Source organism: Mustela erminea, chromosome 10, assembly GCF_009829155.1.
Source record: "Mustela erminea isolate mMusErm1 chromosome 10, mMusErm1.Pri, whole genome shotgun sequence".
In the NCBI taxonomy this organism is placed as follows: domain Eukaryota; kingdom Metazoa; phylum Chordata; class Mammalia; order Carnivora; family Mustelidae; genus Mustela; species Mustela erminea.
In genome coordinates, this window is record NC_045623.1 from 384,322 (window position 1) to 445,269 (window position 60,948).

The 60,948-nt window shown below is 44.8% G+C and overlaps 1 protein-coding gene, 1 long non-coding RNA gene and 1 pseudogene across 6 annotated transcripts; 2 read left to right on the top strand and 1 right to left on the bottom strand.

The window, feature by feature from the left end:
* Positions 1–10,203: 10,203 nt before the first annotated feature.
* On the top strand, positions 10,204–10,356 carry LOC116568426 (annotated as a pseudogene).
* An 18,601-nt stretch (positions 10,357–28,957) lies between these two features.
* On the top strand, positions 28,958–52,829 carry LOC116600553 (neuroblastoma breakpoint family member 6-like protein). Of its 5 annotated transcripts, none has more exons than XM_032360607.1 (9): positions 33,957–34,052; positions 34,448–34,663; positions 37,010–37,109; positions 38,902–39,137; positions 42,623–42,674; positions 43,630–43,790; positions 46,154–46,261; positions 47,046–47,165; positions 52,735–52,829. In XM_032360607.1, exons 2-9 carry the CDS (start codon positions 34,486–34,488, stop codon positions 52,743–52,745), a joined length of 966 nt encoding a protein of 321 aa, XP_032216498.1. In that variant the 5' UTR covers positions 33,957–34,052; positions 34,448–34,485; the 3' UTR covers positions 52,746–52,829. The 5 variants fall into 5 exon arrangements, with proteins under 5 accessions (XP_032216497.1, XP_032216498.1, XP_032216499.1 ...); XM_032360608.1 differs by having other exon boundaries at positions 46,157–46,261; XM_032360606.1 differs by lacking the exons at positions 33,957–34,052; positions 52,735–52,829 and adding an exon at positions 28,958–29,048 and having other exon boundaries at positions 47,046–48,273.
* On the bottom strand, positions 52,713–55,040 carry LOC116600556. The gene is made up of 2 exons (XR_004289710.1): positions 54,750–55,040; positions 52,713–52,816 (listed from the first exon to the last, which is right to left on the bottom strand). It is a non-coding gene; the product is annotated as an uncharacterized LOC116600556 (long non-coding RNA).
* Between the last annotated feature and the right edge of the window lie 5,908 nt (positions 55,041–60,948).

Below are 60,948 nucleotides of genomic sequence, written 5' to 3' on the forward strand. Positions count from 1 at the left end.
ACGTGTGCGGGCGTGTGTGTACGTACACACACACACACACCCTGCTTATCGCCCTCGACCCACAAGGACAACAAGAAGCCCCAGTTCAGATGTATCTTCTATTTCCGCAAGTCTACACACTTATATACGTTTACATGACCAATCAGCGAGCGGGGTACAGGAGGGAGCGGATCAGGCTCTACACCTAAAGGAACAACTTCGCTAGCAACCAATGCTGTTTACTTCCTCTTTGGGCGTTCCGCTTAGTCTCACGAGGCACTCCTAACCTGGCAACTAGCCAGGCGCCATCTTTTAATGGCGGAGGCCGCCCTGGCCAGGGGCCTGCCTCCGACATCTCCCCCTTTTTTCTATTATGGCGGGGATCGTGCCTGTCTTAGGTTGTCAGTGGCGGGGAATATCCTTACCCATCATCAGACGGCAGATATCAATGATCTGCGTCCTGTCTTAGGTTGGTATATTTCCCCCACCAATCTTACCGGTCGTTGACTACCGATCCAGCATGCTTAGCCATACTTGGAGGGATGTTCCAGCCTCGATGGCTAACAAGGCCTGCACCATGGCTTGCTGTTGCCTAGGTTGCTGTCGCCTCCAAATTTGCAGTTTCCTTACTAGCAGAATCAAGCCCACTATGAGGATTGTCATCAGACCAATTACGCTAGCCCATTGTTTCGTAAAGGTTAACACATCTTGCAATGTTTTGATTATCTCTGGGAGGGTTGCAAGCTCAACTCTGGTGTTATTTATCCTTGTTATGCCTAGTAGCAGGTGCTGAGTGTAGTTTTGGAATTCTGCGGACTAATTCCCCCGCAAGTATTGGGAGAGCTGTCGGGAGACATTCTGTAAGTCACTCATATTAGTATAGGCTATGGGAGTTACACAAATTTCCGGGAAGGGTGCTATACATCCCAGTCCCAATTGGGCCCCCAATATGTCCACTTGTTCTTGAACCAAATCCACTCTCTGGTTGACTATCAGGATTTCTGCTTGCAGATGTGCATTGATCTGAGTCTGTGTTTGAAGGGCAGCCGCCGTTCCTTCTGCAAGCGTGTTCACAGCTTCTGCAGTGGGTATAGTTGCAGCAAGCAAGACTGCTGCTGCCGTAGCAGCTGCTGTTAGATATAGCCAATACTGTCACAACGGCGGCTGTGATACCAGAATCTCTCTTCTTTCTGGATAGCACCAGGTAACTTGTCCTCTGGAATGGAAACTGGGATAGGAACATGGGTAGGGATACGCATAATCACAGCCAGCTTGAAGGCCGTGACATTCCAGCACTGGGGGAGATAGCAATTCTTAGTGCAATTCAGCGTATCATTCAGCTCGCTAGCATTTGTTATGAGGAAAAGGAACGGTGGTGAGACGCATATGGGAGTGGGCTGATAAGTAATATTATTGGGACAAGACACATTAACTGTTGTCTCAAAGGTACTAGAGTCATTTTGTTCATAAGAACAGTTGAGGAATTTGCCACCATTGAACATGGACACTGCTGAGATATCAGTACATGCTCCTAGCAAGTTACAGACCTGCCATGCATCAAAGGGAGAGGAGGGATTGCCTTGCTTAGGATTTTGAAAGGAATAATTGTACCCTGTAAAGGTATTATTTTCATAAGTAGGAGAGCGTGGAGTGAATGTAAAGCTATGCATTTCATTGATGTAAACTGAGCGCAAGGTACTCTGACATCCAGACCACTCGGGTGGCCATACCCTGTTATTGGTGCACCTGGGCAACTTAAAAGGTTGATATGGCCCCGAGGCATTAATAGGTTTCACAGGGGCCAAACCCTGGATCACAGGTGGTCCTATTGAGGTATGTATAGCAAGCCTTCATCTAGGAACCATGGAGCCGCCTTTTCCACTGTATTCAAAAAGGCCCGAGCAGTTTTTGCTTTTAGTGGAGTTCCATTGGCTTTCAGCAGGTCTTTTAAAGACCCTTCCAGCCGCACTTTAGATACTTCAGATCCCATTATGAACACACAGACAACAGACGTGGACGTTAAAGACACTAACTAGCACATTAATTTTTTACACGCAAATACTTCAGTCGACCTTTACTCCCCGCTTTACCGCGGAATTCCCACTTTTGAACGTGGCTAATGTCCCCGCTTACCTGCGGACCTTTACTCCCCGCTTTCCTGCGGATTACCTTGCAAGATTCCTTTATTTAGTTCCCGGGTTTCAGCACCATTTATCGCCCTCGACCCGCAAGGACAACAAGAAGCCCCAGTTCAGATGTATCTTCTCTCTCTCTATTTCCGCAAGTCTACACACTTATATACGTTTACATGACCAATCAGCGAGCGGGGTACAGGAGGGAGCGAATCAGGCTCTATACCTAAAGGAACAACTTCGCTAGCAACCAATGCTGTTTACTTCCTCTTTGGGCTTCCGCTTAGTCTCACGAGGCACTCCTAACCTGGCAACTAGCCAGGCGCCATATTTTAATGGCAGAGGCCGCCCTCACCAGGGGCCTGCCTCCGACACCTGCTAGCTCGGATGCCTCTTCCACTTCTTAGAAGGACACCAGTCCCATTGGATTAAGGGCCCCACTGGACCTCATAACCTGAGTTACCTCCTTAAAGTCTCTATCTCCAAGGAGGCACATTGGGAGTCAGGCACACACCTATGAGTTTGGTGGCCGGGGAGGCAAAATCCAGTTCGTAACCAGAAATAATGCTGTGTGGCATGCTGTAGGGGTGGATAAGGCATCCTGCAAGTGCATGGACAGGTGTTTTGGTAGAAGCATTGTGGGCAGGGAAGGCAAACCTGTGCTCAGAGTGTTCCAGTGAGGAGAAAGACTGTGCCATCTATGATGGAAGTGGCCCGATGTCACGGATCTGCCGCTAGGGAGTTGTCCGTATTTGACCAGGGAATGGTGCTGTCTTGGTGACCGGTCTGTGCTCCTGGCAGACTGGGCACTCAGCAGTAGCTGTAGACAGGCCAGCCTTGGTGAGTAGAGGTCCATGTTGCTGAACCTGCCCATAACCTCCATCCTTGTCACCATGACCACTTTGTTCAGGAGCCCATTGGGTGATGCCAGAGTGGGTGGCTGGAGAAAAAAGCAGACTGGTATGCACAGAAAAGGTCCTCTCACCCACACAATTATTCACATCCTCGTGTCTGCGCTCATTCTGAGAAGTCTATCCACATACTTCTTCCCCGGGCTCCCTTGTCACCAATCAACATGATCAACATGTCCCGTCTGAGTAAGATGAAACGCCAGGTATACTACTCAGAGTTCCATTCACTGGAAGGGTTGCCCTTCACCACCGTCCTTCAGGGCTGTCCCAGAAAGAGCTGTCATCCTAAGGCTGTCCCCCTTTGGCAGTGCCTGCATATCAGGCAGAACCATATGCAAATGGGGCTCCAGTCTTCTCTTTCTATGTGAATTGTAGGGAATTCCCCATGAGGCACTTCTCAGGGTGCAGGCCGTGAGAGGGGTCGTGTAGCAGGAATGGGGACCAGGGGCATTTGTGCCCCTTCTTCATGTAACTCCCTTGTACCTTCAGGGCCTGCTTGGGCCCTATTTCGTATGTACCATTTCTATTTGATGATGGAGTGAGCCAGTCTCCTTTGTTAGTTTGACCAAAATGTTCAAGTATCATGTACATAGTCCCCCAAATCCCTGCCTTTTCTAGGTGCTTGAGCAGGAGTATCCAGTGATACTTTGCATATCTCTATTGCCACGTTATACCATGGACTAGCAGTACTGTTTTTGCTACTGGAAATAGAGTTTTTAGTGTCTTTCAATCAAATCAGATCAGAGAGCCAATTCCAGAAACGCCGGGCCCATTAAAAGACATTCTGAAGATTCTGTTCCTCTAGAGCAGCTCCTGGTACCAAAATGGCTTATGGGACTGTGGAGGCTTCATGAGTCCCATGTGATGAGAGAGCTTGGCCAGCTGGAGACTCAGAGAAGGGCTAGATAGAGCTGGTGTCTAACGGCAGTCTGCTGGCTGAGCTCCTCCTCACTTGTTCTGGGGAAGCCTTCAACCTACTGGAGGAGACCTGGCAGCAGTATAGGGAGTATTCTGCTTTAGTTAAAATCCACTGATTGAAACGTTATTCTCATCCAAAAAAACTCCCTTCACAGAAAACATCCAGAATAACGTTTGACCACATACTTGGACACCATGGTCTAGTCAGGTTGACACATAAGATTAACCATCACAGCATATAATACTTAAGGTGCACAAAATCAAAGACACAGAGCACATCTTGAAAGAAGCCTGAAGGAAAAAACATCCTGGTGATAGAATAACAAGGATTAAGTATTACATCAGAATTCTCTGCAGAAACCATACAATCAAGAAAAGAGAGTACAGTGAAATATTTAAAGTGCTGTAAGAAAATCCCCACCAAAAAAAAAAAGAAAATAGAAAATCCCCACCAACTAAACAAAATGAGAATAAATGAAAAGAAAATCTTACTAACTGAGCTAACAGATAACAATTTGTTCAAAATGATAATATAGCAAAACTATATTAGATAATTATATTGGGTGCTAGGGTGGCTCCGCTGGTTGAGTGGCTGTCTTCAGCTCAGGTCATGATATCAGAGTCCTGGGATCAAGCCCTACCTACATCTGGCTCCCTGCTCAGGAGGGAGTCTGCTGCTCCCTCTGGCCCCCATCCTGCTCAGGCTCGAGCACTCGCTCTCTTCTCTCATAAAATCTTTTGAAAAGAATGTGTGTGTGTGTGTCTTAGATGATTATAGCTTGTGGAGAAATTAAGTGGGCAAACAGCAACATTCCAAAGGGCAGTGGAGGGAATTGGAAATGCTCTGTTACAAGGACCTGCCTGCCCTGTCTGTGAAGGGTTGCAGTGTTATTTGCAAGTTGACCCAGATTGCTTGGAAATGTATATTGCAAACTACAGGGCAGTCACTAAAACATTTTAAAAAGAAACAGAATTGATATTCTAAGAGATGAGAAAAGAGAATCATGTAAAATGCTCACTGAAGACCATAGAAGGCTGAAAAAGAATGGAAGAGAAAAGGAACAATGAACAAAAGCAGTGAATAGAAACCGTTGCAGATATGGAAGATACTAGTTCAACTATGTCCAGTAATCACTTTAAATGGTCTAAATACATCAGTTAAAAAACAGACTATCAGAGTGGTAAACAGGACCCAACTATGTTGCCTGTAAGAAGCTTAGTTTAGGATGCCTGGGTGGCTCAGTGAGTTAAACGTCTGCCTTGGGCTCAGGTTAGGAACGTAGGGTCCTGGGATGGAGTCCTACATCAGACTCTTGTTTCTTCCTCTACCCCTGCCCCCCTGCTCCTGATCACTCTCTCTCACGTTCTCTGTCTCAAAACATTTTAAAAAGCAACTTACAAACACAGGTAAATTAAGAGAGACAGGGAACGTATACCATACTGATACTAATTAAAAGAAAACTGGAGTGGTTATATTGATTTCAGACAGAGTATACTTAAGAGCAAGAAAAACTACAAGGAATAAAAAGTGGTGTTACATAACAAATGGGGTCAGTTATCCAGACGGTATAATAATACTCGATGAATAAGTGCCTAAGAACAGAATACATGAGGCAAAAACTGATAGAAACTGTAAGGAGAAATAAACAGATCACTAGTGATTGGAATTGAAGATTTCCAACTAGAAATACAATGCATGCTCTCAGACCACGATGGAACAAAACTGGAAATCAGTAACAGCTGGAAAACCCCAATTTGGAGATTATACAACACACTTTGAATACTACATGGGAAATTCTCAAGAAATTATTTTGAGCTAAATGAAAATGAAAATACTGCTTATAAAAATGTCTGGGCGGCGCCTGGGTGGGTTAAAGCCTCTGCCTTCTGCTCAGGTCACGATTTCAGGGTCCTGGGATTGAGCCCCGAGTCAGGCTCTCTGCTGAGCGGGGAGCCTGCTTCCCCCTCTCTCTCTGCCTGCTGCTCTGCCTGCTTGTGCGTGCTGTCTCTCTCTCTCTCTCAAATAAATAAAATCTTAAAAAAAAAAAATGTCTGGGATGAGAGCACCTGGGTAGCTCAGTTACGTGTCTGCCTCCAGCTCAGGTCATGATCCTGAGGTCCTTGGATGGAACTTCTCTCTCCCCCTCGGCCACTCCTCCCCACAGGTGTACACTGGCTTGCTTGCTCTCCCCCTCTCTCAAAACCTTTTTAAAAAACGTGTGGGATGTAGCAAGAGTAGTTTGTTCGTGGAAGTGCGTGTGTTAGCAGAGAAGATCTAAAATCAATAATCTAAGATTTCACTTCAGGAAACTCAAAAAACAGTAAGATGAGAAGAAAATAAAAATGAGCAGAAAGCAATAAAAATTAGAAACAAAATTAATAGAGAAAAATCAGTGAAATCAAAAGCTAGTTTGTTCGGAATGATGAATAAAATTGATGAACCTCTAGCCAAACTAAACAAGAAATAGAAAAGATAGAAATTAGTAATACCAGAAATGGAAGACCCTTAGTACGATCGCGCGGACATTAAATTACCCTAAAGGACTATAAGGAACAACTGCTCCCAGATTTGATAACTTAGATGAAATGAACCAGATCCTTGAAAGACACAATTTACGCAGACTCTCACAAGGAGGAATAAGGCCTGGTTGACTCAGTAAGCTTCTGAAAACAAAACCAGACCTAGTTTCACTGCTGAATTCTACCAAACATTTAAGGAAACAATACCAGTTCTCTACAATATCTTTCAGAAAATAGAAGACAGAACTTTCCCTGTAAATCTAGGAGGCAAACTTGACCCTAATACCTGTTTAAAAACTGAATTAAGAGGCATCTGGGTGGCTCAGTCATGAAGTGTCTGCTTTTGGCTCAGGTCATGCTCCCAGGTCCCAGGGATGAGCCCCACGTCTGTCCGGATCTCTGCTCCGTGGGGAGTCTGCGTCTCCCACTCCCCCTGCTTATGTTCCCTCTCTTTGCGGTCAAGTAAATGTTAAAATAAAAATAAAAAATTCAACCAAGTACATTTAAAAATCTAATTAGCTTTATTATTAAAAATTCACGGGGGCACCTGGGTGGCTCAGTGGGTTAAGCAGCTGCCTTCGGCTCAGGTCATGATCTCAGGGTTCTGGGATCGAGTCCCACATCGGGCTCTGCTCAGCAGGGAGACTGCTTTCCTCTCTCTATCTGCCTGCCTGCCTGTCTACTTGTGATCTCACTCTGTCAAATAAATAAAATCTTTTTTTTTTAAGATTTGTTTACTTATTTATTTGACAGAGTGAGCACAGGCAGACAGAGTGGCAGGCAGAGGCAGATGGAGAAGCAGGCTCCCCGCTGAGCAAGGAGCCGGATGTGGGACTCGATCCCAGGACGCTACTAGGATCATGACCCGAGCCGAAGGCAGCTGCTTAATCAACTGAGCCACCCAGGCGTCCCAAATAAATAAAATCTTTAAAAAAAAAAAGATTATAATGAAATATTAAAAAAATAAATTAACGAATAGGGCAGCATTCCACCTAGCAAGTAGAGGAGAGCTCCACTGAGTTGAAACAAAAAGGTTTCAGAGGAGGAGAGAGGGCATTAAAGAAGGGAAGGGAGTGGGGGCGATGAGGAAGAGGAGGGAATTAATCATTAACAAGGAATGTAATGTTAGGCAAGGGGAGAAAAAGCGCATCTATCAGAAAACTTCCTAGCGGGCTCCTTGCTTGGCAGGGAGCCTGCTTCTCCCTCTGCCTCTAGCCTGCTACTCTGTCTGCCTGTCCTTGCGCTCTGTATCTCTCTCTCTCTCTAACAAATAAAAATCTTAAAAACAAAACAACCTAGTATTGACCAGGAAAGTCCATGTTGACTGGTTCAAGATTACATTCCTGATGGGACAGTGTGAAACTTCAGTTAGCTTAGGTATTAAGTCCTCCTCCTCTACTGACTTGGCATCTTAATCTAAGTGAAGCCATTCTGGGTCTGCCCCTTCTTTGGATCAAAGTCAATTTAACTGAGAGATGTAATTAAAAACAACAACATGGGGCGCCTGGGTGGCTCAGTGGGTTAAGCCGCTGCCTTCGGCTCAGGTCATGATCTCAGGGTCCTGGGATCGAGTGCCGCGTCGGGCTCTCTGCTCAGCGGGGAGCCTGCTTCCCTCGCTCTCTCTCTGCCTGCCTCTCCAACTACTTGTGATTTCTCTCTGTCAAATAAATAAAAATATAAAAAAAAATCTTTAAAAACAACAACAACTTAAGGCACTAGTGCCAATCTCGCTTACCACTTTGTAGTTCTCTGTAGCTTCTGTTGATTCTTTCTTTGACATTCACAGGTTCAATCAGATTGGGAGGTTGACCTCCAGAACACTTGCTAGAAACCAAAGTAAAAGCACGGAAATCAAAAACAGACATTTAGGGGCGCCTGGGTGGCTCAGTTGGTTAAAACTCTGCCTTCGGTTCAGGTCATGATCCCACCATCGAGCCCCGCATCGGGTTCTTCGCTCAGGGGGGGAGGGAGCTTGCTTCCCCTTCTCTGTCTGCCTCTCTGTCTTCTTGTGATATCTCTCTCTCTCTCTCTGTCAAATAAATAGATGAAATCCTTAAAAAACAAGCAAACAAGCAAAAAAAAAAAAAAAAAAACCCAGACATTTAGTTCAGGAAAAGAGGGATGAGTTCAGGAGGTCCAAGCATGAGTTGTAACCAAACTAACACGACTTCCCTCCTTGGTGAGTGACAGGTAGAGACTTCACCAAGTGGAGTTGCCACACAAAGGAAACTTTGCCGCAAATAAGGACATCATGGGGAAGGGGAGGGGGAATAAATTCTAAAGCTGCGGCTCCCCGGGTAGGGGTCAGCAGGTTCTTTTTACCTAGGGTTAGGATGAATTCTCAGAAAAAGGGGATTTGGTCATAGCCTGTAAAGGCAGACAGAATGTTGCATCGCACTTAGAAAACAGGCCTCTAAGGTGCGTCTAATGTTCTGTTAATGAAGCTGGTGCTCCTCCTAGGGCCGAGAATAACACTTTGATGAAGCAGAGGTAGTTGGCCAGGGGGGAGAGGGGCTCTGGGCATGCTGGGTGGGGTCTAGGGCTCCTTATCTCTGGTAAGGAATATAGGGTCTTGTTTACTTTTGGAAAAGGTACTGGGAGTTTTAGCATTGATTTATTGTCTCTGATAGGGTGAGGCTAATTCCTAGCCTGGTAGAGACTGTTAGCTTTTGCACGCTCTTGAATTCCCTTGCTTTGTAATTCGGACACCACCTGGGAAGTTCCTAGAGAAGTGTGCTCAGGCGAGTAGCGAGGTAGGACATCAGAGATCATGGAAAACAATCGGGCCAAAAATGACTTACCCTGAGTCCCCAAAGCTACGTCTAGGCTTTGACTGAGGACCCTTAACTCTTTCTGCTTTCAGAATAACGTGTGTTCCAGAAAAGGACTAGAAGAAAAAAAAAATTTGAAAACTTTCCCATATCGAAGGGTTAGAAAGGAAAATGAATGAGATGTTCCATAAATGAAACTGAACTTTCAAGAATGGACTAGATTTCTGGGGCCCCTGGGTGGCTCAGTGGGTTAAAGCCTCTGCCTTCGGCTCAGGTCATGATCCCAGGGTCCTGGGATTGAACCCCGCATCGGGCTCTCTGCTCAGCAGGGAGCCTGCTTCCTCCTCTCTCTACTGCCTTTCTGCCTACTTGGGATCTCTGTCAAATAAATAAAATCTTTAAAAAAAAAAAAAAAGAATGGACTAGATTTCGCCACCAGTTGTGATGCCTCGTGAATTTTAATAGATGTACACACAGTGCTGCAATCAGAAAGCTGACTGGATCTGAAAGGAACCCCTTTCCTTTGTTCTGTTTTACACACTGAAAGGCATTATTTGAAGAAAGGTACAGAGACAGGAACAGCCTGTCAGGTTCCCTCCAAGCGAGCAGAGGTTCAGAACCCACGCCCGCCGCCGCCGCGGGTGGGGCTGGGAAGGAAAGACCAGACCAGGGGGCCGGGGAGGGGTGGGTGGAAGGGAGGAGGTAGGCCGGAGGTCAGGGTTCTTGTGACGTCATGAGGAGGGCGTGTCTTATGTAAATATAGCAGCGCGGGGGCTGATGGTTCGACAGCTGCCGCCTAAATTACAATGGGATCTCCGGGGCTACGGGAAGCAGTGCGGGCGGTTGACGGAGGTTCATGGTGCTGCGTGCGTGGAAGGCGTCGAGGGGCTCAAGAGTGGTGGGGAGCGAAGTGGTCGTGTGTGAAGAGTGCAAGGCGTGTGCAGCTGGTGTGGGGCGGAGGGATTGGAAGTCACATTTACCTGGCGGAGGAAATACTATGATCTTGAAGGTGGTCTTTTTATAGTAAAGATTATCCACTGTACTCTGAATGTTCTGGTCTCTAAACGTGGGGAACTCGAATGCATAATTTGTAGTAGTGGGGGACTGCGTTAGCGATCTGCTCTGTAATTTGTATGCTCAAAAATTAGGTTTTTGGGACTTTTTTTTTGCTTGTTCCAACGGCTTAAGGCTGGATGAATGTGTTTATGTGTTTTCTGGTGTCTTACGATGTGGATTATTTTTTGGAAACACATGAAAAAGATGCTCTTTAGTTTTGGGGAGAGATAAGATGGAGAGATGGAGTATTTTTGGAAACACATGAAAAAGATGCTCTTTAGTTTTGGGGAGAGAAGTTTAAGATCGAGAGAGCTTGCAAGAGAGTAACTGGTGCATTAAGGGCTGGAGAGTGTAAAGCATAAGAGAATTTTTAGTATAGTGTCATACCTGTTGCAGGAATTTCTTCATAGGTGTTTTTTTGAAGATCTTCATAGGTGTTTTTTCGAAGAGTACACAGAGTTTCTTCTCTAGCATTTCCACCATTTTTTAAAACAAGGGAAGTATTAGTGGTTCTGAACCTATCTTCTGGAGCCTGGCCATATCCTCAGCTCAAATTCTTGCTTTCAAATCCCGCCCTCCGACAGTGAAGTTATGCTTTTTTTTTTTTTTTTTTTAAGATTTTATCTATTTATTTGACAGAGATCACAAGTAGGCAGAGAGGCAGGCAGAGAGAGAGAGGAGGAAGCAGGTTCTCCGCTGAGCAGAGAGCCCGATGTGGGGCTGGACCCCAGGACTCTGTGATCATGACCTGAGCCGAAGGCAGAGGCTTTAACCCACTGAACCACCCAGGCGCCCCGAATTAACGCTTTCTGTGGTCAGAATGACTGTAATCTCCTGGGCTGGAAGTATCTCAGAGTTAATACATTAGCTTAGCCGACTGGCTTGGTAAAAGCGGAATAAGGATTCAAGGCCTTGCTTCAAAAACAGGCCAGTGCACTATCGACCTCAGAACCACAGCACCCTCCAGTGAGTGAGCAGCGGCAACACAACCGGACAACCCGTGCAAAGAGAGGTCGGTTGGCGGAGGCCCTCGCGGTGTAGCATTTAGTGGGGGCAGCCGCCGGGTTTTACAGGTGGCGGACCCCCACAAGAGTTGGCACTGGCAGCGGTCCTCTGGTGGGGAGGATGTGATTCGCGTCCTTAAAGCTGTTGATGCCGGGCTTGCTCAGGGCGGAACCCGCCTGCTTCCCTTTTCCGTTGTCTCCTCTGCCCCAGAGAAAGCTCGCTGTTAAGGTAATCCCTTTAAGTGCTCCTGCTCTCCTACAAATTGCAAGCTGACTAGGCACACCCTAGTTAGTACTCTTCTTGTTTACTTGTAAGACTTGGGGTCAAGTCTGATTCAACATTCCTTGTTTACCTACAAGACCTATGACTCATAAATAACGGTTGTCTTCTCCTTTGTTGGTTGTTAGGTTGTATCTAATAAATAGGGGACGGAGTTGTGGTTTGGGGCGATAGTCCTTTCAGCTGTCGTCACCTGCTCCCTCTCTGGCAACTGACTTGTTTGTGCCTCATTCTTCTCCCGTGAGCAGTCAGGAAGCGGCAAAATAAATCTTAAACCAAATCTGAAAGGAAATCTGTAACTTTAAAAAAAAAAGATTTTATTCTTTATTTGATGGAGAGAGAGAGAGCATTGGTAGGCAGAGCAGCAGGCAGAGAGAGAAGGGGGAAGCAGGCTCCCTGCTGAGCCGAGAGCCCGATGCGATGCGGGGCTAGATCGTGGGATCACACTGCGTTGAAGGCAGAGGCTTTGACTCACTGAGCCACCCAGGCACCACCCATTCTAATTTTTCTAAGGAGTCACCTGTGTTAATAAAAAAATACAACATGACCTAAACTTCTTCCATGACCTTTATATGTCACATATTTAAATTACTTAAAAATACTAATTCTGGCACCTGGGTGGCACAGTCGTTAAGCGTCTGCCTTCGGTTCAGGGATTGAGTCCCACATGGGGCTCCCTGCTCAGCCAAAAGCCTGTTTCTCCCTCTCCCACTCGCCCTGCTTGGGTCCCTCTCTCGCTGTGTCTCTGTCAACTAAATAAAATCTTAAAAAAAAAAAAATACTAATACTCCTCTCCATTATCAACTTCCATTTCTCTTTCTCTCTCTCTCTTTTTTTGGTACCACGCAGTCAGGGTCGTGAATTAAATTTGGTTTTTTTCCGTGTTGCAAATTCAGGAACAAAATCTTTCTTTAGGAAATACCACATTTAGGGGTGCCTGGCTGGCTCAGGTGGCAGAGTATGCAACTCTTGATCTCCGGGTGGTGAGTTCAAGCCCCATATTGGGGGGGGGGGGGTGGAGCCTACTTTAAAATGATTAAACTAAATATCATACTTATAACGTACATAATTTTTCCAGATAGTCTTAATTTCTTAGTTTTATATATAAATGTACATAATTACTACTACTCTGATCAAAATTTTTAAAGGTTTTATTTATTTATTTATATGACAGAGAGCGATCACAAGTAGGCAGAGAGAGAGAAGCAGACTCCCCACCGAGCAGAGAGCCTGATACAGGCTCTATCCCAGGACCCTGAGATCATGACCCAAGCCGAAGAGAAGCCCGAGGCAGAGGTAGAGAGGCTTAAACCATTGAGCCACCCATGCGCCCCCCTCTTATTAAATCTTTAGAGACCTAATTGTCTTTTCCCTGCAGAGGAAGAGAAAAAAATACTGATTTGTTTCTAAGAAAACATATTTATTAAAGGGAAGAATTCCACCAGAGTAATAGGCATTCTAAAGGAACTAATTGTGGTAAGTAACGTCATTTAATGTGGAAACAAAGGAGACCTATCTATGAACAAGTCTTGCTAGTGAAGGACACAAAAGGAAATGATTAAACAACAGGAGGTCCCTGAAGGACCCCTTCATTGCTGAAAATCAGAGTAGTTTCTGTGATACCCTTTTGAGTCTAACAGGACATTCTCTTTCCCAGTGTATATATCTGCACATGAAGTCATTGCTTTTCATCCATTCTTATCAAACCAAACTTGCTTACCACTATGGAGAGTAATAAATCTTGTCAGAAAAGCACATGTTGTTGATTTCATTGCTTGTCTGTTATGATATGTTTTTCCTTTACTTTGTGTTCTAATTTAAAATAGAATCCTTGGGGCGCCTGGGTGGCTCAGTGGGTTAAAGCCTCTGCCTTCCGCTCAGGTCATGATCCCAGGGTCCTGGGATCGAGCCCCGCATCAGGCTGTCCGCGGAGCGGACAGCCTGCTTCCTCCTCTCTCTCTTTCTACCTGCCTCTCTGCCTACTTGTGATCTCTGTCTGTCAAATAAATAAATAAATAAAATCTTAAAAAAAAAAAAAAAAAAAAAAAAACAAACACAAACATTTAAAAAAAAAAAAAAAAAAAAAAAGAATCCTTAATAGAAATTAACATTTTTTTCCTCAACTATTTAGAAACTTGTATATACTAATGAAAGAAGGTTGCCCCTTGCATGTTAAAAATTTTGTTTTCTTCTTGTGCTAAGATCCCTTTTAGATATAGTAGTTACTAAAGCCAAGAGTTCCTACAGGGAGATCACTATGTATTAAGGTCATTCTTATCATAGACATTCCACTTTTGCAGGTGTTGATAAGTATTGGGTTCATACCAGATACTGGGAAGATAAGCTTCTTGTTGCTGCAGTATCAAATACCGAGAAGTACTGACCAGAATCCTCGGGACAACAATCAACAAGACTCACAGGCCAGCTTAGTTGTCATCTCTGACCTAACAGGGAGTAGATCCCCAATCAACCAATTACGGATCAGAGACTAGCTCCTGGAATTTATTTCATAAAATTAAACCACAATCACACACTGATGCCTGCAGATAGGAGAAAACAATGATGCACAATGAGAGAGAGAGAAAAAGTTTTCCAGTCACCCCACTTAGTATATAAAAAGCAAAGAGCTCACTTTCTCCTCATATGAGATTTAACAGAAGACTGAGCCAACAGCACCAATGGTCCAGGTGTGCAGGAGCTGGTCAAGGGCAAGATTCTATTTGCTCCGGTGAGATGTCTCAGATGGGCTAATTTTTATGGACATAGCAAAAAGAAAACTGTCAAGGAATACTGTAGTTAAAGTATGCCAGTTCACCATTGCATAGCAAGGAAGGCAGGCATGAGAGATTGTTTCCATCAAATAAAAGCAAAACCAACATTTATCTTTTTAAAGTTTTATTTAAGCAACCTCTACAGCCAACATGGGGCTCACAATCCCGAGATGAAGAGTAGCAGATTCCTCCAGCTGAGCCAGCCAGGCACCCCCAGAGAGAAAAAACCATGTGGAGCCTGGAGCCAGAGGGATTTTTCTCCTCTTAGATAAGCTACTTGGCAGGAGGCAAAGCCATCACTCTGAGCAGTCCGCCCTAGACTCAGCTGACTACAGAAAACAATGGCAGTGATGGAGGACTCTGTCTTCAATGACTGCATCCTGAAAGGTTAGCTGTCCAACATATGCAGTAGAATGTCTCTGTGTAATGTTCACAAAGACCCTGTGTTGTACCTGCCCTTAGTTAAGTCAGGAGGGCACCATTTCCCTTTTCAGAATATCTTAAGAGGTTCAGAAAGATTGTTGTCTTGGCATGGAAACAAAGAAAGGGACATGGACAGGTTGGGAAATAAATGGAAATACAATTTGGTTATTGCTTCTGTGGAAGGCGAAGTTGCAGGATTTCCTATAATTAGGAGCCTATGAATATTATAATATAGTAGCACTTCCAGTTCTGTAAACTATAGGAATACCTGCACAGGTGGCCAAAGGCATGTGTGTGAGCATGATGGCTGCAGCCTATTCAGAATCATAAAATCATATAACTGACTTAAATGCAAATGCAATATGAAAGAGGTTAAATAAACAGTATACATACTATGGAAGAAATGCCTCTGTCAAAAGAAATACAGAGGATAATTATGATGAGGGTTCCACTGATCAGGACATTATTGATGAAGCAGTTAACCAAGTCCAGGCACTTCCTGGGGACAGGTTACCATTGTTGGCCTCATGACACATATGAAAAAAACTGAGGCACATCAACACAGAAATGTTGAAGATGTGGAGCGACAGGAACAGTGGTTTACTGCTGGTGGGAATGCAAAATGGCACAGCAACTTTGGAACACAGTTTGCAATTTCTTACAAAACTAAAAATATTTTCTTGATATAGGTGCCAGTAGTCAGGTTCCCTGCTATTAGCCAGAGGAGTTGAAAGTTTAGCCCACACAAAAACCTGCCCACCCATGCCTATAGCAGCTTTACTCACAGTTGCCAAAACTTAGAAGCAACGAAGGTGTCCTTTAGGAGGTGAAGGGATAAACTGAAGTAATAGTACTCAACACTTACAAGAAATGAACTGCCCTTGAAAAGACATCAAAGAATCTTAAATGCATATTACTACGTGAAACAGATGATCTGAAAAGGCTACATGGTATGATTCCAACTATAGGACATTCTGGAAAAGGCGAAACTGTGGAAACAGGAAAAGGATCAGTGGTTGCCAGAAAGGGGGCACAGAGGATTTTCAGGGGAGTGAAAATGGTGTATAGTTACTATTTGTCCAAACCCAAAGAATGTAGACTGCCAAGAGTGAGCCCACAAGGTAAAACTATGGCCTTTGGGTGATTATGATGTATTAATGTAGGTTCATCAGTTGTAACAAATGCAGCACTCCAGTGGGGGCTGTTAACAATGAGGGAGGCTATTCATGTGGAGGTAGAGGGCAGGAAGTATGTGGGAAATCTTTGTACCTTCCCCTCAATTCGCTGTGAACCTAAAACTGCTCTAAAAAATAATAGCCTTGCACCCTTAAGAACAATCCTCCCAAAGTAAGCAATTTTGAACAATGAATGCAAACAAATTTAGACTTTAAAAAAATTGAGTCACCAAAGTCTAAGTTATTCATCCAGTCTTCTAAGGGCAGAATAAAAAATTGTACCCCACCAGATCCTGGGTTCTTCTGTCAGAGGAGTTCAGGTTGAGGGGTATAAAGCTGATAGATTAATAGATACTCTTTTATTAAGAGAATCAGGTTGGGGAGGTGGAGTGGGCCGGTGGGTCTTAATTAAGACTTAGCTGATACGAGGCGAATAGGACCCAGAATCAAGTAACAGATTTTATATGAGGAGATGTGCAGGTGATAAACAGCAGGAAAGACACGAAAATGAGTTAAAAGTCACTCACTCCGTCCCTGGGTGGGTTCGAACCTCCAACCTTTTGACAGCTGAACTTGCTAACCGATTGCGCCACAGATACTTGACAGTATGGTGCTTTTGATTCCATAAGCAGTTGGAACTCCCACCCCGAGATGTACTGTGCCCATTCTGCGGGAAAACCGCAGTTTCTAAGGCTTCGCAGAACAGAGATGAATCACGTTGTCTGTCTCATTTGAAACTGGGTGTGCTGGGTGATTTGGAAACTAAAAGGGCAGCGGAAGGGCCTTGCGTACCTTGCTCCTTACCGGCCTCATTGCCAGGCACCTGCAAAGACCCCGAGGCCGCAGTTCCCCACACCAGGTGCTCCGTGGGGTCTGCGGGAAACTGAAGGCCTGTTGTGCTCCCTTGGTGGCTTTTTCCACTGGTCCACCTTCACCCGAGAATGAAAGTTTGCCTGCCTTTCCTCCAGAGCCCTACGGGAACGGTGTGTTTGGTTTCCTCTAACACCCGACTCCAGGAAGGCCGGGGTCGCGGGGTCTCCCCTCAGAGAACAGAGTCTGCAATTCACCAGGAAGCACTGTCAAGACCTGTTGAATACATTGCTGTTTAGCTTCTAGTCCCACGAAGAGCCCTGAGAAGGGAAATAAGGAAGTTTTTCAAAGTAGAAAGTTCTTTGTATGAAGCCCCCTCAGCGCCTAAGTGCCCCACTCCCAGCCCCGCAAAGTCGTGTACCCGTTGGAGTAGGCGAAAAGGAAACCTCACCTAGGGGAGAGAGCCGGGGGAGCGGAGGCAAAACGCAATGAGACCTCCCAGGAGGCTTGTGCGGGGGGGGGGGGGGGGGGACACGGAAGTCGCGTCCAGAAAAGTAAGAATTGTTTTTGTTTTAGAACAGTGTGGGGGAAGGGTCAGAGCCGGTGCGGGGGTGGAAAAAAAAGCAGGAGGGAGAGAGAAGGAGGGAGGGAGGAACACAGGAAGGGGATGAAAGCATTTATGATTCTCTCTCTCCCTCATTTGCGCTCCCCTCTCTTTTTTCTTCGGATCCCTACAGCTGAAGAACTCGGATACCCTGAGGTCTGAGAAGGCAGACCCAACTAATGTATGCTCCAGAGGACGAGCTCATGGTTGTAAAGATGGTTCTGTCCCTGGTGGCGGGGGGATATATATATGAGTGAAACAGATACATGGGATTAAGAGTACACGTACTGTGATGAGCACAGAGTAATGTATAGAAAATTTGAATCATCACATTGCACACCCAAAACTAATAACACTTATTATACTTCAGTTAAAAAAATGGTTTTGCCCTTGTATGGCTTTGGATAAATACGCTTCAATTATCTCATTCTTTGTTCTGTAAAATGGGACTAAGAGCGGTCTACTTAATTCTGTTGTCATTGTGCTTGGATTTAGGAATTACTGGATCACTCACGTTAAAAGCAACAGAATCATGAATATTGTCATTATCTTCTGAATCTTTTGACAGCCACGATCCTTATTTATTTCACCTTAAATTAGTTTTGCTCTTTCTAGAAATTCCTGTAAATGGGATCATACATACAGAGTATGTATGCTTATGTCTACTTACTCTTCCCTGTATAACATCTTCGAATTTTATCCATGTTACTAAGTATATCAGATTTTCATTCCTTTTTATTTCTGAGTAGGATTCCATCGCATAGATATTTAAAAATTTCTTTACCATTCTCATAATAATGGCTATTTGGGTTGTTTCCAATTTGAGCTGTTGCGAATAAAGCTGCTCTGAGCATTCTTATTATAAGTGTTTCTGTAGACATATTCTATTTAAAATTTCTCTTGGACAGACACCTAATGTCGCCCTCGGCCCGCAAGGACGACAATGAGCCTGGTATGGTGTTAATGCTTCATTTCCGTTTATTTAATCAACTTCCTTAGCTTATATACAGCAGGGTGACCAATAAGGGGTCAAGCAATGGGGAGAGCCAATGAGAGTCCTGTTACTATGCTGATTAAATTTGATACAGCCAATAACTATGTCCTCCTTTAGGCGGGCTTCACCAGAAAGTTCATTGTATACTTGCAGCGTACTTTGCTAGCAGTGAGCCAAGCACCTTCTTGTAATGGCGGGGACTTTCCTGGCCGTAGGCAGTCCCCAACAACCTAAGAGAGGATATTTGATGGAATCAAAAGGGGAGGGGTGTTTAATTTTATAAGGAATGTTTAATTTTATAAGAAACTGCCAAACTGTTTCCCAAAGTGGTTGTACCATTTTATGGTCATGCCAACAATGTATGAGGGCTTTGGTTGTTGAAAAAAATTCTTCTTTAAGCAGACTCTGTCAAAGCCTCTAAACTATCTTCTCAAGTAAGCCCTAATTTCCAAGCTTCTAGGTTTGTCTTTGTGTGTCCAGTTTTAGCAAAAAGCTGCCAAGTCCTGTTAACCGGAATTCCCCCTCCCCTGACACTTGGTCAGGTTCCTCATCCTCCACCATCCTCCAGGGTGGTGTCTGATCATTTTTGGCCAGCCTGCAGCAAGATTCCCTTGCATTGATTTAGCCACATTCTCCCTTACTTCCGATGTTTCTTTCCTCTTAGTAAATTTTCATTCAGTAACCCTCTCTCTATTCCTGCTTTAGGCTATACATTCCCACAGTGTGTGTGTGTTTGTACACACACACACACACATACATACATTCCATCCCTTGTTGGAAGAAAGGCAGCTTTCTGACATATTGTTTTTAACAAATGTCATGAATGATTTTTTTTCACATTGTTCCACTCTCTACCAAGATTTGGTGTTTTCAGACTTCTAATTTTATTTCTTCTACTGAGTGTAGTGATATCTCAGTGTGGTATTAATTTCCATTTTCTTGACAACTGATGATACTGAGCACTCTTACGTGTTTATTGACTATTATATCTTTAAAGCATCTGTTCAGTTCCTTCACCCATATATTAAAAGATGCATTACTTGATTTTTTAAAAAATCAGGTGGTCATAATATATTCTGGACACAGACAACACTTGATCAGTTACGTTTTTTGGATATTTAGTCTCAGTCTATGGCTTGCTTTTTTCCTTTCATAATGGTTTATTTTTCAGTAGATTTTTTAAAATGCCAATAAAGTCTGATTTACTATTGCTTTCTCTTATGATTTTTTTCGTGTGCCCTGTGCTAGGATTATTTGCCTACCCAGTTCACAAAAATATTTGCATATGTTTTCTTCTAAAAACTTAATGTTTTGAGTTACAAAACATTAAGTTACAAAAACTTAATGTTTTTGAGTTACAAAAAATTAACTTTTGTGAGGCAGGAATAGAGTTTCTTCCAGCACCATTGATTTCTTTTCTTTTCTTTTACTTTTTTTTTTAAGATTTTATTTATTTTTTTGACAGAGAGAGATCACAAATAGGCAGAGAGAGAGAGAGATAGAGAGAGAGAGAGGAGGAAGCAGGCTCCCTGCCGAGCAGAGAGCCCCATGCGGGACTCAATTCCAGGACCCTGAGATCATGACCACAACTGAAGGCAGAGTCTCAACCCACTGAGCCACCCAGGCGCCCAACACCACTGGTTTCAATAACATTCCTATATCCATTGAATTGGTTTAGGTCTTTATTGAAAACCAGCTGAACATATGAATGAGTCTACCCATAACCATAGGTGTAAGTCTATTTCAGGCCTCTCAACTCAGTTCCATGTATCTGTATTACCTTCCATATGCTTACGGCTCACTGTTTTGCTTAGAAGAGCTTATATAAAGTCTTACAAGTTAGGTAGTTTGCCAACTTTCTTTTTTTTTTTTAAAGATTTTTATTTATTTGAGAGAGTGAGAGCCAGAGCAGGGTGAAGGGCAGAGGAAGAAGCAGACTCCCTGCTGAGTGGGGAACCTGATGAGGGGCTCCATCCAGGGACACCAGGATCATGACTTGAGCTGACTGTGGTCGCTTAACCAACTGAGCCACCTCCTCCTCTTTAAAGAGAGAGAACAAATGAGGAGGGGCAAAGGGAGAGACAGAATCTTAAGCAGATGCCATGCCCAGGGCAGAGTCCAATCTTATAAACCTGAGATCATGACCTGAGCTGAAATCAAGAGTCAGACCCTTAACTAACTGAACCACCCAGGTACCCTTAAGTTTGCCAACTTTGTATTTTTTTTTTTTTGCACAGCTCAATAAATTTCAAAATATGCATGTGCTTATGTAATCACACAGATCAAAGTATGCTGTACTTTGCCCCTCTCACTTTAGTATTGTATCCATGTCCTTACATGTCCTGGTTGATCATGTGGCTAAAGATACTCTTTTGTACCTTCCGAAGAGAATAAACACTCAGTTTTCTGCAAAGATAATGGAGAGGCACAATGTCTACAATACTTAACATTTCCTCTAGATTTTTTCTTGAAGTAAAATTAGTTCACTTTCAAGGCCTTTTGATTATTGCTGATCATGAAAAATAATGTGTTATTTAAATTTCTGCTTAATTTATAGGAAGAGTTATGGAGGGGCGCTTGGGTGGCTCAGTGGGTTAAAGCCTCTGCCTTCGGCTTGGTTCATGATCCCAGGGTCCTGGGATCAAGCCCCACGTTGGGCTCTCTGCTTAGTGGGGAGCCTGCTTCCTCCTCTCTCTGCCTGCCTCTCTGCCTACTTGTGATCTCTGTCAAATAAATAAAATCTTAAAAAAAAAAAAGAAGGAAGAGTTATGGAGAGCTCCATTTATTAGGCTGATTTGTCAAGCATAAGGCTGCAAAGTGGCAATAGGAGAGTGGATTTTTTTTTCCCCCTTTGGCATATGAAGGAAGATGGGAGTGAGGTTTACATACGGTAGGAGAAAGAATAAGCTGGAACCAGTAAACTGATTGTAGGGTTTGGCCATGGATTGCTGCTGCCCCTCGGAACAATTTGTTACTTCAAACTGTAACCCCTGGAGGATTTTACTAGTTGCCAAGAACATTTAGATATGGCCTTAAGAAATACATATACTGGCAACAGGTCTTTGGGGAGAACGACGATATATGACCGTGAAATTGGGCAACTGGGGATGCCCTGCTCGCTCAGGGCGGAAGGTCGCCCCTTCACAGATGCTGGGCAACCGGACCACCCAGGGCAGAACGCCGCCGGCTTCAGGGAAGCCGAGCACCCGGAAACGCCTGGTCAGCTCAGGGTGGAATGAAAACAGTCTACTTCCCTTTTCCGTTATCGCTCCTTTCTCTTCCCAGAAGCACCTGTTAGTTAGATGAGTCCTTTGAATGTGCTTGGTTAACTATAAACTTTATCCTCCTCGATAGTCCACAAGACGTGACTAACGTTTGACTTTCGTAGGTCCTTCCGTTGGCTATTGTTTCTATCTAATAAAAGTGAGACTGTGGAGTTGCTCATGGCAGCAGTCCTTTTCGACCGTTGCCCCCTGCTCCCAATCTCTTGCAGCTAACTTGTTTGTGCCTAATTCTTCTCCCATCGCCGACTGGAAGCGGCAAGGGATATCATCTGATTTTGGATAAAAGGAGGCTCGATGGTTGTATATAAGAGCAAGAATTTTAATGGAATTATCAGGTACTTAAAGGTTATCTTATGACACTTTATCATTGATTCTTCTTTTGTATCTGTGTAAAGATAGCAAAAGATGGACTTGATGTATTTGTTACATATTTTTTTAATGCATACTTAGGTAAGTTCCACAAACAATGCATGGAAAGTAAGACAGGTGCAACCTGGGGGTCAAACCTAGTGGAAGTGCTGCAAGGTGTGTGACACTCTGAGCTGTAGTTGCTGTGGTGTCCCCTGTTGGGATGAGGCCCCCAAATGTGAGGCCTGCCTGATGGGGGGTAGTGGCACCGGTGATAAAAGCATTCACCTGAGGCAGAACAAAGGAGATAGAAGTTTGTGGAATACACCTCAAGGAAGCAGTGGGGCAGGTCAGCAGAGCAGAGACGTGAGACGTCTGCAATGAGGCAGTGGGTGCTGGCTGTCTTTAAAGGAGGAACATGAGGTATAGCGATGTATGGCATTTTCCCTTTTTTGGTAACTGTGTCTGGTTGTAAATAGCCCACTGGTTATTTAGGGCCTACAGATTTTTTTTTTGGGGGGGGGTCACCTGGTATTCAGCTGGAGGGGGTGGCATGGGCCCTTTCTACAGTCCATCACTCAAGCCGGTTGCCTAAAAGCGGTTTCTACAGTTGCTCCCACACCTTAAAGTCTTCATTTAAAAGCCATCAGAAACAATTTCTTTTGAGGGGCGCCTGGGTGGTTCAGTCATTAACTGGCTGAGGCTGCCTTGGCTCAGGTCATGATGCCAGGGTCCTGGGATTGAGCCCTGGATTGGGTTCTCTGCTCAGTGGGAAGCCTGTTTCCCCCTCTCCCACCACTCCTGCTTGTCCCTCTCTCCTTGTCGGAGGCAGGCCCCTGGCCAGGGCGGCCTCCGCCATTAAAAGATGGCGCCTGGCTAGTTGCCAGGTTAGGATTGCCTCGTGAGACTAAGCAGAACGCCTAAGAGGAAGTAAACAGCATTGGTTGCTAGCGAAGTTGTTCATTTAGGTGCACAGCCTGATTCGCTCCCTCCTGTACCCTGCTCGCTGATTGGTCATGTAAGCGTATATAAGTATGTAGACTTGCGGAAATAAAGAGAGAGAAGATGCATCTGAACCAGGGTTCTTGTTGTCCTTGTGCGCCGAGGGGGATAAATGGTGCCGGCACCCGGGAACTAAAAAAAGGAATCTTGCAAGGTAACCCGCAGGAAAGCGGGAGTAAAGGTCCGCAGGTAAGCGGGGACATTAGCCACGTTCAAAAGTGGGAATTCCGCAGTAAAGCGGGGAGTAAAAATAGAAAAACCTTGCAAGGGAGAAGTCCGCAGGTATGCGGGGTAAAACCACGACAAAGGTGGTGGGAAACTGTACAAGACCGCAACAAGAAGCGGGGCGGCCATAGAGCCGGGATTCTCTTATCGAAACCGCAGGTAAGCGGGGAAGGGACCACGATCAAAATGGTGGGAATCTTGTACAAGTCCGCAATAAGAAGCGGGGCGGCCTTAGAGCCGGGATTTAGCAAGTCCGCTATAAGAAGCGGGGCGGCCTTAGAGCCGGGATTTTACAAGTCTGCAATAAGAAGCGGGGCGGCCTTAGAGCCGGAATTTAGCGGTGAGTTTAACCTCCGCGTCTGTTGTCTGTGTGCTCATAATGGGATCTGAAGTATCTAAAGTGTGGTTGGAAGGGTCTTTTTAGAAGACCTGCTGAAAGCCAATGGAACTCCGTGAAAGCAAAAACTGCTCGGGCCTTTTTGAATACAGTGGAAAAGGCGGCTCCATGGTTCCTAGATGAAGGCTTGCTAAACATACCTCAATGGGACCATTTAGGGGAGGATTTGAAGAAACAGGATGCTTTAACTCTTCGCCTCAAATTTAACGTAACAAAAGCACAGGCACGGGACATAGTAGCCTCCTGCAGAAATTGTGTGATCTTACTACCTGCACTGTCCTTGGGGGTTAATCCTAAGGGTGTTACCTAATCATATATGGCATATGGATGTCACATATGTTTCAGAATTTGGAAAGTTAAGATATGTTCATGTCTCTGTAGATACCTGCTCTGGAATAATTTTCGCCTCAGTGCATGGGGGGGCGGGAATCCAGAGATGTTATCGCCCATTGCCTACAGGCTTTCGCGGCATGGGGAAAGCCACGCCAATTAAAGACAGATAATGGTCCAGGCTACACCTCACAACCCTTTAAAGCCTTCCTACAACAACTTGACATTCACTTGATACATGGAATACCCTATAACCCACAAGGACAGGGTGTTGTGGAGCGCGTGCATCTTACAATAAAAAATGTGCTTTATAAACAAAGGGGGAATAGGGGACACCTTCAGGTCCCCTAAAGATAAGCTCAACACCATTCTCTTTATTTTGAATTTTTTAACGTTGCACAAAACGGGTAAATCAGCTGCAGACAGACATGCAAGTGATGCTGCAGCTTCCCCCAAGCCTTTAGCACTTTGGATGGACATCCTCACAGGAAAGTGGAATGGACCAGATCCAGTGTTAGTATGGAGTAGGGGGTCTGTATGTGTTTTTCCACAGGAAAAGGAGGCTCCAATTTGGATCCCAGAGCGGCTGGTGCATGCAGCCTTGCTTCCAAACACCAGTAATGATGCTGAAGATGCTGATGATAACTCTGGGGATGCTACACCTCCTGTGGCAGACTCAAGCCAGAGAGCTGTGAGCAGTGGTTAAAGCATGGCTATATCCTTTACCAGTGACTAACTCTTCTCTCATATTCCCTCCTCTCCCTTTGATGCATGGCAGGTCTGTAACTTGCTAGGAGCATGTACTGATATCTCAGCAGTGTCCATGTTCAATGGTGGCAAATTCCTCAACTGTTCTTATAAACAAAATGACTCTAGTACCTTTGAGACAACAGTTAATGTGTCTTGTCCCAATAATATTACTTATCAGCCCACTCCCATATGCGTCTCACCACCGTTCCTTTTCCTCGTAACAAATGCTAGTGAGCTGTATGATACGTTGAATTGCACTAAGAATTGCTATCTCTCCAGTGCTGGAATGTCACGGCCTTCAAGCTGGCTGTGATTATGCGTATCCCTACCCATGTTCCTATCCCAGTTTCCATTCCAGAGGACAAGTTACCTGGTGCTATCCAGAAAGAAGAGAGATTTTGGTATCACAGCCGCCGTTGTGACAGCATTGTCTATATCTACAGCAGCTGCCATGGCAGCAGCAGTCTTGCTTGCTGCAACTATACCCACTGCGGAAGCTGTGAACACCTTGCAGAAGGAACGGCGGCTGCCCTTCAAACATAGACTCAGATCAATGCACATCTGCAAGCAGAAATCCTGATAGTCAACCAGAGAGTGGATTTGGTTCAAGAACAAGTGGACATATGGGGGGGCCCTATTGGGACTGGGATGTATAGTACCCTTCCTGGCAGTTTGTGTAACTCCCATAGTCTATACTAATATGAGTGACTAACAGAATGTCTCCCGACAGCTCTCCCAATACTTGCGGGGGAATTAGTCTGCAGAATTCCAAAACTATACTCAGCACCTGCTACTAGGCATAACAAGGATAAATGTCACCAGAGTTGAGCTTGCAACCCTCCCAGAGATAATCAAAACATTGCAAGATGTGTTAACCTTTACGAAACAATGGGCTAGCGTAATTGGTCTGATGATAATCCTCATAGTGGGCTTGATTCTGCTAGTAAGGAAACTGCAAATTTGGAGGCGACAGCAACCTAGGCAACAGCAAGCCATGGTGCAGGCCTTGTTAGCCATCGAGGCTGGAACATCCCTCCAAGTGTGGCTAAGTATGCTGGATCGGTAGTCAACGACGGGTAAGATTGGTGGGGGAAATATACCAACCTAAGACAGGACGCAGATCATTGATATCTGCCGTCTGATGACGGGTAAGGATATTCCCCGCCACTGACAACCTAAGACAGGCACGGTCCCCGCCATAATAGAAAAAAGGGGGAGATGTCGGAGGCAGGCCCCTGGCCAGGGCGGCCTCCGCCATTAAAAGATGGCGCCTGGCTAGTTGCCAGGTTAGGATTGCCTCGTGAGACTAAGCAGAATGCCTAAGAGGAAGTAAACAGCATTGGTTGCTAGCGAAGTTGTTCATTTAGGTGCACAGCCTGATTCGCTCCCTCCTGTACCCTGCTCACTGATTGGTCATGTAAGTGTATATAAGTGTGTAGACTTGCGGAAATAGAAGATGCATCCGAACCAGGGTTCTTGTCCTTGCGGGGCGAGGGCGATATCTCCTGTGTGTCAAAGAGACAAATTAATAAATTTTATCTATTTTTTTAAAGATTTAATTTATTTGACAGACAGAGATCACAAGCAGGTGCAGAGAGAAGGAGAGAAGCAGGCTCCCCACTGAGCAGAGAGCCCGATGCGGGACTCGATCCCAGGACCCTGAGATCATGACCTGAGCCAAAGGCAGCAGCTTAACCCACTGAGCCACCCAGGCGCCCAATTTTATCTATTTTAGACAAAATAATAAAATTAATAATTAAAATCTTTTAGAAAAGGAAATTGTTTCCTTTTCTAAAATATTTTAAAGTACTCTTTAAGTGCATTGAAAATAAACTTAACCAGGGGTGAATGGGTGGCTCAGTTGGTTAAGCTTCTGCCTTTAGCTCAGGTCATGATCTCCTGGGACCAAGCCACGTTGGGGCTCCCTGCTCCTCTGAGAGTCTGCTTCTCCCTCTCCCTTTGACCCTCCCGTCCCCTGCCCCCTCATGTTCTCTTTACCAAATAAAATCTTTAAAATTTTAAGTAAATAGATTTATCAGTTGTATGCTTGGAATCCACAGAAAGCCCAGGGAGAGGTGTTCAAGTGCCAAAAGGAACAGGGGCTGCTTACTCACTGGTAGATCATGTGGGGAAAAAGGCAGAAGAAAAGTTATTAAATTTCCTTACTACATAACAGCCCATTGACAAGTCCTTGAAACAGACATTCCTTTAGGAACTCAGCTGCCTGGATGTTAATATTTTGCTAAGAGCAAGGCAATCTTAGCCCAAACCCCAGGATCCTGTAAGTCTATTGTAACAAAAATTCGTTTGGAAACTTCTTTCTCTACCCCCAAAAAATACATGTTGGCAAACATCCCCCAAGTATACGACCCACCAATATACCTCTGAAGGATCTCATTGGTGAGGGAGCAGGAGGCTGACTGAGGGCAGAGCAAAAGCTGCCACCTTGCACCCCCTCTCCATCCGCTCCCCCTCAGTAATGTGTGACATTCCTCAGGCACCCCTGACTGCCATAAAGGATAAACAGTTAACATGCAGAGATCACAATCCTACAAGACAGTAGTCTCCCTTGCTTTACAAAAGTCCTAGAGATCTACAAACAAGTTAACTTATCAATAGCACAATTTCCAGAAGCAAATAACTCAGTTCCTCAAGCCCTAATGTCCGCCCCCCCCCCCACCATAAACAAAACTGAAGGAGGCTGAGGTAGAGGGGAATGTAAATATAGTTAAATCTCTCCTAAACTTAAATCTCACTAACAAAGACCCTTGATAGCAGGATTGTGACATTCCACCAAAAATCTCCCAACTATCTTGATGTTAACTAACAGCTGGCCCAAAGACAACATCGATCAAGCCGCAAGGGCAAGGCTTCTGGTATGCCTCCGGTGTCCCGCCACCTTCTAGGCCCTCTTTAGCATATGAAAGCCCTGTTGAAACCTCCCTTCCTCTCACCTTCCCCCAACCGCAGGGTACACAACCTGCCATCTCTCACAACCTGGGGCAGCAGCTCTTCCTGCCCACGGGTTCTGTCCCTGTGTTTTTTTTTTTTTTTTAAAGATTTTATTTATTTGACAGAGATCACAAGTACTCGGAGAGGCAGGCAGAGAGAGAGAGAGGAGGAAGCAGGCTCCCTGCTGAGCAGAGAGCCCCATGCGGGACTCGATCCCAGGACCCTGAGATCATGACCTGAGCCGAAGGCAGCAGCTTAACCCACTGAGCCACCCAGGCGCCCTGTCCCCGTGTTTTAATAAACCACCATTTTGCACCAAAGATGTCTCAAGAATTCTTTCTTGGTCATCGGCTCTGGACCTCAGCCAACTGAACCTCACTCAGGTTCTAGAACTTCATCATCATGACTTGGGTTTACCTAGACAGTAATAAATGACCTTTTCCCAATAATAACTATAGTCTCCTCAAGGTCTTGGAAACCTTGCTTCCAAAATTCGTTAGAGACTTACGGTATTCCTAATTCCCTCCCAAAGTTAGAGTGTATAGTCAGCCACTCCTCATGAACCCCCAGGGCAGCTCTTTCTGCCCACAGGTCCTGTCCCCCTGCTTTAATAATAACCACCTTTTTGCACCAAAGACATCTCAAGAATTCCTTCTTGGCCCTCATCTTCAAAACCTAACCCTAACGTCTCTTCTCCACCAGTAGCCAGGCAGGCTTTGGCCCCCACTGGAGAGGGGTACTCGACTCAACCGTTACCCACGACCGGACCCCGATTTCATTTTAGATGAGGAAAATCCCATGGAGTTTCTCCTTTCCCCCTCTCCCTTTCTGTCCCTTCCAGAGCGTTCTGGGAACCTAATACCGGACAGGACCGAAAGGGGAGGCTGCGGTTCTCCGAGTCCTTCCTGCCGGGGCGTCTTGGGTGCTCAGTCCGGGCCCGGACGTTAGGGCCCGCGGGTGCGGACTGCGGGGCCGCTAGGGTAGCCGGCGCGGGTCCCGCGAGTTCGCCGCCGGCGGCCCCGCGCGTCACGCACCTGCGCGTCGCCGGTCCGACCTATTTCACCAACGCTGCCCGGAGTTGGCGCGCTGGCTGCAAGCAAGGGTGCGGGCCTCGGACTGGCGAGAGGGGCCGCGCTGGAGGGCCCTGCTTCTCGAGGCGGGACCCGAAAAGGCTCATTGAACGCGTAGAGCCCAGGAAGAGGCTCCAAGGCGGCCCAGCCTGGGGTCCGAGCGTAGTCCTCGCCGCTGGTGTTGTTCGCCACAGGCGGGCCGCCGGGAGAAGAGCGTGTGGCTCCCAGACCGCGGCCGAGAAGAGAAGAAACGCGATTTCGGACGGAGCGGCTGTGTGGCGCGAGAGAAGGGTCGGCGTCGGAGATGAGTGTTCCGGCGGAGCGTGCAGAGCAGAGGCTAAAGTAGGGGGGAAGCGCAGGGCGGCGGGTTGTAGTGGGGCGGGACCCGGGGTCCGCTTCCGGGTCGCGGAAGCTTCCTGAAAGCTGTCTCGGTCCGCGCCGCCTGGATGCTGCATCCCCCGGAGTCCACCCGCTGATGTGGGGACCCCGGGGTGTAGCGCCGGGCGCTTCTCCTCGGCAACCTCGCCCACTCTTTCCAAAGGAAAAGAGCTGATGAAAACAGGACTAAACAAACGACTGGACTCCAAGAACCTTTCTTTTCCAGAGTCTCCCCCTCCAGAGCCAGCGATTTTCACAGCCCTCCCCCAGTGCTGCTTACCCAGAAGCATTAAAAATGAGCCTTCTCATTTTTAGGGGAATATAAAATAAGCAGGGGATAAAACTGATTTTCTCGTATGTGCTGCTCTCTACTTGGAGTTCATTCTTGTCCGTAACTTTACCAAGACCACAGAAAAGTCTGAGGCCCCTTCTCTGTAGCTTCCCTCACACCCACACTAATTCCTCCACACAAAGCTTTCCTTTCCTTAGGCGGCTGATGCCTTCCTAATCACCAGGGTGTCTGCTGGGCCCCACAGCTTCTCTCCTTCATTTCTCGATACTCGCTGCAGAGTGAGACGCTGCTCAGCGGTCAGCCCAAGACCCAGCATGCTAACCAGTGACCTAGTGACACCTAAACTTCCAGATACCTGCCAGCAGAAAGATCAGAAGTAGCAATGACTTTGTCTGTCAGGTATTCAAAATGACCCACCGGGAGCCTGGGTGGCTCAGTGGATTAAGCCGCTGCCTTTGGCTCAGGTCACGATCTCAGGGTCCTGGGATTGAGTCCCACATCGGGCTCTCTGCTCGGCAGGGAACCTGCTTCCCTTTCTCTCTGCCTGCCTCTGCCTAATTGTGATCTCTGTCTGTTAAATAAATAAATAAAATCTTAAAAAAAAAAAAAAAAAGACCCACCATACTCACCTGTCCTTTCAAAGACAGAGAGCTATGAAAAATATTTCGTCGTTGAGACCCCAGCCTGTAATTAACCTAAGGGATATAGTTGCCCTTTTTCCTTTTTAGCGTTGCCTCCTGAGACCCACAACCCTGTAATAAGCTGTCTTGCTAGTGCAATAGGTAATAGAGAGCACTGGGCACATAGAAGTGCAAGGAAAACCCTTCTTTGACCAGCAGTGGAACCCAGACCTCACACATGGAAGGCCAGAATTCTGCTACTGAACCACTGATGCTTGTTTCTCAACTGCTGGAGAGCGGGTCTACTCAGAGTCTCTGGAAGGATTTCGAAAAAGCAATTCTAAAACAGCTTTTTACACAGCTGTTCTCTTTGGAAAACAGGTGGCACGTAGAAAACACTTGCGGCAAAGCCTTGCAATGGGGATTTATGTAAAGTAGCACTACGAAGTAATGTCAGTCAAATAAAAATACCTGATTTGAAAGTGCCTAATTCTGGAGAGGGTGTACGCTGGACTCTCTTCCCAAATAGATAATAGATTTCTAGAAAAATATCAGAAAATGGGGTTGGCTCAGTTGGTGGAGCATGTGACTCTGTCTCAGTGTTGTGAGTTTGAGCCCCATGTTGGATGTAGAGATTACTTAAAATTTTTAAAGAAAAAGAAATTAGTTAGACTCTTGTTTGGTCCTAAATCTAGTGTGGACCTACGGAAAGCTAATTTCCTCCCTGACTGAAGCAGTCTCTTTGCTCTCCCATTGCTTGGTGCCTCCCAAACCCTTTCCTTCCATTTTTTTTCCCACCAGTTCTTTACATAGTGAAGGTTCAGGAGGCTGGCTCATTGGGTATGGGCTGAGTTACTCAGGAAAATTAGGGTGATAATTGAGTATTGCACCTCTGAAGCTTCTTTTGAATGTATAGAAAAGAGCAACACACCATCTTGGCCACAGAAGGTAGCCAGGAAAAAACAATTTGACATTTCCTATTAACTCTAGAATATCCCTTCTTCAACCAAGTTGAAAACATCCTCCTTCCTTTGTCTTTGTATGAGAGTCCAATCTTCACTTACAGTTAGCCTGGTACAGACCTGGACTATTTTTGATATATATAGCTGGAACTGACTTTTACACCTAATTTGAGAGGATTTGAATCCTTTGTAATTGGTTGTATTTAGTGTTGGTTGGAGATTGCTGACAGTTGTTTTTCACTTCCACCACCTCATTGTGTGATTTCTATTGCTTAAAAAAAAAAGCACTTTTCCCTGCCTGAGTCCTGAGATTGAGTCCCACATTGGGCTCCTTGCTCAGCAGGAAGCCTGCTTCTCTCTCTCTCTGCTGCTCCCCCTGCTTGTGTTCTCTCTCTCTCTGACAAATGAATAAACAAAATCTTAAAAAATCTTGCAGAAGATCAACAAGGAGATAGAAGACTTAAACAACATGACATAAGAGACATCTATAGAAGGCTCCAGCCACCAAGAACAGAATAATACAGTTGCTCTCAACTGCACTTAGAACATTGTCTAGGATAGACCATACTCTAGACCATGAAAAAAGCCTCAGTGTGTTTTTTTGTTTGTTTGTTTGTTTTTTAAAGATTTTATTTAGGCTCCCCGCTGAGCAGAGAGCCCAACATGGGGCTCGATCCCAGGGCTCGATCCCAAGACCCCACATGGGGCTCGATCCCAGGACCCCCTGTCCCAGGACCCCCTGTCCCAGGACCCCACGTGGGGCTCGATCCCAGGACCCTGGGATCATGACCTGAGCCGAAAGCAGATGCTTTAACCCACTGAGCCACCCAGGCACCCAGGTGCCCCAGCTTCAGTATGTTTAAAAGGACTGAGATCTTTAAATTTTGAGACATCTCACAAACCAATACTGTCACTCTTTCGCTTTGTCATGAATGTTCAGTGACACATACAGAGGTGGCCATGGTTACACATAATGTGGGCCACTAGCCTGGAAAAGCAAAACAGCTAAACAGAAGAGACAAATATTCTAGAGAAGTTTCTCTAGTGTCAGGCACACAACCAGGGATAAATTGCTCCATGGAAAGTAAAGAGGTGTCGGAGGATCACTTTCTCTCCTAACTGTCTCTCTCTTTAAAACTTCAGCCTCTATGTCACTACATGTCATTGCATAGAAATGCTGTGAATCACCACTAACCACCATACACCCAATGACCTTGATTTTTACCTTGCTCTGACAAAACAACCACAAGTCAGCAGATAGGGGTCAGTACAAACTATCAATCTGTGTTCTACAAAAACTGCTCTGGACATAAGAATAATATTACTTTGGGGTTCCTGGGTCACTCAGTTGGTTAAGCCTCTGCCTTTGGCTCAGGTCGTGATCCAGGGTCCTGGAGCCCTGCATCTGGGCTCCTTGCCCAGGAGGGAGCCTGCTTCTACCTTTGCCTGCCACTCCCCCTGCTTGTGCTATTTGTCTCTCTTTGACAAATAAATAAGATCTTTAAAAAAAAAAAAGAGTAACAAGTGTATAAGTGTATAAGTCTCCACTGCATGTATTCAAAGACATGTACAAAAACTCTTTAAATGACTTTGACAGGGTGCCTGGGTGGCTCAGTGGGTTAAGCCGCTGCCTTCAGCTCAGGTCATGATCTCAGGGTCCTGGGATCGAGTCCCGCATCGGGCTCTCTGCTCAGCAGGGAGCCTGCTTCCTCCTCTCTCTCTCTGCCTGCCTCTCTGCCTACTTGTGATCTCTCGCTGTCAAGTAAATAAATAAAATCTTTAAGAAAAAAATGACTTTGACAAATGGGAAAGATACCCTGTGGAGCTAGAATGATTTTCATAGGTGACAATCACAAAATACCTGTATAGAGATTAAAACACAGTGCAATCCACACATACAGGAGGAGGGCAAGGCTAGGAAATAGGAATGTCAAACTTGACTTCAAGTTTAATGAAAACCTAATATACTTCCTCAATGAGGGAACAGCAGCAGACATCACCCTGGGCTATGACAAGAAGAAAATTCAGACAGGATAGAAATCTTTATAAATTAATTATTCACACATTGAATATTATACTCCTATTTTTTCTTATAATGTTAAACTAACCTGGAATAAAACTAGAGAACCAAAGAAGAACACCAAGACCCAGGGCATCTGGGTCGCGCAGTGGGTTAAAGCCTCTGCTTTTGGCTCAGGTCATGATCCCAGGGTCCTGGGTTTGAGCCTGGCATCAGGCTCTCTGCTCAGCAGGGAGCCTGCTTCCCCTCCTCTCTCTCTGCCTACTTGTGATCTCTGTCAAATAAATAAATAAATTTAAAAAAAAAAAAAAGAACACCAAGACCATCAACAAGTTTTAAATTTTTTTTTAAAGATTTTATTTATTTATTTGACAGAGAGAGATCACAAGTAGGCAGAGAGGCAGGCAGAGAGAGAGAGAGAGGAGGAAGCAGGCTCCCTGCTGAGCAGAGAGCCTGATGCGGGACTCGATCCCAGGACCCTGAGATCATGACCTGAGCCGAAGGCAGCGGCTTAACCCACTGAGCCACCCAGGCGCCCCAACAAGTTTTAAATTTTAAAACTTTGAAATTTTTCCTGACGGAAAAGTGACTTCATGACAATCCTTAAGGTGATAAAAGAATTTGGGAAAATACTGATTCCTTATCTTTTCTATGCACTTACAAGAATAAACAGTGAAAAATGTGCTTATATTTTAGAGAGACATGTGGTATCAGCACCTGGGCACACAAATACTGAGTGGCTGCTGGGGGTGGGTGGGCTCTGCATCAGTGGTGACCTTCACAACAGACCAGGTGACCTTGTGTATCGGCATGGCCTCAGCAACTGGAAGACAGGGGCTCCTAAGATTCCACGACAGCTCTGACTTTCCAGTTCTGTTATTGTGACTCCAGACAGTTACCTGGCAGCCTGGGTGCTCTGTCTGGCATTCTTACCAGAGCCTAAACTGTAGGCAGTGCCCCAGAGGGACACAGCTGTAGGCAGTGCCTCAGGGCTCTGAGCTCTGGTATCTTCTGCCTTGTTTTTGTGGTTAAGAATTCTTCAGTTGTGGAATGCTGACAAAGTTTGGCCCCAACGTAAGTATGAATTTCATCTAGATACTTTCAACTTGTTTAATTCCATTTTTTCCCCCGCTTAATGAAACTTCAAGGTATAATTTACAAATTATAAAACTCACTGGGATTGTATATTTCAGTGATTTTTTTTTTAGTAATTTACCGGGCAGTGCAGCCATCACCATAACCTTTTCTCTCTCTTTTTTAAAGATTTATTTATTTACTTGACAGAGATTGCAAGTAGGTGGGGGTCGAGGTGGCGGGGGGAGCAGGGTCACCGCTGAGCAGAGAGCCCTATGCGGTGCTGGATCCCAGGACCATGACCTGAGCCGAAGGCAGAAGCTCAGCACACTGAGCCACCCAGGCACCCCACTTTTCACTTGTTTCTAATTATTTGTGGGGTTTCTGCTCCCCAGGTTCTGGCTATACTTCTTCTACCACCACAAGCTTCAGCATGGCAGAATCTCTCACCACCTTCTCTGATCCAAGGACAGAAATGAGCATCCTGGAAACCAACCAGTACTTGTGCTCCCAGCTGGAAAAAAGCAAACAGAACTTCTGGAACCTCATGGAGAAATTCCTCACATCCAAGGCTACTGCTTACATCCTGGCCAACCAGCTGCAGAAATACAGTAAGCCCCCTGGGTTCACAGTCACCAGAGTCATAAATGATGGCCTGTTTTCCCCATGAGAAACTAAACACTGTCCAAACGTTGTTTGCCCTCCATCAAAATCTTATTCTGACTAGACTCCTGGAAAGGTAGAAGTGGGTATTTTACCCTCAATTTGCAGAAGATGGAAACACTGAGGCACAAAGGAATAAAGTTTACAGTGAGAGGTAAGGAGGCGTAGAGGCTAAAACCTAGTTCAGACACTGAATTATTTTTTCTCTCTCAGGAACATGTGTCAGATTCTAGAAACATATAATATCACTGTTGGCTCAAATTTCTCAGGATTCAATTCCAACTTTGACTAAGTACCCCTTTGCAAAGCATTGTGCTAGCTGCACTACGAGTGTATGAGTATTCTTTGCTGCTTTATAGGAGCTTAAAGCTGTCTGTTCCCAACTGAACCGCAGATACCTGGAGATCAGAACATCGATAGCAGACACAGAGGGAAGTCCTGATGCCTAGAGCAAGATTTTTTTCTCATATGAGTTCTAAGAAGCTGTTCCTCACACTCTGGTGAGATTGAAAGTATTTCCAGGAAAATCAGAGACTTTAATACCTTTTTAGTCTCTCCCTGAGTATGAACTTTGCAGACAGCAAGCTAGTCCACGATCTGGGCTTTGAGACGGGTAGCCAGAATAAGGGTGAGGCTAAGAGGGCAAGGCCTCCAGTCCAGCAGATCCAGTCAGTGTAGGAGCTGGCCCTTTCCTCTCCATGCTCAGCTCTCACATTTGGAAATCCTTGGACAATCCCAAACCTGTTGGTAATAGGGGCCGGCGAGGGGGTTGATGTAGTGACCAAGGGAACCATGATGGAGTGAGGACACATGAGAGGCAGGAATATTAGAGGAAGATTCTTGCTGATATTAAAGTGCTGATATTTCAGATTTCTACAGTTATCTTTCACTAAATCAATGGGGGATAAAATTTATTATCCAACTTACTAGACACGGAGAAAAAAGTTAAAAAGCCTACTTATTAAAGAAGGAAAAGCTTTAGGATGTGGAAATATAAGGGTTTTTGTTTTTGTTTTTGTTTTTACATCACTCATTCACATCACAATTGTAAGACAAATTTTTTGAAGCTAGAAAAGAAAAAAGATACCACCAGATCTTAGTGTAAAGGTATTACAGTGCAGTGATTAAGAGCATGTATCCTGGGGCCAGACTTCTGGGGTCAAATCCAAGTTACCCTCTTTGTACCTCAGTTTTCTCATCTGTAATGGTAATAAGAATAATATTTACCTTTTCAACTAGTAGTGTTGATTACATGATACTAATTCTTTTTTCTTTTTCTTTTCTTTCTTATTTTTTTTTTTAAAGAATATTTAGGGACATCTGGGTGGATCAGTTGGTTAAGCGGCTGTCTTTGGCTCAGGTCATGATGCCAGGGTCCTGGGATCAGGTCCTGCATCAGGATCCTTGTTATGTAGAGAGTCTGCTTCTTCCTCTCCCTCTGCCTGCTGTTCCTTCTGCTTGTGCTCTCTCTCTTTCTCTCAAGTGAATAGAATCTTAAAAAAACAAGGCAACTGTTTAAAAAAAAGAATATTTATTTATTTGACACAGATTGAGAGGGAGAAAGAGAGCACAAGCAGGTGAAATAGCAGGGAGAAGGAGAAGTAGGCTCCCTGCCGAGTATGGGCTAGATCCCAGGACTCTGGGATCTTGACCTGACCCAATGGCAGACACTTAACCGACTGAGCCACCGAGGCATCCCTACATGATACTAATTCTTGAAAATCTAATAGAACAATGCCATGGAGGCACTATGTATTAGTTTTCCCTCTAACTCAACACCTGGTAGCATTTGAACATACATCTTTCAGATTTTTGCCCCTCCAGATACCTGTTACATAGTTGTATCCAGATAAACTTAGAAATCTTTGAAATTTGGGGGGCATTATTGAAACTCTCAACATGGAGAGCTATCAGTCTTACAACATATGGAGACTTCCCCAACACACAGGATATCAGTACTTCATGTCCTAGGTTAACGGTTTACCTAAGAGGCTATGAGGCTTGGTAAAGTGGCCCAAGATTTGGAGTCAGACCTCAGGAGATAATGAATTCTGACTTGTCTCCTTCCATTTCAGCCATCTTGAGTAAGTTACCTGCCCATGAGCTTCTATTTCCTCATATCTAAAGTGCCATATAGTGTGGGAGATTGAGGAATGAGATGTGGGAATCCCAGCATGGAGCCTGGTAATGGGGTTCCATTTGTCCTTGGGATGGACCCTGCCGCCTCCTCTGAGGGCAGCAATCACAGCAGCATGTCCAGCTTTCCACTGAGGCAGATGTGTCTATTTTCTCAGAGAGTGAAGAGTACAAAGGCCTCATCGAATCCGTGCTGGAGGAAGAAGTGCAGTTTGACAGGGAGCTGGCAGAGAAGACAAGACCGACTGCAAGGCTTGGGTAAGGAGGTACCTTTGTGGGAAAGTGGGAATTACTATGTGAAGTGGGGCAGCCCAGGCTGCTGGTATAAAGAGCACTTTTGTCCAAGGAGAGGGATAAAAAAGTCCATGGCAAGCACAGAACTAGATAAAGACCATTGGTGGGGCTGTGGGAATTGGGTGGTAGAGTAGCTAGGGGCCTGGGGTTCTCCCTTAAATAGCACATGAATAAAATGGAGACAGATACCTGAGTTGGAACACTAGCAGTATGGCTTCTAGTTGTGTGAGCTTGGGCAAATTCACTTGACTTTCCTGCATCTCAGTTTCCTCCACTACTTCACCTGCAAAATGAAAATACAAACAGTATCATAACCCTCAGACGGTTATGAAGATTAAATGTATGATTCCGGGGCACCTGGGTGGCTCAGGGGGGTAAGCCTCGGCCTCCGGTCCAGGTCCTGATCAGGTCCTAGGATGGAGCCCCGCATCTGACTCTTTGCTCAGAGGGGAGCCTGTTCCCCCTCTCTCTCTGCTTGCCTCTCCGCCTCTTATGATGCCTCTCTCTCTCTGTGTCAAATAAATAAATAAAATCTTTAAAAAAAATGCATGATTCCAAGTTAGAATCATCTGTGACACATACGAAGCTCTCAACAAATATTTTCTGTGATTATTATACTTTTATTTTTTTATAGGTGTGGTGGTTATCATTAATGGACTAACATTTTCTACCACAAGAGAGATTTTCCCAGCTTTCCAAAGTGCCCTTTCATGATACGTTTCTCCTCAACTTTGATTTTTTTTTTCCCCTAAGTACCATACTATGTGGAGCACTAACTGTAGGGCTGTTGGGCAGATGGATGATCAAGCAGCTGTTATCTGGAAAATAGGTTATTAATGTGCTGAGGACTAGCATGGTCTATCCTCAGAGGGTATCAAATATAGGCCGGATTGTGGCATTCAAGATGTCTTTTAGCCCTCTGTTGAAATGAAATCTGAGAAGCTCAAGTGTGTATCTACTAAAGCAGAGATACCTGATTGAAGGAAGCCTAGGTCTGGAGCCCTCACCAGCTCTGACACTTTATAGAAGCTCTGTGGGATAGAGTTTGAAAGACGGTCTGTGCAATATCACTCAGTAGGACAGCAGGGAGGAGATTCAGGCATCAGATGAGACAGATGACTATAAATGTCTAGTCCAGCTTTAGGATTATGTGGTTCTCAGTATTAACTGAATACCTGCTTGTGTGTGTACACTCTGTCGAGCACTGTAAGTTGTGTGATACGTAGTACTGTCTCTTACCTCAGAGAGCTCACATTTTGGATTGAAGTCCATGTTAAATATTTGTATAATCATTAAAAAATGGTGAAGACCCACTTAGAGTGATGTAATTGTTGTTACTCAGAACTAACTTACTCTTCACTATCTCCTGATTATGGCTTATTTTCATGGCACTCAAAAGAATGCTATCTTTCTTGACCCTTTCATTGATTTTTCTTTTCATCCTTTGAATCAACACCACGTGCACCCAGCCAACACTTCGGCTTGTGTGTGTGTGCACCACATTTTCTGCATAATGCTGGATGACCTATATTCCATGGAAATGGATGTGGGCTGAATTGAGGAACTGCAGGGGCATCTTTTCAAAGTAAAGTTAATTTAAAAAGAAACAAACCCAGTACTGTTTCTTCATTCCCTCTGCCACAGGCAAGTCACACAACTTGTGTAAAAATTCAACTTGGGAAATTTCTTAGGGGCCTTCTATGAGATGTCTCTGCTGAAACTCCCATAAGCTATGTGCCATTATATTTTACTTTAGGAAATATGATCCCCTGATTCAGGCTCAGGCCCGAGAACTGACCCACTTACGACAGAGGATACAGGAAGGGAAAGGTGTCTGTTATCTTTTCATTCAGCATACAAAGAGCATGGTCAAGTCTTTTAAGGGCATCCTCAGGAGCACTGACATTGCCCACTACCAGGGACAGAGATTCTGTGAACAACTGGCCCACGGAAGCCAGCTGGCAGAGAACCTTGCCAGCAAACTCGTCACTGGTAAGTTGGCTTACAAGCTATGGAGACCCTTAGATCCTCCCCAAGGTCCTTGCCTCCCATAAGTCCCCATGCTTCCATGACTCTAAGAGTGACTTTTTAGCCAGATGTCCTGTTTTGTGCCCTTCTCAGCCTATTGATAGTGACGCTATCAGGTAGAAATACCTAGGAGCACTCACCTGGGCCCAACATGAGCCCCCACAGACATTTCCTCTTTCTTTTAAGGATAATTGATTTACAGTAAAATGGCACACTGTAGTGTCAGTGCTGTGAGCTTTGAGAAATGCATACACAGAGGTGTAAGCGCGGCCACAACCGGGATATAGAATAGTTCCATCACCACTCAAAGTTCCTTTGTGCCTCTATGTAGTTGAACATTGTCTCCCACCCCAGTTTCTGGCAGCCACTTGATCTGTTTTCTGTTCCTACAGATTTTCCATCTTCTGAATGTATCGGTAGTTTCTTTGTTTTTCCACTGTTGAGTACTATTCCATTATATAGATACACCACTTTTATTTATCTACTTACCCAGTGAAGGGCATTTGGATTATTTCCTGTGTGGGGCAGTTATGAATAATAGCTATCAAGATTCACATATAGGTTTTTGTGCGAAAATACATTTTCATTTCACTTCACTTGGATAAATACCTAGAAGTGGGATTGCTGGGTCACATGGTAAGTGTATGTTTAACCTAGAAGAAACTGCCACACTGTTTTCCAGTGTGGCTATACCATTTCAGAGTCGCACTGGCATTGTGTGAAGGTTTCAGCTGTTCCCCTATATCAACTTTTAATAATTTCAGGTTTTTGTTCTTTTGCTTTTTGTCTTTTTAGCAAAAGTGTAGGTGCGGGAGAAGACACTGTGGTTTTAATTTGCATTTCCTTAATAGCTAATGATTTTAAGGATCTTTTCATATGCCCATTTACTGTCCTTATATCTTTGGTGAAGCCAGTATTCAAACATTTTGTCATTTTAAAATTGAGTTGGTTGTTCTTATATTATCAAGTCTTGAGGGTTCTTTACATTTCTGGATACGAGTCCTTTATGAGATATTTAATTTGCAAATATTTTCTCCCGGACTATGGTTTATCTTTTCATTCTTTAGCAGTGTCCTCAGAGAGCAGAATTTCTTAATTTTAATGAAGTCCAATTTATGGATCATGCTTTTGTAGTTATATATCTGAGAACTCTTTGCCTAAAACAAGGTCCTTTTCCTTTCCATATAAATTTTACATTCAGCTTACCATTACCTTTTTTTTTTAATATTTTATTTTTTTAATAGAGATCACAAGTAGGCAGAGAGGCAGGCAGAGAGAGAAAGGGAAATAGGCTCCCTGCTGAGCAGAGAGCCCGATGAGGGGCTCAATCCCAGGACCCTGAGATCATGACCTGAGCTGAAGGCAGAGGCTTTAACCCATTGAGCCACCCAGGCACCCCCATTACTGTTTTAAAAAAACAGCAGCAGCAACAAAATCCTCTTGGGATTTTGAGTGACATTGTTTTGAATCTATGAAAAGTTTGAGGAGGATTGACATTTTTAATAATGCTGAGGTTTTGTTTTGGGGGTTTTTTTGCCAGAGAGAGATCACAAGTAGGCGGGGAGGCGGTGGTGGTGAGGAGCAGGCTCCCTGTTGAGCAGAGACCCTGAGATCATGACCTGAGCCCAAGGCAGAGGCTTAACCCACTGAGCCTCCCAGTGCCCCAGTGCTGAGTTTTCTGGGGCACTTGAGTGGCTCAGTTGGTTGAGTGTCTGACTCTTGGTTTTGAATCAGGTCCTGATCTCAGGGTCCTGGGATTGAGCCCTGTGTGGGTTCTCTCCCTCTGCCTCTCCCCTGCTCGCTCACTCTCACTGAAATAAATAAATCTTAAAATAATACTGAGTTTTCTAACTCAGTAATAATACTGAGTTTCATAGTGCCTTGTTAGGTTGAGGAAGTTCCCTTTTTTTTTTTAAATTTTTTATTTTTTATAAACATATATTTTTATCCCCCAGGGTACAGGTATGTGAATCACCAGGTTTACACACGAAGAAGTTCCCTTTTTAAATTTATTCATATTTGAATGAACAAACAAAAATTTTGTTTTTTGTTTTATGATGGTGACTGCTGACAGTAAAGAAAATTAAGTCTCCTAATGCAAACATGAGCAGGCATGGTCCAACCAAGAAATGTTTCCAAGTTACTTGAGAAAGTTCTTTTTATTCCTTATTTTCCAAAAGTTTTATTTTGAATAGCTGTCGAACTCAGATGTATTTTATTCATTTATTGAAATGATCGAATATTATATCATAAGACCCTGGGTCCTATTAAAACCCTATGGAAATTATTTTTTAGCAGGCAGTCAACACCATTAGGTTCAGACTCCCAAGTTCTGTCTCACCTTTCAATGCCTCTGATAGGCAGCTGTTTGGGTTGGTCCAGCAAATACGTTACTCAGGTTTAGTCTGGATTAGGTGGTAGTTTATGTGGTAATTCAGTTCTCTAATCCTTTGTCATGATTCGTTGGGTCTATTCCACATATATTCGGTTTGGGGGTGAGTCCTGGGACTTTTGTCAGCTCATAGACCATTTTCTAGCCTTTCTTCTCTCTGGTATTTCTTCCATACTTTTTAGTTTCCCAAGGGTCCCTTTTCCAAATTCTTCTGTTCAGAAAGATTGAGTTCACTCAGAGATTTCTCTTCTCACACTATGTTGCAGTTCTGCATCACTGGGGCTACTTTGAGAGCGAGGAGACAAGAAAATAGAGAAATAGAAAATAAAAGGGAGCATTCTTCACACTTTTTAGGCAAGAGGTCCCTTTTTCCTGGTTCTTTTGATCAAAGAGTTAGATTCTCCATTGTGATTTAGGTCACAATTCAGCTGCCTTGACAATATAGTTCTGCAACTGTGGTGATCTCTAGTTGGGGTCAGGAAAAAAAAAGGAAGGGGAGATTCTCTTCATACACTCTGGCAAGCACAGGTGCCTTTGTCCAGTCATTTGGTTAGAAGGGCTAGGTGGGTTCTCCTGAAGTTTTTGGCTCCTCCGAGATTGCAGTGTGTTCTTCATGAGAGCCTAACAGGACACACAACCTTGTTCTAGCCAGCAGCTAGCTGTGTGGCAAAAATGGATGTTACAGCTGGAGAAGTCCACAAGGCAGCTGAGCAAGGATTCTGAGCATCGGACAAAAGACATTTTAAACTTTTTGCCTTGGCTTGGTAGCAGATGTCATGGTAATGATTTGCCATACCAGGAAAACACCATCAGTGTTTCTCAGGAAAACCTGCCAGGCTACTTCTCTAAAGACACAACCTAAGCCTTCTCTCTCAGAGCCTTCTGAACAAACATGCAGAGTGTTTGTTTCCAATCATATAGGGCCCCATATTTGTGATCAGATACAATCACATATGATCAGAAACACAGTACTGATCCTATAGGCCCTCGTATTTGTAATGTGTGAAATGGGACTTGCTCAATTTCTGACTGGCTGTTTCTGTTTTTTGGCTCACAGAAAATTACAATGATAAGAAGGATGAAGATGGACAGGAGCCATTGGCACCCAGGTAAATGAATATGAAGTGATGACAGAATTGTGAAGTCTAGAGAAGACTTGAGAAGCTATAGCCACGAGGCCAAATGCCCAGATGCAGGGAAAAAACTCAAAAACTGCTGATTGTACCTATTTCTTTCTTTCTTTCTTTTTCTTTTACATTTTTAAAAAGATTTTATTTATTTGAGAGAGAGAGAAAGCATGAGAAGGGGGGAGAGTCAGAGGAAGAAACAGACTCCCTGCTGAGCAGGGAGCCCCATGCAAGACTCCATCCTGGCACTCCAGGATCATGACCTGAGTCAAAGGCCATTGCTTAACCACCTGAGCCACCCAAGTACCCCTGATTGTACCTGTTTCATTCATTCATCATAACAGTGTTTGTCCTTTGAAACAATGCTGTCTGTTCTCTGTGCAGTTCTTGTATTGGTTACCATTTCCTAGTAATTCATTAAGTTTAGTTAGACTAGAGTCAGTCTGACATAAGGGCCAGAGATCCCTGGTTTCTGTATTCTAAAAACCTGTACTGTTAAAAAAAAAAAAAAGAAAAGAAAAGAAAAAAGAAAGAAAGAAAGAAAAAAAAAAACAGAATGAGACATTGTCTCAGGAGCCAGTATTTAGGGGACCACTTCATATTATATTAAACAAAAGTTGTCCACAGCGTTTTGAAACTGTTATCCTAGGTCTTTGTGTGTCATTGAGTGTATTTTCTCAAATAGCCGGGTCTACTTCCTCATCCACATGTTACGTAATCAGCACACAGAACAGCTGCTGCTGCTCCCTTTTGCCCAGCTCTATGTACAGTAACCCCCGTCAGAAGTAGAGTGTTAATGCTTTCTTTCTCATCCAGTTGGCCTCTTTGATTTCTGGTGTCTAATCCAGGAGCTTCAGACAGGACCACTTCTAAAGCTGTGGTTCCAGGTTGCCTTTGTTTAATCTCCTGACTTCTCTCCTTCCTGGCCCCCACCCAGGCTCAGCAAGGAGCTCCAGGAGGAAGTGAATGAAGCCCAGGAAGACTCACTAGATGAACGGTATTTGACTCATTCCAGTCGCTGTGACTCTGACCAGCCTCCCAGCAGCAGTGCCTTCCCCTCTGATGTGCAGGAAGCCAGTTCTGCTGTGGAAGTCACCAGTGAGTATTCCCATTGTAAAGAGAATAAAACCACCAACATTGGAAGAATGGAGAATAAAGCTCCAGTAGCTTCTACATGCTTACTGCCTCTCTCTAGGCTGCATGAGATCATCTCTGCAGGCAGGCCCTAAAGACTGACCTTGAAACAGTGCTTAGGCTGAACGCAGTTCTGGTACCAAGTTTCAAGTACAGGTCCGTGGTGGCTCAGGTAATTTGCATTGTTCCTGGTCCACACCTCATCTCAGTCACTCTGGCCCCCGCTGGCATGTGCGAGCTGGTGGACTCCAGGCAAGCCAGACTGAGGGTGAAGGGATCATGACAGGCTCTCTGCTATCACTTCAGCTGTGTACAGAAATCTAATAGACCTCCTCTAAGATAAAGCATCTTAGTTGTATGTGTATAGGTATTGTTTATGTATCTGAGTATTGCCTGAGAAATACCAACAGTTTTGCCTACATTTTTGGAGGTGGAGTATCATGGTTCTAGTCTCCAGTCTTCATCTCCCTTCAGATGACTTGCTTCCTTAAAAAGTTCCATCTTGGGCGCCTGGGTGGCTCAGTGGGTTAAGCCACTGCCTTCTGCTCAGGTCATGATCTCAGGGTCCTGGGATCGAGGCCCGCATCAGGCTCTCTGCTCAGCAGGGAGCCTGCTTCCCTTCCTCTCTCTCTGCCTGTGATCTCTGTCTGTTGGATAAATAAATAAAATCTTAAAAAAAAAAAAAAGTTCCATCTTAGTACCAGAACATCTGCTGGCTTCCCTAAGGACAAGGCTCAGCTCTTAGCAGCCCCTGGGTAAATGGCTAGGGTTCCCATCCTTTGGGTGACACCATTTTAAAAAAATGTCTCTGGGTTTAGTCTCAGTGCTATAATCTACTCTAAACCAACAGCCAGCCTATCTACTGGGAAAAAAAGGCCTAATCTACCAGCCATGCCACTAGCATGCCCCTTTCCTAAGAAACCCCAAACTAGTCAGTGTAGTTCCTCTAGGCATATAAGAGTCCCTAGGGGAAGCAGCCTCACTGATGCGTTTGTGTGCGCGTGTGTGTGCACGTGTGTGTGTATGTGTGTGTGTGTGTGTTTGGAGATTAAAATCTCAACCTTCATCATCTTTTCCTTTTTTGACTTTGACTTTTCTTTGAGGATAAAAGTTTGGACTATTAGAGAATTACATGTCTTAAGTCATCTTATAGGCATGAGTAAGAGACTTTTTGAGATTTTATTCATTTAGGGGCGCCTGGGTGGCTCAGTGGGTTAAAGCCTCTGCCTTTGGCTCAGGTCATGATCCCAGGGTCCTGAGATCGAGCCCAGCATGGGGCTCTCTGCTCAGCAGGGAGCCTGCTTCCTCCTCTCTCTCTGCCTGCCTCTCTGCCTACTTGTGATCTCTGTCAAATAAATAAATAAAATCTTAAAAAAAAAAAGATTTTATTTATTTATTTGAGAGAGAGAGAGACTGCAGGGGGAGGAGCAGAGAGAGAGAGGCAAATAGATTTTTTGCTGACCACGGAGCCTGATGTGGGGCTTGATCTCACATTCCTGAGATCATGACTTTAGCAGAAATCAAGAGTAAGATGCTCAATCTACTGAGCCACCCAGGCACCCCAAGAAAGAGACTATCTTTTTTTTTTTTTTAAGATTTTATTTATTTATTTGACAGACGGAGATCACAAGTAGGCAGAGAGAGGAGGAAGCAGACTCCTGCTGAGCAGAAAGCCCAATGTGGGGCTCGATCCCAGGACTCTGGGATCATGACCTGAGCCGAAAGCAGAGGCTTTAACCCACTGAGCCACCCAGGTGCCCCGAGAAGGAGACTATCTTAATCCACTCAGTGATCCCTGAGTTTTTTAATGTGATATAAGCCATGTTAGGTTTTGTCTTTTTTGCCAATGGTGGGTACCTTTTATTACCCAGGCAGTCCCCTTACAGAGGCTTCCTCATTCCTACTTTCCATTTCACCTGGAGATGTGACATCTATTAAAGATGTTCAGTCATAAATCATGTGGGAGAGGTATTTAGTAGAGACATTTCCCGTACCAGAAAGTCTTACCTCAGCGGTGCCCACACCTTTCCCAGTACTAGATAAGCCCTACTCGGAAGGATTCTTTGGTATTTTCCTGCCTTGTGTCAACCCCCTTTATGCTTCCCAGATCCTTGTGTGAGAGGTAGTCCTGTGGAGTTTGCTTAGCACTGGACCATGCTTTGAAGTTATTTAAAGGACTGTTAGAGGAAGTTCCTTGGTTTTCCCTGATGAAAGAGGAAGTTGGCAGAAGAATGGCAAAAGGCAGGGATCTTACTGAAAGGCCACCCCATTGGTGATAAGGATTCTCCATCTTCTACCTCATTCCCTGTCTGGTGGAATGGCTGCAGAAGATGAGATCCACAACCTGTACCAGCACCTGAGGGAAATTCTTTTCATCAATGACTGCCTTCAAGAAAAGCTGGAACATCATCTCAGCATTTCTGACCAAGGAAACGGTAGGGGGGAGCCCAAGTCTGCCTGCTTCTGGCATTATGTATCCTTCTAAGGATCTGCCGTGTGTGTGTTTCAGGGCTTCACAGATTGCAAGAACTTGATATACCTTACTTCATATACTCTTAACAAATGGCCCAACTAGGGAGAATAGGGCAGGTATGAATATTCCTACTTTTTAGGTGAGTAAATAAGCTCAGAGATTTGCCCCAAGGCTGAGTTATGCCTCCATCTTTGAGTTGTCTGGCCTCCTAAACCCTCCTTGTGACTCCTCTGCTATATCCTTTCTGCTGCCCCTCTCCTCTCACATGGTGGTCATCCAGTAGAACTCAGGTTGCTGAGTAACGCCTTCAGCAGAGTGAGGGTCTCTGCTGCTGCCATCCTCATCCCCTTCTCTAATGTCTTCATTACTCTTCATTGTCCTCAGCGTGGTTCTTCTCCTCACATCCTTCTTCTGGATTGCACTCACACAGGGGCCATCATTCCTCAGTCTTGGACTGGGTCAGAACAGTGACTGGGCCTCTTCTCCACACCAAAGCAGCAGCTATATCGTGAGAAAAGTGTCCTTCATAATTTCAGGCATTGGGTGTGATAATACTAATGAATGAGCTGGCACTTGTTAAGGGCCTTGTGAAAATTAAGCTTCTCTCCCATTACACTGAAGACCCAACCTTTGAGTCCCCAAACTTTTCTTATGGGCTGAGAAAGAAGGGAGAAGGAATTGCAGAAAGCATTATCTCAAGTGAATGTGTTTAACTTGGCCTAAACTGTAATTATTTCCTGGACTAGGATGCACGTCTAACCTTAACAGGCAGAGCTTGGAGTCTGCTTCCCAGCTGTACAATGAAAACAGAGGTATCAGGGAAGAAAGTCTGAGCCTTCTGGCTCACCTGAATCGTATTTCCAGAGGTAAGTGGTCAAAACCCACGAGACAGTCTATCGCCCTGGACCCTCAAGGAGGACAATCAGCCTCGTTGTCTTGTGCTCTTCTTATTTTTCCAGCGACATGCTTATATATCCTCACACAGCCAATGAGCGCATAGAGTACAGAAGGGGGCGAATCACAGAGGGAGGCTAAGCAAGATGACTGCGCCAGCAACCAATGATATACGCTTCCTCTTAGGGCGTTCTGCTTAGTCTTATGAGGCAACTTTTCTTGGCAGCTCGCCAGGCGCCATCTTTTAATGGCGGAGGCCACCCTGGCCAGGGGCCTGCCTCCAACAACGGTCACTCTCAGCCTTCTTGTCTCTTGCCATACCCAGCTATAAAAACAAAAAGTGTTCAGGAGGCCACAGCTACCCAAAGCCTTGTGACTCACAATTCTCAATGTAGAGAGGGCTCCCTCTTAGGTGCTCCCTCTACAAGTCCCCAGACTCCAGGCTCCACGAAGGAGTACCTCTGAGAAATGTATCATTTTAGGTATAAACCACACCTCACTAATGCAAGCCTGAGAAGAAAAGAACAATCCTCAAAGGTGAGAGGACATAAAACAATAATTTTAATTGAGTAAAATTTGCCAAGATTAGATAAACTCTGTCTTAGAATGCTGAAAGAACAAGCAAACAGAATTTAGAGGTCAGTAGTCTTTGAGGAAATGTGAGGACCAGAAATGAGCTTAAAAGGAGCAAAACCCCAATTTTGAAATGGATGAAAATAGGGCACTAAAAAATTGAGATAAGTGTAGCTTATATTGATCCTTGGCAAAATACAAATTCATTGCACTAAAACGATAATATTCCAGTCACCTTATGGTTCCCAGCTTGTACTATTGAGAAAAGTCAAATCAAACCAAATTACCCTCAGGTTGGCAAAAATATTCACAAACCTGCAAAATATCTTCCACCTATGCCCTATACACCAGACTCAGTATTTACTAAGTTTTTGCCATGTGTAATGCCCACCTCAATAGACATTCCTGCCTGATCTTGTAGATGTCAGTTAAGAAAGCTCCCCTAAGGGGTGCCTGGGTGGCTCAGTGGGTTAAGCCTCTGCCTTCAGCTCAAGTCATGGCCTCAGCGTCCTGGGATTGAGCCCCACATCAGGCTCCCTGCTCAGGGTCCTGGGTTTGAGCCCTGCATCAGGCTTGCTGCTCATAGAAAAGCCTGATTCTCCCTCTCCCTCAGCTGCTCCCCCTGCTTGTGTCCCCTCTCTTGCTGTCTCTCTTTCTATCAAATGAATAAATAAATAAAATCTTTAAAAACAAAAATTAAAAAATGATTTTACTTATTTGAGAGAGAGAGAGCACGTGTGTGTACACGGGCTGGGGCAGGGGCAGTGAGAAAGCGAGAAGAAAACTCCCTACTGACTCACTGAGCAGGGAGCCCGATGTGGGCGCTTAGTCGCAGGACCCTGGGATCATGACCTGAGCCAAAGGCAGACAAAACTGAGCCACCCAAGCACCCCTCCTTTTGCCTTCTTGTACGTTGCTTTTGTTTCCAAGGACTTTTCTAAATAGGACAGACCTCAGATTACTGGAACCAGTTGCCTGGTGGCTCAGAGAGTGGAAGGACCTGGGAGTTTGTATCAATCCCAGAGACCCTACCTGTAAATCATTATCCATGTTCTATAGGTATAGGCAAAGGAAAGCCCAGCTGCTTGACCTGAGGAAGACTTTGTGCTGAATTAACTTTGGGAAAATGTAATCTAGAGGTGAACTTGGAAAAGACCCAGATAAATAAGCAGAAGGAAATCCAATTGAGAAAGAGATTCACCTCAGATCAAAAGAGGGAAGAGTTAAATCTTTAGGTCCCGTGGGAAAGAAGCCCATGGTGAGACAGCTAGAGAGAAACAAAGAGAACCATGGGAAATAGGGATGGTCTCCTAAGTAGCTTTATTTTTTTTATTTTATTCTTATTTCTTTATTTGACAGAGACACAGCGAGAGGGGGAACACAATCAGAGGGAATAGGCGAGGGAGAAGCAGGCTTCCCAGCTGAGCAGGGAGCCCCGTTGTCAGATGCTTAACAACTGAGCCACCCAGGCGCCCCTCCTGAGTACCTTTAACTCATGCTGTCATTGTAATAACCTGGTAAGGTTTTGCCTAACACAAATGCCCAGATATCACAGCTAGAGATTCTGATTTAAATGGTTTCACAGGTGTTTGGGGTATTAGTTTTTAAAAGTTTCTAGGTGATTCAAATATGTGGCTACGAATGAGAAGGACCACCAGTCTACTAAGATCTCGGCTCATCAGTACAGAAGTATCCCAAATGATGCAATTACTTACGAAAGGCCCATGCTAGCCATTGATGGGATTTGCATTCCTCTTTCAACAGTCTTGTTTGTATAGCATGGAAAAAAAGAGAAAAGAAGAGGTAGATGAATGGGTTAGATGTATAACTGATCTCTAGAGCAGATAAAGGAAATGAAGATTTTAGATATTTTTGGGGGGGGGGGATTGGATGTTTTAACTTGAAAATAATCTTTACACCAAATCTGATGCCTTCAAAAGCTTTTAGATCTTACTGTCCTAAAGAGAATATAGCAGCAAAAAAATCTAAAACTTTAGAGAACAAATTTGTATTTATACTTGGCTTCCCTATGCTGAAGTGAAATATTTAAAAATAAAATCTTTCCCCAAGAATTAGTTTGGAAAGAATTTAGTGGTAAGGAACACCTAAGAATGAGAAATTACTTTTTGAGTTTTCACTTAGAAACTCAGTTGACCTAGTGGAAATATTCCTCCAAATGTTCCTAAGGAGCGTCTGTGTTGCCATGGGAACTGGGGAGACCTCCAGCCTTTGGTGCTTCCACCTAGCCAGACCAGAAGGGGTTACTGAAGGTTCTTGGTCTTGTCACAAGAAGAAATTCAAAGACAGACATGTAGCCCAGTGGATTTAGTAAAGAAGCAGGAAAGTTCGTTAAAGCAAAAAATACACTCTTAAGCTATGAGAGCAGGCAAGCTCAGGAGAGAGGTAGAGCAGCATCCCCTGGGGTTTGGGTTTCTTACAGTCACAGTTGTTAACTAGGGGGGCGTGAAGCAGGGCTTTGACTTTTTCGTCCTAATTTGGTCAGGGGTTTCCTGTTATGGCATTGCCATCTTAGCTGGTCTGGTTTGATCTCGCTTCTTGTAGTGTGTTGGCCAGGACTGGCCTCTGACCCTCCCAGTAGCTGCCCATGACCATCTCGTTGACCTCCATATCCTGTCAGAACCTAACTTCGTACTCTAACAACCTGATGGAAAATTAATGTTACAGGCTCTTGGCTCTAAAGGGTGTAAATGGATCAGTCCAAGCTTTAACTTTGCTTTTATTTGCTAATTTTCCCTTTTCTCTTTCTGATGATTCCTCTCTTTCTCTGTAATCTCTTAAGAAGAGACTCTATAGTCTTATTCCTGTCCCAGCCAAGGTACTCAATATAGCTTGGAGCCCATTGGCTTCCTGTTGGCTTCCTCCAGATTGGAGCCGTTCCTCTCCCTTTTTTTCTTAAACTTTGTGACATACTAAAAAGGCTCAAGGCATGGATCTTAGTCTCAGGATTTTCATTTATGGGTCTTGTGTCTTTAATTACTACTTGACCTATTGATACCACGATTTCAAGGCCAAAAGTGGAATTGGATTTGGATAGTAAATGGATTCCAGTACCAATTCCAGCTTGGAGGGGGGATGTTTCCACAACAACAATTTTTGGGGACACCAAAAATTGAATTCCATTCTGATATTACCTACCAGGTTTACCAAGTAGAAGATAGCATTAGGTTCCACAGGTTAAGGGTTCAGTCCTGTGAGACTGCCCCCACCCTGGCCCCCACTTCAGATGCTGGTAGCAAATCCAAGTTGTCACCTGTATATCTTGACTATAAATCAGTTTCCTGAGAACCCCCTCTTAGGGTCTGATTAATTTGCTAGAGTGTCTCAGAGAAGTCAGAGAAACATTTTACTTACTAGATTACTGGTTTATTTTTTCCATGTATACGTGTGTGTGATCACTGCGCCCAGTGTGGGGACTGGAACTCATGATCAAGAGTTGCATGCTTGGGCCGCCTGGGTCTGCCTTCAGCTCAAGTCATGGTCTCAGGGTCCTGGGATGGAGCCCCGCTCTCTGCTCAAAGGGGAGCCTGCTTACCCCCCTTTCTCTCTGCCTGAGTCTCTGCCTACTTGTGATCTCTGTCAAATAAATAAAATCTTAAAAAAAAAAAAAGTTGCATGCTCTACTGACTCAGTCAGCCAGGAGCCCTGATTACTGGCTTATTTTAAAAAGGTTTAACTCAGGAACAGCCAGAGGAAGAGATGCATAGGGCAAGTCATGGGGAAAAGGTACAGAACTTCCCTGCTTTCTGTGGGAGCTCTACTCTCCCAACACCTCCACATATTCACCAACCCAGAAACACTCTGAACCCACATCTTTTGGGTTTTTAATGGAGGCTTCATTACATAGGGATGATTGAATAAATCATTGGCAGTTGACTGAAGTCAACTTCAGCCCCTCTCTCATCCTCAGAGGTCAGGGGGATATGTAAGACTAAAAGTTTTGGGGGCGCCTAGGTGGCTCAATGGGTTAAGCTTCTATCTTCGCTCAGGTCATGATCTCAGGGTCCTGGGATAGAGCCCTGGATCAGGCTCTCTGCTCAATGGGGAGCCTGCTTCCCCCCCACACCCCTACCCCGCCTGCCTCTGCCTACTTGTGATCTCTGTCTGTCAAATAAATAAAATCTTTTAAAAAATTTAAAAAGACTAAAAGTTTGAACGTTCCAAATAGTAAGGTTGGTAATCACCTTCCATCCTTCCAGGGCTTTCCCAAGGTCACCTCATTAATATAACAAAAGACTAATGCCAAGCATTTTAAGAGTTCTGCCAGAAACTAGAACAAAGATCAAATTTAAATTTCTTATACATCACAATATTACAGATTGTGTGTAAGGACCCTGCTGTTTTTCACATTCTAGGACTCCTACCTTGGTATCACCCTCCCATATATATATATACATATATATATATATAAATAGTATATTTATACACATAGATAGTATATATATACACATAGTATATATATACACATATATATATGTGTATATATATGAATGACATGTATTAGGAGCATGAAAATCTTTTTTCATGCAAAGTATGCTCTTATTTCTAGTACAGACTATTTCTGAATATACATGTTTGAAGCAAGGCACATCTCCTGGGAGGTGTAAAAGGTCTTCATTTTTCTTCAGAAGAGTAGAATGTAGAATAAATTGATCCTGAGGGAGGTGATGGTAGGGATCTGTCTAGCCCACTTGCAGCAGTTTGAGTAGGGCTATCAGCATTATGAGGTGGTGGGACCCTGTATTCTACACCACAGGGCACATGATATATTTTAAAGGACTTACCTTCTAATCTGCTAGTGTAACTCTTTCCAGACTGTAGTTTACCACCACAACTTACCCACTTTTCAGGTTGCACTCGGCTTCACTTCTTCCTTAGCTGTCACTTCAGCCTCAAATAGCAGAACTAATAAAAAATTCTCATTTAATTTTTTTTTCTCTTTTATTTCAGGTAAGAACTAACAGTGGAAATACGAAAAGTTCTTATTTCAGCAACGCTTAGTCATAAATAGTTTCCCCATTGATGAGAAAAACTAAAAAAAAAAAGTGAAATTCCCAAATATGAAAGCAAGAAGACTTCATCTCTCAGAATCAACTTTCACAGCCACTCTAGATTTTTACTCCAGATGGATCGTTTGCAGAAATCTCAGCTCTTCAGCCTGCAAATTTGACAACTACGTAAGAAACATCAATATGCGGATTCACTGATGATTGTGAGATGCCTCACCCTTTTCTCTCCCTACCCCCATCCTGTGGATAACTGGAGTCAGCAGCAGCTGGAATAAAATGTCAAGGACTTGGATCAAGAATAAGCCAGAATAATGTCTTTGCAGACTGTTCATCAGCTCTTCAGCACATGTCCATTTCCTTGAAGGATGAAAGTTTAGAAATCTCAAAGAATAGAGTTTATTTTATATATACTCTGTTGCCTGTCATTTTTCTCTAACAATTCAAATTTACAAAGTGTTCTTTCTCCACCTAACAACAGGAAACTCAGTATGTCTGCTATATTTATACCCCAGAGTGACAGCAACCAAGGCTGGATGCATCACTTCATTCCAAAGTTAAATGTTATTGAGCACCTGGTATTAGATACAAAAACTACATTGTGTCTCACACTCTGGGAACTGAGATAACTCAGGCAAAAATTCTGCCTTTACAGGTGTCTCTAAGCAGAGCAGCAGTCTCCTATGTGTCTACTGGTGAGGAACCCAAAGAAAGGATGATACTGATGAAGTTTTAGAACCAAAGTGGGGTTCAGTGGGCTGAGGTCCGGAGCCGATGACCAAGAAAGAATTCTTGAGACATCTTTGGTGCAAAATGGTGGTTTATTAAAGCATGGGGACAGGACCCGTGGGCAGGAAGAGCTGCTGCCCTGGGTTGTGAGGGATGGCAGGTTATGTACCCTGCGGTTGGGGGAAGGTGAGGGGAAGGGAGGTTTCAACCGAGTTTTCATATGTTAAGGAGGGCCTACAAGGTGCGGGAGGAGGCCTTGCCCTTGTGGCTTGATCAATGTCGTCTTTAGGCCAGCCATTAACATGAACATAGTTGGGAGATTCTTGGTGGGGTGTTAAGATCCTGCTATCATTTACATTCCCTTCTACCTCAGCCTCCTCCAGTTTCGTTTATGGTGGGGAGGGAGACATTAGGGCTTGAGGAACTTAAGAGTTATTTGCCTCTGGAACTTTGTGCTATTGATAAGGTAACCTCCCTGTTTGTAGATCTCCAGGACATTTGTAGAGCAAGGGAGATTCCTGTCTTGCAGGATTGTGATCTCTGCAAGTTAACTATTTGTTTATCGTTTATGGCAGTCAGGGGTGCCTGAGGAATGCTACACATATTACAGAGGGGAGCGGGTGGAGAGGGGGTGCAAGGCGCCAGCTTTTGCTTTGTCTTCAGCCAGCCTCCTGCTCCCTCATCAATACAATCACTGCCGGAGAAGGATCCTGAGGATTTCTGTTCACCCTTGTACTTCCTGCATAGGTCTAGCAAAAGTTGCATCCTAGAGGTCTCTGTTTAGAGGACACAGAGAGAAATAGTGTATCTACAGGAACTGGTAGGTTTCAGATAACTCCACTCTCATTTGGATTTTTTTTTAAGATTTATTTATTTGATAGAGATTACAAGTAGTCAGAGAGGCAGACAGAGAGAGAGAGGAAGGGAAGCAGGCTCCCTGCGCTGAGCAGAGAGCCCAATGTGGGACTCGATGCCAAGACCCTGGGATCATGACCTGAGCCGAAGGCAGAGGCTTTAACCCACTGAGCTATCGAGGCGCCCCTGGATTTTTTTTTTTTTTTAGGATTTTATTGGACAGAGATCACAAGTAGGCAGAGAAGGGGGTGGGGGGCCCTCGTTTGTATTTTTTTCCCTGAATAAGTACCCATTGATTTGTCTTTTGCAATTAAATATGAAAGCCAGACATCTTATTCTGAAGCTTTGAAACATATAAAGTAGCCTCAAACCTACCAGGTTTCCAGGCTTGAAGGTTGATTAATGTAGGAAGGACAAATCCTAGATGGCAGGAAAGGATCCTTTAGATGGGTGTGTATAGCAAACTAGTGACATACATTTTCTTCTACTGGTAGGTTGTATTGAGGACTGCCATACCTTTTTGCAAGGGGGGAGACCCATAGAGGGCCAATTTTTAGTCCAGGACTGAGCTGTTCAGTATCCTAAATTTTACAATCAAAATTATTTTCTTTGAAACATTTCCAACCGGGGCGCCTGGGTGGCTCAGTGGTTAAAGCCTCTGCCTTCGGCTCAGGTCATGATCCCAGGGTCCTGGGATTGAGCCCCGCGTCTGGTTCTCTGCTCAGCAGGGAGCCTGCTTCCCTTTCTCTCTGCCTGCCGCTCTGCCTACTTGTGATCTCTGTCAAATAAAATCTTTAAAAAAATAATAGGAGCAACAATGAACTTAATGAACTCATCATTTTGAGTCTTAGCGATCGGCAGGGTCCACCGGCAAGCGGCATCCATCTCTGGAGGGCTTTCTCATCCTTGGCTCGTTTGATGTAACTTGCGCAAATCCAGGCTCCGTCGCCCTCAACTTCCACCAGCGTGAGGGTGGTTGAGATGACAGCAAACGGTCCCTTCCAGGGAGGCTCCAAGCCTCCCACTTGGCGGTGGCACATCCAAACCAAGTCCCTGGGTTGGCAAGGATGTGGCTCCCCCTCCATCTCCGTCCCAGTGTGGGCAGTTCAGATCTCTGCGAAGGCTCTTTCCAAGACTGCAATGCCTGCCGTGACTGGAGTATAGACTGATCAGTAATTTCTGCTAGGGCAACTTCTTGTAGCCGAGGGCAGAGCGGCAGGGTTGGGGGGGGGGGGGTTGTCTCCCAAACATTATTTCAAATGGGGTCACCTTGTTTAAGTAGGGTATACATCATGCCCTGAGGAGGGCTAAAGGAAGGAGATCCACCCATCCACCGCCAGTCTCCAGAATTAGCTTTGTCAATGTCCCTTTAAGAGTCCAGTTCATGGGGCGCCTGGGTGGCTCAGTGGGTTAAGCCTCTGCCTTCGGCTCAGGTCATGATCTCAAGAGTCCTGGGATGAGGCCCCGCATCGGGCTCTCTGCTCAGCAGGGGGTCTGCTTCCTCCTCTCTCTCTGTCTGCCTCTCTGCCTGCTTGTGATCTCTCTCTCTCTCTGTCAAATAAATAAATAAATAAAATCTTTAAAAAAAAAAGAGTCCAGTTCATATTCTCTCCTTACCTGGAGCTCTGGGGCCGGTAGGCACAATGTAGTTTCCAATTAGTGCCCACGGCCTTGGCCAATGCCTGTGAGACTGAACTCACAAATGCAGGGCTGTTGTCTGACCTGATCGCAAGAGGTAACCCAAACCTCTAGTAGCTTTTGGCTACCACTCCTGTCATCTCATGTTTGGCAGAAAAAGCCTCTACCCAGCCTGAAAAGGTATCCACAAAAACTAACATATCTTCAAGGAAGAATTAACTTTCCTGTTTTAGTCTTAGCCCAATCCCCTTCATAGTCTAATTTGGTCCATTTCTGTAAATAAACTTGCATCCTTGACCAGGAGGGCCGTGGCAGCAATTATGTGGAGGCAGCAGGGAACCCAGCTGCTACTGGATCTAGTTTCTTGCTAAGATAGGCTACTGGCCTTTGCCAAGGCCCCAGAGTCTGAGTCAAAACTCCTTTGGTCACCCCTGCCTTTTCATCCACATACAAGTGGAAGGGTTTGGTAACATCTGGGATGGCCAATGCTGGGGAACTCAGTAAGGCTGTTTGTGAAAGACCCCCTTTCTCTTTCTCCTTGCTGAAGGCGAAATTAAGTAACTTGTTATCTCCATAACTAGATAACGGCAAGCACGTATCCTGTGCAAACAGGATGCTTGTGATGATCTGTCAAGAAGGAAGACAAAGGAGGAACAGGGACCTTCAGGAGTGATAATAAGTCAAGGCTGTCAAGGCTATGTTGAGAGAGCTGCCAGAGCAACCAGCTGTGTCCGTGCCTTGAACCCAACAATGCATGATTTCAAATTTACCAATCAGACCCCTGTAACCATGCATCTGCTTCTGTAAGCTCGCTTCCCGCCACCCCAACCCCGCCCTATATAATCTGCTCCCCAACCTAGCCTGGCGCGCTCAGTCTCCGGAAGGCTGATGCGTCCGCAGGCGCCTGTGTAACCAATAAACCTCTTGCAACTTGCATCCAGTGGAGGCTTGGTGTCTGCTTCTTGGGTGCGGATCGAGGGTCTTTCATTTGTAATTCCCGAAATGCTCCTTCTGCCTCAGCTGTCCCCACTATCATAATGAGTACTCCCTTAGCCAGTTTGTAGAGAGGTCAGGCCGTCTCGGTGAACCGTGGTATCCACAGCCTACAGTAGTCCACTGTCCCAAGGAACTCCCTCGTGGAGATCAAAGCCTAAATAAGTGGTTTGGCTCTGACAAAGCTGTGCTTTCATTGCTGACAGCTGATACCCTTTTTCCTGAAGAGTCTGTAAGAGAGCTCTCGTCCCCCCGCAAGCATGACCCATAGTCCTCAGCGGCTATTTCTGCTATTCCCACTAACTCAGTCAGATTCTTTCCTTAAAATCCTTTAATTTTCTGAAGTTTCCACCTTATATTTGGGGCTGACTGACTGGCAGAAGCAAGATCATCTAAACGAGCTATCCTGCAACTTCTCTGAAGTTTACCTCAAGTTGTCTAGCTTAGGTAAACAAGCATTTAAAAACAATCAAATCTAGAATTTAACACCCATAAAGGTATCTTATTAAAACACAATTTTTCTCTCTAAAATAACCCTCATTTCCAGAAATAGCCAAATCAGAACTAATTCATTTGAAAAACAAGTCCAGTTTTAACAAACTTGGCCTAATTATTTACATAAGCTCAGCAAGAACAGTAAGTGATCATATAGATCTTTTAGAATCTGCTTTTCTGGAACTTTTTTTTTTTTTAAGATTTTATTTATTTATCAGAGAGAGGGCGAGAGAGCAAGCACAGGCAGACAGAATGGCAGGCAGAGGCAGAGGGAGAAGCAGGCTCCCTGCCGAGCAAGGAGCCCGATGACTCGATCCCAGGACGCTGGGATCATGACCTGAGCCGAAGGCAGCTGCTTAACCAACTGAGCCACCCAGGCGTCCCTGCTGGAACTTCTTATAAGGAATCTCTAGGTTGAACTTTTAGTAGCCTCTCTGGGCTAGAAGCCAAGCCACATACTTGCCATGAGACATGCCTGCAACACCTGTCAGATTTGGGCGAATTACTCTTCCTGAGGTTCCTAAACCTGCCAGGAAGTGACATTCTTTACTCACCTGGTGAGGCTGCTGGGAACTCTGTAAGCAAGGTATCAGGCCAACAGTTCCAAAGGGCTTTACGGCTCCAGGTTTATAAAGTCAACCGTAGTTCCTTTTGATGAAGTCCCAGAACCTAAGTCAGGTTCGGTGGGGTGAGGAGGTTCGGAGCCGATGACTAAAGAAAGAATTCTTAAGACGTCATTGGTGCAAAATGGTGGTTTATTAAAGCACGGGGACAGGACCCGTGGGCAGGAAGAGCTGCTGCCCGGGTTGTGAAGGTGTGCATGTTATATACCCCACGGTTGGGGGGAGGTGGTGAAGGAACGGGAGATTTCAACAGCGTTTTCACATGCTAGGGAGGGCCTACAAGGTGCCGGGGGGAGTCCTTGCCCTTATGGCCTGATCAATGTCGTCTTTAGGTCAGGCACTAACATCAAGATAATTGGGAGATTCTTGGTGGGGCATTATGATCTGGCTATCATTTACATTCCTTTCTACTCCAGTCTCCTCCAGTTTATGGTGGGAGGGGGACATTAGGGCTTCACGAACCAGGAGTTATTTGCCTCTGGAAATTTGTGCTATTGATAAGGTAACCTCCCTGTTTAGGTCTCTAGGACATCTTGTAGAGCAAGGGAGATTCCTGTTCTGCAGGATTGCGATCCCTGCAAGTTAACTATTTATCGTTTTATGGCGATCAGGGGTGCCTGAGGAATGCTACACATATGGAGGGGAGCGGGTGAAGAGGGGGTGCAAAGCGCCAGCTTTTGCTTTGTCTTCAGCCAGCCTCCTGCTCCCTCATCACTTTAACTGTCTGGTCATATCTGAGTCTTTTCAAATATGACATTCCAGTCAAAGCCTTGGTAAAATAACCAGTGTTTCCAATGGTGTCCTGTTACAAGGAGAACAGATTCTTATTGAACTTATGCAAATGACTGATTGCCATGGAAGAAAGAATGCTTGCTGAGACCTTGAGTTTCAGAGGGTTCAGATATAGAGAAAGAGTTGAATGCCTTGATTTGTTTACAAATCTCTGTAAGTTACAGATAACTTAAGAAAAAGTTTCCCTAGTCTGGAGGAGCAAACATTATAGAACCAGTAATTGTTTAAATCATTAAGAGACACAACATTACAATCTTTCAGTTCATCTAGTCCCATGTTGCTAATTCTGGTTTAGTCCGAATGCAGCTTTTACTTCTGGAAATTCTTACCCATTTCAGTTCCAGGATTTTAACATATCAAAGACCTGTATTTGTCCTGAAAGTCTTTTATATGAATTTTCTTTAGGGCGGAATTCATCTCACAAGAGAATTAAAACAATTACAAATGACAAAAACTCAGAATAGATATGGTTACATTATCAAGTGATGACCCTTATCAAAACATTAAAACTTTAGGAAATGTATAGAACCTCTAGAGTAGTTACAGCATTTACTCAAATGTAACCCAAGGTTTATCATTGGTTTAGCAGTACTCCCTGAGTAACTTAGCATATCAAGGAAAAACTTATGAGTTGAAGAGACCTCGTTGTAAGGGCCTACTTAGCCAGAGTGAGCCATTTTGTTGTTTATGCAGTAAACTTAGATTGAACCTACCACTTCCCCCAGGGAGAAAGCGCTTAAAAACAAAACCGGTGAAATACGGCTGGCTGGTGAAACACGGCCAAATAGCCCCAATTATGGAGCACAGATACCAGGACATGTCAGGCTGACCAGAGATAATGGAGTCCAGATACCAGGACGTGCCCGGCCAGATGGGAACATCCAATCAAGGGAAAGCGCACGTATTACCTCCCTACCCACCAAGGATGAGCCAGGCCAGGTGGAAACGTCCAATCAAGGGAAAGCGCAAGTATTACCCACCGAGGAGTGTGAGCCCCACCTTTTGGACACCAGACAAAGGCGCTAATTTTAGCCAAGGTCATAGGCTGAATTAAATGACTATCATGGGGTGAATTGTAATTCAATTGGCCATCTGTGTGTGACCAGGCTCAACCATATTGCCTTTACTCTATAAAAGTTAGTCTGTGAGACTGGGAGGGGTCGCCTCTTTGCAAGAGACGGCCTTGGCCAGTCAGTTTGATTCTCGCTTGGTGCGAAATAAAGCTTTGCTTGACCTTCGCTTTGTATCAGTCTCGTCCTTTAGTCTACGGACCCTTTCACTCATTTACAACTCTGGGCAGGCAAAGAGAAAACCATTTACATTTTTTAATAGATCAATTAAACTAAGAAAACTTTGCCGTTTTAAACAGAGAGAAAATCAGCTTTTTTATACCAGTGTTGTTCCTTTTTATTCTTAAGCATGCAGTCTTAAGATAGTGGGTTTACTGGGTTTCCCTCCCATTGTGAATGATGTTGCAGACAAAAAGGAGGGGGATCTTTAAGATGCTGTCCTGCTTGTGTCCCTCGCAGGAACTTAGGAGCGTCTTAGCTAAGGTCTGTTCGTATAAGCCCTGGACCAGGCTACTCTGTGGAGTAGGTGACTGTTATGCCATATCATGCCCTGCGAGACTCAGGGTGCAACCCACTTAGACTCCGTAGCTGAAGCAATGGAGCCATACAGACAGATTCACACAGTCAGGCACTCTTCAGATTTAAACAGGTTGGACATCCCCCACCCCCACCGGGTATTCCTGGCTAATGGGAGGTGATCAGTCTCCCCTTCCATTCTTTACGAATGGGTCTGGCTCAGACAGTGGCCCTGGGGCTTTCCTGGTTCAATGGGCAGATCCAGTCAGTTGTCCCCAGCCTCTTATTGTTAGTCCAGCAGGGCGGAGGTGAGCCTCGGCTGTCCAGGAGAGCCCAGGCTTGAGTCCCTTGAAATCAGTGGGGCACGCCTAATCCCTAGGGCAGGTGCTCCATTTGCCCTCCGAGGCCCCTCTCCTGTCCCACACAGGTGGTACAATGGGGGATAGT

Coding starts and splice junctions, on each gene's coding strand:
- LOC116600553 (XM_032360606.1), top strand. CDS start 34,486: ATGGCAGAATCTCTCACCACCTTCTCTGATCCAAGGACAGAAATGAGC. Junction 39,138..42,622: donor TGCCAGCAAACTCGTCACTG/GTAAGTTGGCTT, acceptor TTTGGCTCACAG/AAAATTACAATGATAAGAAG. Junction 43,791..46,153: donor TTCTGCTGTGGAAGTCACCA/GTGAGTATTCCC, acceptor GAATGGCTGCAG/AAGATGAGATCCACAACCTG.